Source organism: Triturus cristatus, chromosome 5_2 (genome assembly GCF_964204655.1).
Source record: "Triturus cristatus chromosome 5_2, aTriCri1.1, whole genome shotgun sequence".
NCBI lineage: Eukaryota > Metazoa > Chordata > Amphibia > Caudata > Salamandridae > Triturus > Triturus cristatus.
Window position 1 is genome coordinate 269115717 of NC_140588.1, and position 72089 is coordinate 269187805.

The following is a 72089-nucleotide window of genomic DNA, read 5'->3' on the forward strand; positions in this document are numbered from 1 at the left end:
GTTGCTTGGGTATGGCCTAAGCCAGATTATTGGGGATAGTGTGCACACAGTTGGACCACGACGTAGCAGAGAAACAGGCAGACTCAAGACATCTTAGCGAAGTTTCATGACTGCCAAAGCGAGAGTGTTAAAACATAGTCAAGCTGCTGGGGTCGCCCCTTTTTCCACTGTGTGAGTTTTGGTATAATTACATAGATTGGAGTATGGCTGAATGCTCAATATATCAAGGATCGAGCTACCGTCAAAAGTGGTATAACATTTTTAGGTTTTTGTTTAGCACATCAGGGATGCTCTTAAATACTCCATATTATGGGGGAGATTTGTTATGCTCGCAGAAGAGTGACTTTGGCCTCGTGACGAAGAACGGACCTATTTGCTGTCGTTGGCAGCGTAAGGACATACTGACTTACAGTTGAATTGGGTTGGCGGGGGGGGGGGTCTGAACTATGACTACCTGTAATATCCTAAATGTCTTATGCCTTATGTCTTATTTAGGTTTGATATGAAAATAATAAAAAAAGGTTTCGTTTTAGAAATAAAAGGACAGTGTTAAAAGCAGCAAGAGGAAAGACCCAGATAACCCACAATGATTTGATTGCGTTCCCCATCTGCTGAGGCACCAGGGGACAAGAAATAACAATGGACCCAGAAAAGCAGTAAAGAAACCCTGCAACAATAGTACAACTTACATACCTCAGCACAGAGAACTGGCGAAAAACAAAGCAAAAGGGGAAAATGGTGAGTTCAATTAACTGTTATTGCAGAAAAAGATGTCTCCTGTGCTTTCCAATCTTCCAAAGATACACTTCCAATATGAAACCCAAGAAGGTCCTCAGCACCGAAGTAGTCCTCAGGTTTGCTCCAAATTTACGGTGCATACAATCAGGGCAATGCGACTGGTGCAGCCGCACTGGGTGCTGGCCTTTGGAGGGTGCGCCGACCTCAGGGTTGGGCACTGTGTTTAGCAAAAATTTATGATTGGAGAGATGAGGGAGGGGCACTTATGCCCGGTCGTAGTGAGAGATTCCGAGGAGGCGTGTGGTGTGTGGGCGCCAAAAATCATTCTCGCACCGGGCGCCACCAGCACTAAAGCCAGCCCTGCATACAATGGCCAGTTCGATGGTCAAGGACAGCGTCACACTAGGGGGAAGCCTACTACAGCAATGTAAGATACCCATGTTTGTCTGCATCTTTGAAGTGCAAAAATGTTTTGAATGTTTGGGAATGTTAAGGTGGGATTTGGGCCTTTGAAACACACGCACCCCAGCAGGCCACCATCCCTATGATGGCAGCGAATCATAGTAGGTCACAAATTGCGACCTAACTCATTAATAGTCATGAGGTAGGTCTATTTCATACATCAGGAAGAGGGATTTCCTAATGCGATTCACAAAAAATCGCAATTACGAAATCTCTATTTCTAACTTTTGTACATCTATCCCTTAGTCCCCTTTCCTGAAGTTATAATAAATAATAATATAAAGGGGGGGATACCCTGTCCCCTAGACCCTGTGGTGGTGACCAAAAGAGACCCACCGGGATCAAAGTAAATAAAAAACGATGCATGTTTTTCTGCTGAAAAAAAGGAAAGAAAATGGGAGCTGCTATTTTCTTTATATATATATATATATATATATATATATATGGGAAGTGGGTTGTTCATAGGGCCCCCGAAAGTTCAGATTTGGAATTTCAGCCAGGGGGGCTATAATGCTTTCCTGACTTGCATTATAGCCCATGGCGACCTTGCTATGCCACTGAACTGGGCGTGTCTCTGTAAGATGTTGTGCCTCGTCCATAATGTAATCTTTTCTTCTACTGAACAAGAACAGTTACTATGGCGCAATGGGCATCAAAGGAGACACTGTGATTCCGCTCATCCACACATCTGCCATTGTCCATCGCTGCTCCTCGCCTGCTTCTAGGCACAGCGGGCTGCAGTGCTATCACCTGCACTGAACGGAACATATGGCTTGAAACTCGAGTCCACTGGCTCCGAAGGTTCTCTTTCCGCTGCCGACTCTCAAAGGCCTTTGCAAGACGCACAGACGTAACCTGTGGCGCGCACGTGATACGTCCTTTCACGTTCGCCACACAAAGGGGCCTGCTCCGCACCTGTGCCTCTCCAGTCACCTGAAAGGAGACCGCGCTCCAGAGGCTGGGGGTGCTTCTAAACTGCCTGTGTGGTCTGATGTATCCGAAATGAAAAGGAAACAAAATCCGTGGAGGAGGGTGGAATAAAGAAAGGGGAGTTGGCTCTTAAATAGTTTTATATCCCTACGCAAAAACACACGCTCTTTGCAGCCAAGGTCAAAGGGCCTATACATGAAAATCTGAGCATGTGCATAAAAGTCATAACCAAGACTTGAAATAATAAAAAGTGATTAAAAAAAAAAAACAGTCAGTGCTGCTTCGTGACCAAAGGGGATGTGTATCTGCTTTAGGCGCCGACAGACGCTCCAGTTACACAAAGAGGAGCAATAAAGTGCTAAAAATAAATGATCTTTATGACGCTTCTAGCACAAAACAAACAGCAGAGACCGCAAGCAAAAGCAAAGCAGTCGTACTTCTGAGCACATGCACCGTCTCAGAGTCTATTGATAGTGTGTTTATTTAATTATGCATGCGTGCCGAGTTCGTTGCCTTTCAGTAAGTGGTGGTGTTAGCGCAGTTCAAAGAAGCTGCCTCCTGTGCGGGGCTTTTGAACAGCTCGGGCTCTCGGCTTTCATGAGCTGCAAGGTTTCTGGGTCACCAGTGTGCAGCTGTAAGTGCTTTCCGCTGCAGCAGTGACACGTATGGGAGACTTACATCAGGTCCGCTCTTTCATCCCTACGTCACTCGGGACGTTTCTATAATCAACTACAGAGCTTGAGGGTCACCACTAAAAACAGAAGGACGGCCCGATCGAAATGCGTGCAGTTCTGTAAATTATTGTTTTATACAGTAGCACATCCAGAGGTGGGTGTGGGAGGATTTTTTCAAGTGCCAAAAATTGTAAGATTGAAAATAAAATAATTCAAATACCAAAAACAGCCCGGGCAAAAATCTTCATACCAGTCTCTCTCTTTCTCTCTTTACCCCCCACCGGAAGTGGCACATGTGCCAGCAGTGGCCTCTGGCCTAAAAACCGGCCTCCAAAGGCTCCTCACCACCGGGGAAATAAATGCCTGGTGGGAATACATGTGTACTGGCCCTAAGGAAGAAAGGCGGCATTCAGTCAGCACTGTGTTTTTTAGCCAAAACCTCTAGGGATGATGGGACTGGGGCCCAAACCCGTACTAGAACAAGCATTGGCAAGGACACAATTGTGGCTCAAATGTGCAAGTGCAAGGAAAGACAGGCATTCGCAAATCTGCACAGGGCCAGGTCACAGTGTAACCAGTTGCATGGCACAGCATGCACGCGGAATAAAAGAAAACAGGCATAGTCACAGGGGACACAGAAAGAGGCTATATGCACAGTGATGAGCCTCAAACAGAATGAGCACATATATGTATATCTGTATTTACATGTTCTAGCACAACAAAGCCAGACCAACCAGTGCTTATTTATTAAGACTAATCTGCACAGGTAATTATCATTTTATAATTTTGTAGTTTTATATAACACAAACAATGGACAGAGGGCATCACAGCGCCAGCCATGCAAAGCAGATGTAGAACAGTTGTAACATAACATAACCTCTTAATCACATTCATGGCATCATTAAAGGTAAAACAAAGACATTATTTAAGGTGCACAAGAGACTAGAAACAGCAGCAGTTAATAAAAAGGTATGACGCACCACCTGTAATGTCCACCATCTCAAAAATACCCTTCAGTGAAAACAATGCAGCTACTTTGACTATGCTTAGTGGAGTGAAGTGCAGAAAAAATATTTGAGTTCTGCGAGTAAACACAATGTAGACTATTGTTATGTTATCCTGTGTTTTGTTGTTATATTAGATTAATGTATACTATTTTAAGTTATGCTATGTCAAGGGTGAAGACAGAAAATTAAACTCGCCCCAGTCTGGCCATATTTGTAAGGTCCGAGTGAGCGAAGCGAGTCCGACCACCCCTTCAAGTTTTCAAAAGAGGGTGTGCATTCCTCCTAACACATTTTTTTAAAGTCAAATAGTGCATTTTAGAGCACATTTTTCTTTAAAAAATGTGGTAAAAAAGCATACTGTCTTCCAGGTGGTTCTGAATGGGTGCTCATGAAACAAGCATTGGTAAATGCAGGAAAGTATGCTATATCCAATAGAAATGGAGGAAAGGTAAGTGGCTCGCACAGGAACCAATGAGAAGCCAGGAAAGAGAGGAGGCGTAATGTAAGTCCCTTTTAAGTTTATATTAAAAACAATAGATTTCTCCAAGCACAATGCAAGCGCTGTGCAGGTGAAACCTAATCATGCAATAAAAAGTACCATCAATTTGCATAGTCTGACCCACACGGAGGCGATAGTGGGTTTCCTTCCTGCTCTCACTTTTTCTACAGTTTCTAGCTTTCGTTTTTTCTTTCTCCTCCGTACTTTGTTTCCTTTCTGCTTCTCCTTCGTTCTCGCTTTTTTTCCTAGTTTTTATCACAGCTCTTTCCCATCACTGTAGCTGCATTTTCTAGCCCGCAACCCCCACCTGATAACACTGTCATAGTATTAAGGTGAACATTTCTTTATCAGCTTCCTCATCAATTAGGAAGAGGCCCATAAACAGTAATTATATTTTCACTGTGGGCCAACCCACCAGCCTTCAGGGCCAGTGGCAGTCACCGCTCTCTAGCTACTTAGGAAGAAGGGGCTTGCCTCTGCAACTGTTCTATGTTATGAATGTTCTAAAATGCATAACTAGTAGGTTTCCCTGCACTGTGGACACGTGATTGGATAACAAAAGTTCAGATTGAAAAAAGCTCACTGAACAAATAACCACTTTTTGAGAACAGTGAACTGTGTAGAGGGGTTTTTTGTAATTGGGAAGCTTGAAAAGAGCTGTTACAAGCACCTTTCCTTTCTTAACCCTAGCTAGGGATTGTCAGGGGCCTACATTCTCAAAAGACGGTTATCAATGTGCCTCTAAGGGGTTACTCCTTAACATTTGAACAGATTCAGAACTTTTTGGAATTCACGAAGAATTGACTTTGACAGTCAAGGGTTACTATACTCTTGAAAAACTTTTGTTAGTTGGCAATTGCAATTATCTGGAGGCACTTCCTTATGCAGAATTGTTCATAGCACTCAGTTGTACATATCACAAAGATATACATAGCACACAGTTGTACACAGCACACAATTGTACATAGCACACAGTTTGACATATCACACAGTTGTACATAGCACACATTTGGACATAGCACACAGTTGTACATAACACACGATTGTACATAGCACACAGTTGTACATATCAAACAATTGTATATAGCACACAGTTGTACATATCACACAGTTGTACATTACACACAGTTGTACATAGCACACAATTGTACATTGCACACAGTTGTATATAGCACACAATTGTATATAGCACACAATTGTATATAGCACGTAGTTGTACATATCACTCACACAGTTGTACATAGCACACAGGTACATAGAACACAATTGCATGTGGGGACATTCCACCGCGTTTGTGCAGTGCAATGTTTTCTGCTCAAGAGCAAACTATTTCCCACTATTGCCAATTTTGGGGGGGTCTTTCTATTCCTCACTACAAAATGATTTACTCCTGCCCTTGTCAGCAGTACATTTCAGATCAATAGGCAGTAGGTAATAGAAATGCTTATGAATACCCAGAAACACGAGGTTTTCTGGGTACTCACAAACTCTCAGAGGCCTCCTTGCCCTGAAACGCCCATGCCCTGCCCCATGCCCAGGACGGGGATTTACTCATGCACAATATTACTCCAACACAGGGGAATATTGTGCTCCAGTAAATGGGGCAGGAAAACAAAGGCCCCCTTTAGTTGAACGTAGAAGTGCAAATGGCTTTGTGAAGGAGGCCCCAGGAGTTTTGAGTAAAAAGCATGAGAGTTTTTACTAGAGAAAGCCATTTGCACTGAGATATTGATTATGAGAGACATTTACTCTGAGATATCAACCAACCTGCTGAGGTAGCGTTCCAGGGTTCCACACGTACTAACGAATGCAGTCTTTGGACTGAGGCTGAGAATATTTACATTACGTCTCGACACTAGTGCGTGGAAGGACATTTATTTATTTCCCAGTTTTATACACAGGTCCTACACTACAGTGCACTTTCCACAGAACTCTTCATAACATGATAGCAACAAAGCTCTAGGACACAGTGGGCACAGCTCTCAAAGCAAAACCTTCCTGCCCTAGGAGACGTCTGCGGTCAGATGCTTTCAGGGAGGAAGAGTCCACGAGCACTGGTCCTGTCTCGTCGTCTTCAGGTCCCTGCTTTATGCACAGCAGTGCAGTCGGCATTCACCTATTTCTCTCATATGTTCGTTGGGCGAGTGACCTGGAGCATTGCTGGTGTCAGCTTCAGTGACGTAATGCAAGATGATGACCCCCCCTGCAGAATGGCCTCAACAGGGCTCCCCTGAACCGTAGGCCCCCCTACACTGCAGGGGCCTGCTCGGTAAAGCAGAGTGGCTTTCCTGAGTGTTTATTTCTTATTCCATGCCATTGCACACTTTCTGCAAGGTATGCAAGGGCATGGCTTCGAGGGTGTGGGGGGCCCCCTCCAAAACTAGAATGCCTTGAGGCCTCCCCACACCACAGGCCATCCACCTTATGATGCATATATGTCAGAGAATACATTACCGTGTACAGTAAGTGAAGGGTAGAAGGTTAATTAAGAGCTCATGCGTTACCCGAGCAGCAGAGTACACAGGCTTGCATTGGTCACTAAGGCCACTTTCACCCCCTTTGCATGGGGCGTCATCTCACCCCGACCAATCGCACAGCTTAGTTATGCCTGCTTAGGCGACTTATTCATAAATATTCTCCTTTTATATTCCAACTTTATACTTGTTTGTTTCACTCATTATTCTTATTTTCAACATGCTTAAATTCCACAGGCGGAGTGATAATGCAGTTTCCCAAGTTTCTAATGTTCCCACTGTGTCCATCCGGACCTCTTTGAAAGAACACGACTAAGGCATGCTTCATTCAGGGAAGTGTTTATTCGCTCAAACCCAATGCATTTCGTGCATCAAAGCACTTCTTCAGGGGTCATTAGTTAAGGGAGGGCATTCATATTGTGACCTCCATCGGTCCCTGTCACCCCCTGACAACAGTACATATTCCCCTGCACCTGCCTCATTACAAATCAGGTTCATCAATTTGGTAAATGGATGTAAGCCAGGCTCAGATCATGCAATACCCCTCCGTCGCACAGATATCCACTGACACGTGTGCCTTACACAGCTCCTGCCCAGATACATATTGAGGTCTTTGGTGTGTGGGAGTAAAATAATTTGCACACAATCTGCACATTTTGTGCATATGCAAATTTGATTTGTGAATTACAATACACACAAAATGCCATATTTACTAAGGATTTGCGTTGTCCTTGTGTGATGCAAGGTGTTGCAAGACAACGCAAGTCCTTTAATGGGATTTACAAAGCCATGCAAGGGGTGATTTGTGCCGCACTGCATGACCTGTGTTGCAATACATTTCAGTGAGGTAGGAGCTCCATGTGTGGAGCATGGGTATTCTAGTGAATCCACCCATGGAATGTGACGCAATCCTAGATTTACCAAAGAGAGTAAACCTGAGATTGTGCCAAGATGGTGTACCTTCTACAGAGAGGCATGACGAGGAGAAAAATCTTTATTTCTTCAGTATTTTTTTCTTTCCATGTGCGCTGCATTCTGCACACAAATAGAAAGAGAAATAGGCTTCTAAGAATCGTTTTTGTACAGGAAGGTGATAGCTCGGAAATTTATAGACAGTTTAACTCTCTAACGGTTGACAGAGATCTCCAACTCCGCCCCAATTCATTCTCAAATCTTTGACACCGTGTTAGAATGTCACACAAATCAAAATTCATCAACGTACAGCAGTTTTAGAGTTCAGTCAGTGATGAGAGGTTTGGTAAAGTTTTAAAAGTTTTATTTCTCATTAAGAGATTATTGATAATTTTGTCTTTTATTCAGATTAGTCAGACATATCCAGTTACAGAAATATCGAGAAAAATTTGGTTGGAGACAGCAAGAAAAATAACAGCGGGTTCCATAAAGGAAATAGTCCCTATCTTAATCTAAATGACCTAAAATAACCTAACATGAAACCCATATGGAGTTACTTGTGGAAAAGAGCAAAGATTCAGACCATCAAGCTAATAGTCACAAAAGAACAAACTCCTCATTAAGAGCAGATCAGGAAACTCAGCCGAGTTCCCCGACAGTTGCAGTAACAACAGTCAATCCAATTTACAAGGAAATGGATCACAGAAGCAGCTATGATTAGGCATAAAGAAAAGATGTCTCCTCACAAAAGGTAAGGACAACAAGGAAATCACCATTAGCAGTAGCTTACAGTAATTTGGGATGGCACAACAAAGTGCTAAGGGGCAGAGTAGGTGTGCATAGCACGCATCGAATGCCATAACTCTCTAACTGGGAACACTTAATACATAGAAAGGCACAAAACATATGTTGCAAAATCAGGTGCTTGAATTGTTACCAGCCAATGAAAAAGGATCTTTCGATGGTCCGTCACCTCTCCTTTCGGTTCCCACATTAAATTTCCATGTCGACATGATGGTATTTGAATGCGGCTACAGCGTATTACAAAAAGATACATCTAAGAAGGTTCTCTTGAGAAGCTTACCAAACCTACTCTGTTAGCTGTTCAGTGTCCCATTGTGTAACAATGGACTGCTCTATGAAATGAAACATTAATCTCTAGCATGTCCTGATTAGATATTGAGAAACATTTTCTTTAAAAAAAAATCCTTAATTCTACTAAACATTTTATTTATTATAACATATAGCAGGTGACTTGATCTAATGCGATGAAATCATATGGCGAGAGGAAAGAAAGAAAGACATTTTCTTGAAACAGCACATTTTCTGACAATGAGATGTAATACAGCTAAATATTGAAATAAATCAGCAGTTCTAAAAGGCATTAATTTATTAAAGGGAAAGAGAAAGGAGAAAAAGAAAAAATATGTAAGCACAATGAAAATGGGAGCTCTCTTTAGACTAATAAGCTGCACTTTACACCTTTAAGAAATGTAAATTTTCCTACGGGTTGCTATGGTTAAGCATTCTCTACGTTATCGTCAAGGTACAGTTTAGTATCCATGTAAGTTTAATGTCATCAAAACATTTCTGCTCTATCAAAGGTATCCCTCCCTGCACCTGACTGCATGGGCGCTTGGCAGCACACAATGCGACAGCGCTAGGAAGGAGCAGAAGAGCGACATATCTTAGCAGACATGGCACATTCTGCTCTCTCTGTTTCACCCACACAGAGCAGCAAGCTCCTTTGCTGCATTGTGTTGCCTAAAATGTTAGTAAATATGGCCCAAATTCTTTTTTTCTTATCCCTGCGAATGCAGGACAAAAAGAAGCATTTGGGAATCTGATATTTGGTGTCATTCTGCATCTAATTATGTACTTCTAATAGTGGCTTCCACATTACTCAGTTCATTTTTAAATACCCGCCTTCTTTCTGTTCAATGCATCAGCTGGAGAGCCGAATGCTCTGAATTGACCAAAGGTAATCTCAGCGCTTTAGGAAACCCCTCAATGAATAAGAAAATAATTGAAATTAAATGCCAGGTGCAGTAACAAAGAACAAATGTAGCAGCAAAAGAGTTATTATGCTGCCTGGAACTTGAGCAAGCAAGTGGTTTTAGAATCAAATATTTGTGTAAGGAGTTGGCTGTTGGGTCAGTTCCACTCTCAGTGCTACACACACAAACCGGGCTTCACTGGGTATTCTTGGGATATCTTTGAAAACATTGCAGGAGACGCACGGCTACATTGTAGGGAAATGTCGTTCTAAGCATGCAAAAGTTGCTCAGCTATCAGTAAATTAGACAGTTCTTCAAAAGTCACAACTTTCTCTCTATTTACAATCCTTTGACATTGTACATAGCAGGATACATCAAAGACTTCCATAAATCGTGGTCTTCTTCACTGTCTCCTCTATTTTAACTTGTATTGGAAATGGGCACACCCAAACTACCTTCCCAGCATCTCTTTTATACTCACATACTTCTGTCTTTCACCCTCATTCAACTACAGAGCCACTTCCAGATGACTGAGGGCCTCATTTATAAGCCCATTGCGCCACCGGTGTGCCACTTTTTTTTGACACACTGGCAGCACTTTGGGTTTGTTCATATTTACAAGGCCAAGTAAATACGCCCTGCGTACCTTTTCTTTGCCAACCTCCCATGAGGTCTGATGATTATGCGTGGCCGGAGGAGGGGCGTCTTGGTTGGGGGCAGAGGCTATGTATTTAAGTTGTGCCTATGCTCTTAGTCTCACTTTGCTTCGAGCTCCCTGTACGGCTGGATTCCCCGCCTTCTTGCTTTCGTCTGTACCCTAACTCCTTCTTCCTGTTGCATCTTCACATTTTGAATTGAAGCCAAGTTCCTGTGTGTGTCACCTTCATTTATTTTTTCTCCTGGATATCTCTCCTTGGCCAGGAAGGCTTTCCCACAACAGTGGCCCACTGGCCTGTGTTAAACCTTGCCCCCAACAAAAGTCCTGAGCCATGTTAGCAGTCCCCCGGCTCCCTCAGGCTCGTACTCCTTTTATGGAGTGGCGGCTTCCTGGATTAAACTTCCGGCTCCTGTTTTCCCTGTTTATGAGCTCACAAGGATAACTTAAGGGATCGCTTGGTCTTTGCCTGGATTTGAGACAATATACCCTCAGTGCGCTGAACCTATCCGGACATCTATCGTTGGGGTGAACATTTGAGACTGCTATTGTTTCGTCTATTTATTCTACAAGTCTACAGGTCTCAAGTACCCTCTTTGGATGAAAACTGCTTATTTAGCTTTTCTGGATTTTTTGTTTTTTTGGGGACGAGTGAAGGTAACTCGTTTCCTTATTCATCTTACAAGCAGTCTCTACCTGGTGAGTGCAATTATTAAAGAGTCCTGATCAGAGACAATGAGATACTATGTTTATATAAAATATTGATTTCTAATAAATGCAGTTAAGGTCTTTTAGAGACCACACACTGGAATGGTGGGAATTCCAGTGTAAAGGAAATCATTGTTTTGCTGAGAAGAAGGCCGAGAACCCTATCCATCCCTTGTTGTCTATTTCCTATTCCTTCCTCCTTTCTCCCTGAGAGCAATCTTCAGCAGTCGTACCTTGTTGTCTGCTGGAGGTTGTTCTGGTTTGGATTGGCTTGAGTCTTGCTGTTTTTAACGCCGTAGGAATCCCGTTGACTGAAGATATTTCTATGGCACATCAAAAACTATAAAGTGCTGCATTCAGTTAGTACCCAGGCTTGAGAAGACTTACCCCTAGTGACGCTCTGTCACTATTTTATGTTTTGCATAATGTTTACATTAATCAACACCTCTTGCATCTATATATAAAGTGTGATTTTCATATTTAAAGTTGACCATAGTCAATGTAGACCTCAATTTAAATGATTCATGTCAACATTAAATGCTATTTTGGCTGCTGTGCCTTTTTTCTCTCATTTCAGGAGCCAAGGTGTAATTTCCAGCTTGTAATTAAATGTATTCTCCTATTTAAAGTTTCTGTGTGAATGCTTATCTGTTTGCGTTTCACTGAGAGGTGAATAATGAATCGCTGCTTCTGTGCTGGTAGCCTACTGACCGCGATGGATCATTCTACTACGAGATATCTCTTGAAGGTCATGCTGCTGAGACTTCCATTGTGTGGTGGCTGGGAAGAGGGCTAGTATCAAGATATGGTGTAATGTTCAATGCTGATTGGTTTTCCCTCCATTGGAACTGCAGAGAGGTCTGCTTACTGTCAAAAATGTGTTTTTATTGTGCCTTGCTGAGCTACTTGGTGTAGATACCATTTCCACTCTTAAAGAAGAGACTTTCTCTGCTTCTGCTCGAAGAGTTAGACTCCTGAGAAATCCATTCTCACTTACCTGACTGAACCTTCATTTGATTCTGGCTTTTAGAGGCTTTGCTTTTAGAGGCTTTGCTTTCTGACACTTCCAGTTCAAGAAAATTTTATTAAGAAGCATAAAGGTGTCCATAAAAAATACATAACATTTGTCTCATATCAACATATCCAGATAAGCATATTCTGAAATACACAAACTAATAATTGAATAACAATAAATGAGAAATTAATAATACACATAAAATCTGAGTATCCATTACTTATAGAAAAAATTTGGAACAATTAGGGGATCAGGGGGGTTTGAGAACTTCTTGTTGTGATGGTTGCATTTGAGAAAACTGTTTAGCATTCATATCAAGAAATTGTGTGACAGGGACCATAAAGCCAGACGCTTTGTTGCCAAATGTGCAGGGTAAACAAAAGACGTATCCCGTCTATGGTTATGGCAAACAGCGTACCACCATGCTCTATAGGAGATTTTTGTAGAATCCTTCCAATTGATAGTCATTTGTTGAAAAGCAACTGCAATTAACAAATCGATAATTTTAACATTGGACATTATGTTTTCCCAGACAGGAGAAAGACTGCCGAGGAAGACATTAGTAAAGGAGAAAGAAAATGTAGTACCAAAAATTAGATTAATTTGAGTCCAAACTTGTTTCCAAAAATCACATACATGCGTACAAGAAAATAACATGTGGAACAGATCAGCATTTGGGGAAGAGCACGTCCAACATGCATCTGATACATCTGAAAAACTTTTATTTAAGGCATGCGGTGTTAATAAGAGCCTGTTATATATAAAAAACAATGTTTGCGTGGTATTGGCAGCTCTAGAAGATTTACGTATCTTAATCCATATGCTCTTCCAGAAAGGAATTTGCCAAGAGGTGTGAAGATCATGTTCCCATGCTTCCTCTGTTTTTGATTTCTGCCTGATTATGTGAGTATCCTGCAAAAAACTATATATGGTAGAAGCTTTAGGAGTACTCTTTAACATGTTGTGAAATTGTGAAAGGGAATCAGGATTGTTGGAAAGATTAGGTGCATCAGGTAATTGGGTGTAAGCAGTCATCACAGCTTCCTTTAAAAGGTTATATTTGGTAATGAATGAAGAAGGAAAGTGAAATAGTTGGCTAAGTGAGGGAAAAGATAAAAAGACGGAATGAGAAAATAATTGGTGAACCCAGAGTAATCCTCTCTGTCTCCAAGTCTTCCAATAAAAGGGTCTATCACGAATGAGAAGATTTTTATTATGCCAAATGGTTGAGTTAAGGAAGGAATCCTTAGCAAGTTGTGCAGGAGGGTGCCATAAATGGAGAAGTTTAGAAGTCAATTTGATTATGGGAGCAGAAATAGACTGCGGTGGACGCGAGAAGGAAAGGTATTCCTGAAAAGAAAAAGGAGATATAGAAAGACGTTCGATTGAAGTCCATAAAGGACAATCACCCGTGGACTCAAGCAACCAAAAAGATGCCTGACGTAAAAGAAATGCTTGGTGATACATTCGGAAATCCGGAAAATTAACTCCACCTTTATCTTTGGAGCGAATTAACCGTTGTAAGGTAATTCTGGACTTTTTATTGTTCCATAAAAAGGAAACTAGTATAGAGTTAATCTTATTAAGTGATTTAACAGGAATCGGAACTGGCATATTGGATATAGTATATAAGACTATAGGTGACAGCATAATTTTAATTGTATCTAAACGTCCCCACCAGGATAAGTAAAGGGGATGCCATTTAGTGGTCAGGTCTGAAAGCTTCTGAGTGCACCTACTCATACACAATGCTACTGTGTCTGAAATATTAGGTGTAATATACAATCCTAGGTACTTAATGTGATTGGGGCTCCATGTGAAGTTGGAATCACGAAAATCTGGTTTGAAAGTATATTTGGTTAGGGGTAAAATTTCGCACTTGTCATTATTTAACTTATATCCAGAGATAAGGGAGTATGCTTGGACTTCAGCTAGAAAAGCTGGAATCGATTTGTTTGGTTTAGAAACAAAAAGCAAAATATCATCAGCATAAGCTGCAAGTTTACTATGAAAATTAGACGTTTGGAAGCCGTGTAAGTTTGGGTTATGGCGTAATTTGGAAAGGAAAGGTTCTAAAGCAAGATTGAACAAAAAAGGGGATAAGGGGCATCCTTGACGAACTCCTCTGCCTAAGTCAAAGAAGGAGGAAATTAAACCATTAGCACATACTGCAGCACGAGGGTTGGAGTAAAGAAGAGAAACCAAATAAATAAATTTAGGACCAAAACCAAACCAATTAAGAGTGTAAAACAAGTAAGTCCACTCAACCCTATCAAACGCTTTCTCTGCATCTAATGCTATTGCTGCTAGGGAGTGCGTTAAACGAGATGATTTAGACAAAATGTTGAAAAGAAGGCGGGTATTATCAGTGATAAAACGTCCCTTAACAAAGCCAGACTGCTCCTTCCCCAGCAAATTTGGTAAATAAGAATCTAATCTAATAGCTAAAGCTTTTGAAAATTTTTATAATCATTGTTAACTAGGGAAATGGGCCTATAATTTTTACATAATTTAGAATCCTTACCCTCCTTGGGTATGAGACAAATATGTGCTTCAGAGAAGGAACCTGAGGATTTTTTGTAGGAGCTAAAAGACTCTGTTAAAAGGTACAATTTGGGCAGAAGGATCTTGGAAAAGTGGAGGTAAAATTCAACGGTAAAGCCATCCGGGCCAGGCGCCTTATCTTTTTTAAGGTGTTGAAGTGCAAATGTCAATTCTTGTTGCGTAATGTCCGACTCCAAAAGGGACAAATCCAGAGAAGAGGGGTTTGGTCTTGGTATAGTAGAAAAGAAGTGTGAGAGGGAATCAGCAGTGGGTTGCGTTTCAGATGAATATAAAGATTGATAAAAACGTGAGAATTCGTTTAAAATTTCTACATCCTTACATTTTAAATTGGAATTAATATCGTAGATTGAATCAATGTTCAATTTGTTTTGCTTGATTTTTAAATAATTAGCCAGTATTTTCCCAGCCTTGTTTTTGCCACCGTAAAACTTTGCACTAGATTTCAACAAGTACAAGGAAGCATCATCTGTCGACTTTTTGTTGAACTGCAGTTTAGCGTTAATAAGAGCTGTTAAACAATCCTTCGAGTGTGATGTGTAATAAGTGTGTTCCAGCTTTTCGATGTCTTGAAGAAGATTCTTGGTATGTAAACGGGCAGATCTTCGTTTCTTAGCAACAAAACGTATGATAAAGTCTCTTGCCGAAGCCTTGAACGCATCCCATATTGTTGAAAACGATAAGCAGTCAGTGTGATTGAGTTGAAAATAGTCGTTAAAAAAAGCAGAGAAAGAAGCAGTAAATTCTGGGTTTAAGAGAAGCGCATTATTAAAGCGCCATCTTCTAGGGGTTTAGGATTTGGGTAAGATATCGATGCCAATCAAAACGGGAGCATGGTCTGAAAGTAAAATAGGGCCTATCTCTGCATGTATAAGTGTTTGCGAGATGTAATGGGATACAAAAATATAGTCAATCCTAGATTGGGTGTGGTGAGTAGGAGAGTAGCAAGTGTATTCTCTAGTAGTAGGATTACACAAACGCCACGCATCTAGAAGTTTGTGTTGGCTAATGGTATGAACAAAGGACTTATGCTGTTTGGTAGGAACAAAAGGGAATCTGGAATTCCTGTCAACAAATGGGTCAAAAACCTGGTTACAATCGCCAGCCAGTATAAAATTATCTTCCATAGCGTGTGTAATCTGTGTAGCCAATGTGGACCAAAAAGGAGGACTCACCCGAAGTAGGGGCATAAACGTTAAGAAGAGATACTGGGACCCCTTTTAACAACAATTTGACAAGCAACCATCTGCCATCACCATCAGATTCTTGCGACAATAGTGAGATTAGAAGTGACTTGCGACAGAGTATCGTTACTCCATTACGCTTCCCATCACCTGGAGATGAGAAAACGTCCCCCACCCACCCTCTTTTTAGTTTTGATGACTCGATGTCCGTTAAATGAGTCTCTTGCAAGAACACCAACTCAGCATTCAATTTAGCTAAATGAGCGAGGACTCTCTGCCTTTTGATGGGCGAATTCATACCCCTAACGTTCCATGAAATAAATCTCAATGACATAAGTAATCTAAAAAATAGTAATCCAAACCTGTGAGACGCACAACCAGTCTGTTAATACAACAATGTGTATAAATGAGTGAGAATAAAAAGAACTGGAGAGAAGAATGAAATTCAGATAAGAGACAAAAAGGATAATCAGAAAGCATGAATGTTGAAGAAAAGAGGAAAATCTGGAAAAGGTCAAAAAGATTATTGATAAGGGGAAGATATTGAGACCAGAGACTGGAAGGAATAGAAAGTAGAAAAATGGGCAAAGGTAAGTAAGAAAGAAAATAAGACTTAATAGGAATAGATAGGACACCAAAAGCGAGAATAAGGGGGAATGGAAATACTGGACAAAAGACGAAAGACAAAATAAAAGACATACCTACAATTAGGGAACGAGAAGATGGGGGAAGGTGGAGCAGCAAGAAACAGACGGGCCATCCAGCGAAGCTCAAACCGGAACCATGAGAAAACACGCCATAATATAAACGTGACTGTGGAAGAACAATGAAAATTAATAAATCAGTTAGCCATTCCTAAGATAAGAATAAAATATGTAATTATTTAACTATATAACAACATAGCTCCTGCAATCAGCAAGAGAAAAAACAAAATAAATAAAAGAGAGCAGTCTTAACAAGAGATTTCAAACCAATCAAGTTTCATGTGAGGAGGAGGGTCTCGAAGAATCCATTAAGTCTATCTTGTGTGTATTGATGAAACTTTGCAGATGCACTGGATCCTCGTAGGAAGTGGTTTTGTTATTGTAGGTGACTTTGAACAGACAAGGGTGGTATAAACCATACCTAGCGCCTATGGATCGAAGGACCGGTCTCATGTCCAGGAAGGCCTTGCGTCTTGACGCAGTAGCTCTGGAATAATCCTGCGCAAAAAATAATGTAGCTCCTGACCAGGAAATCTTCTGACGAGCTTTGGCAGCAGCTAGAACTTTTAACAAATCTGTGTATTCCAAAAAATAGAGAATGACAACTCTCGGTTTCTATGAGGACGCTGTTGTAGAGGCAACACGACCCAACCTGTGAGCACGTTGTATGTTCAGCATGGTGTCCTCTGGTAAATGGAGAACCTTCGGGAGAAAGGACTTGAAGAAGGCGACAGGGTCTGTACCTTCAACCCCCTCTGCCAGATTATAAATGCGCATGTTGTTCCTTCTATTTCGGTTTTCAAGATCCTCAACTTGTTTATGTAGTGTGGATACCTGAGATTGTAAAGAAGTAACACCTTTGGTAGTGTCCTGAAAAGAGGAGACATTCTGTTCCACTGTTGTAAGCCTGGCGTCCAATTGTGACCAATTATCCGAAAGAATTTGTAATTTGGTATTGGTTTCCTCCATAAACGGCCTGAGGGCTCGTATTTCCTGCAACAGCAATTCTATGGAAACGGGAGAATTCGGTTTGGGTGGTGACGGGGGATCTTTTTTTAAACGCTTCATATTAACCTTTCCGATGGCGGACTGTGTAGGTTTCATACTTGCGCTACACAAATAAGGTTCAAGGAGTCCTGAAGTATTCAAATGAGAAAGTTCTGAAAAAACTTTTGAATTTTTAATAAAGATGCGTTTAGGTTTTGAAGTAGCAGAGGGGGTACCTTTTGTTCGTCCCATAAATCTTTGTTGGTAAAAATACAGGACACAGACCCAAACCTCGAGGAATATGGAGGAACCGTGAGGTGAGCAGTGGAAGAAAAAATAAATAAATAAATAAAAGAAAAATAGATAATAATAAGCAGTAGGACCTGGTATTGATCTAAAGTCTATTTAGTCACCAACGCTGGATGATAGTTTGAATTCCTGAGAAGAAAGTCTGAGGCATTTAATATGTGAGGAGAAAAGGTCCACATTGCCTGATGAGGGAATTGTTAAGTTGGAAAGTCACTGGTTAGTAAAAGGATGCTGATCTCTCAACAAAATGAAGCAGCCGTTGAAATTAGCAGGGCTCTCCTTGGCGATTTAAGAGCATTTGCAGAAGGGATAACAAGCAAGGCAAAATGGCGGCTACATCCATATCACCACAGCGCCCAGACGAAATGGGGTGAAACTAGGTTGCTGCGCCACCACATGCCACCACAGGAAGATAAAATGGCCAGACTGAAGCGCAAGAAGGCAGATATAAAGAATAATGACCATTTGGTTTGCAAATGCAGGTTCTGTCAGCCGCGGTAAAAAAAACCAAAATGGCGGCCGGCATAGCGTGATTCCGCCGATGCGCTCAGACTGAAGAGAAAAATGACGCGAAAATTACCGGGAGAGCGTCCAGTGCCGCAGCATCCCTGCGAGTATCAGTTCACCCGCAGAACATTCCAAGGACTGGCCAGATTGAGACGAAATAGGCGATGTTCTCCCGCTCCGGTCCGGGAGCTTCACCACGGCACCGCCATCACCGCTGGGCTCCAAGCCACGCCCCCCCTTTCTGACACTTCCTACCTGTCTTCTCTCACAATTTTTCAGATTTCCTCTAGTTTAACATACTGGACGGGATTCTTCCCAATTTTGCTCTATGGCATTTTGTCTTGTAATTGCTAATTTTGAACTAATTTGAAATATATAACAGATATATTAATGTACTAACCATTGGCATTTGATCACCTTAAATGATTCACTTGTAACTTCGCTATCAACCTTCAGGATCTGCAAATCTACTCCTCAATGTCCTCATTTTGGGGCTTAATGTGCTTCACTGTACTTTATGTATTGTTGAACTATTCACTCCGCCTCAGTCTGAGACTAAAAGTTCATCCGCTCGAGTGCAGCTTGCACTTGAGTTTGCACCAGATATCTCCAGAGTGCAAATCCCATCCGCGCTGCAACACCCCCATCAAGACTTCACAGTGAGGAGACTAATTGAGTGTCTCCTCCGTCTTTCTGCACAACAATGGTGTCCAAAAGGAGCAATGAGTCCACAATTGGAGGGGCAGAGCTGGATTAAATGGATCAAATATAGCAGAACAACCAGGGCAAAGGTAATGGTGCGGAATACCAGCTGTAGATATGAGCTACAGCTTTCTTCCTTACACCAACCAATAACAACACAGAATCAAGTAATACTCCATCTAACGCCTTCACACTCATTTATTTTGAAAACGTGTACTACTCTTCTTTTGAAATTTCCTAAATTTGCCTAACTACACCTTATGCCCAATTTTAATACTTGGAAAGCAGGAGAGAGCTTTTAAACTACCTAAAAGTCCCCAGTGATGCAAAACAATTACTTAACTTTCATGTACCCTGCAATAAATACAGGAGGTGGCTGCCTGATGATAGAACAATACTGTGGAGCTTATTTACCAGCCCCTTGCGTTGCAGGTGCATCACTTTTTGTGACGCACTTGGTGGCACATTTTGCTGCCCCATATTTACAAGGACACGAAAAGCACCCTGCGTGGCTTTTCCTGCCCTTGTAAATACAGCCCCTTTACATGCAGCACTTTGGGTGAAAGTGGTGTTCCATGGGTGCTGCTGTCGGTGTTCCCACGCAACACCCATGGAACCTGACTCATTTCCAGATTTACAATAAATCATAAACCTGGAAATGCGTCTGAATGCTACGCCTCCCCAGGGGAGGTGCAACAAGGAGAAATCCTAATTTTTTTCCTCTTTCTATTTGTGCACATTCTGCAGCACACATAGAACGAGGAAATCACCTCTTGTGATTGCGTGTGTGCAGGAAGGTGTCCCTTCCTGCACTTAAACAATCATGAAAAAAAATGACGCTTTGCAACTTCTATGTGCGCTAATGCAGCACACATAGAAGTTTCAAAACGCCATTTCAGATTGTATATGTACAGGAAGGGACACCTTCCTGTACATAAACAATTATCCCTGTGACGCAGGCACCCTTGCACCATGGTGCAAGGGTGCCTGCATCGGCGCATGGCAGCTAATTGTGCACCAGAGGAGAGCAAAGGGATCCTTCATATGTAGATATGACGCATCCCAGTGCTTTGGATTTAACGCAGTGCGGAGCAGCCAAATGGCTTGCGGCACCGCGCTGCGTTAATTCTTGGTAAATAAGGCCCATAATCTCCTCTTCAGGGCTGTCTCTAGTATGGCCAAATTGACCTCTCATTCGGAGTTACTAATACAAGCAGCTTTGCAGCCTCAATTCATGTATTGTGTACTCGGAGATCTGAAGGTGCTAAACCCACCTTGATTTCCTTCATAGAACTCTTTGGAATAAGGTAGGTTTTGCTCCTGCTATCGCTCAATCATTATTTTCCTAAGCAAGTTGGAATTCAGCCATAGAGCACACATTACACATTTTTTTATTGAAACTTCTGTAATGTGTCTGCAAATTTACGAGATTTCTGTATTTAAGCTCATTAAAAAAAAGGAAAAGTGAGAGCTTGCAGTGAAGACTACGTGGGCCATAGCCCTCCATCATTTGGTTTCCATGGAGAGTCCATGCACTCTAGCTATTGTCCAGCCACCACTAAAAAGTTGCTCTGATGGTCCAGAAGCACTTCCCTCTCTATAGAAGGGGATCACATAGCTATCTATGGAGAAGTGGGTGTGCTTTCTGTGCGTTCAGAGGACAGACGACGCTGGTAATTCATGTAAAGCTCAAAAATGGCACTCAAACAAATGGAGAGAATCAGAAATAAGGGCAGGCACTAAGGCAATAAATCCCTTTTCCATTCATTAAATTGACCTCCAATGAGAAGAATAATTATGTCACATAACCTCAAAAGCCTCGTCAATAGAGTTTTTATTATTGAAATTGTAGCACTATTTTAACGATGTACTATGCTTTTACTTTTATGCATGTTTCTAGCCTTACTTTCACCTGAATATGTTAATATATTTATTCCGATGCTTTATTTTCAAAATAGCGACAAACAAATGAGTCGGCAGCAGCACAATTTGTTTAAACTCACGAGAGTTGCAATCAAGCAAGCATCATCTCCTTTTGTTTGCTTTGTTTGCCCTAAGTTGGCAGGGTGTGCCCAGACGTGGGTCCCTTGCTCACTTTGCCACTGGATTCAAGCTAGCCTGGCTGATGAAGGGTGTTACCCAGAAACCGGTCCCAGGATGCTTGTTTACGGTTCAGGGAAGACCTGGCTTGGCAGTTCGGGCTGGACTGTTCCCATGAGGCACAGGACTAAGACTGATTTGCATATAGCTGGGTCTGAAATGAGGTGGCGAAGTGAGCTAAAGAACGATGATGGATTCAACCCAGATCTGTGACTGGGGGTGAGCGTCTGAGAAGTTTCAGCGCTCCATCCATCATCTCCTTGTGTTTGCAAGAATTAATATGCCACATAATCTCAAGAGCCTCGTCAATAGAGTTTTTAAGATTGAAATTGTAGCACTATTTTAACGATGTACTGTGCTTTCACTTTTATGCATTTTTCTAGCCTTACTTTCACTTGATTATGTTAATATATTTATTCCGATGCTTTATTTTCGAAATAGCGACAGACAAATGAGCCAAGCAGCAGCACAATTTGTTTCAACTCACAAGAGTTGCAATCAAGCAACATTGAGGAGAAACAAACTCAGATGGCCCAAACACCCAAACTGTTTCCAGTTAGCATCCTCATTACTCACAAGAAGCATATTTAATTGAACAAAGCTTAGCTTCAATCATGCTTCCAGAAAGTAGCGGCAGTACCTCCCAAACCATATAAATTACTTCACACCACATTAATGTGTATCATCTGCAATAAATGCATTCAATTACCGAAACGTATTATAAGGAGAAGCAGACCCATCAGAATAATGTTTTATCCTCTAATAAAAATACGAAAACCCGTGTTACACCACTACACTCTGTAAAATGTATTAACCAACAATGAGCAGCAGACAGCAAACCTTAAATTACAGATAACCTAAGATGAACGTTATTCATCACATCTGTGCACTGTTTCTTGAAAATAGCTAGGCAGCAACCATATCAATCTTTTTCTGGAGAATGGTCTTTATAATACCAACTTTAGCCCATCTGTTTTCTTTTGTTTGTCAATCATGTTCCTCCCCACTCACAGGCTCCATTTTTTCTGCTTTCTTTGGCACTTCTGTAAACATTTATCGACCTATTACGATGTCGGGCGGACTTGCATCCCCCCAACACCGTCTCGGTGTGAGAAACAACTGGCCATAGGAGTTTAAACATTGGATGTCGGTCTGAAAGCCTCCGATCAGCGGTCAATGCTTTCAGACCGACATCCAAATCAGCCCCTTAGAATCTTACTATATTGAGAAATCCAACATACCCTCCTTTACCAAATCACCTGAAAACAGAGCTCACACAAACACCCAATTTTTCATGGCAATTTGCCATCCAAAAGACGTAAGGACAACCACACACACCCACTGTGCCACACTTGTACCATGGACTACACAATCCTGGCAATGTGACTTCCGAGAGCATTCAGTGCTCATCCTTCATGAGTCTATCTAGCATCTAGATAGTTTCCCCATACAGAAACCCATGGAACCATTGTGGCCCAAATCTGAGAATGCTGTGGTCTATGAGTCTTTTGTATATGAGTCTATACTCATACCATATGGAACAAAATGATATCTAGGCATACTGCCCACTGATCTCTGCAGCTACGTTGTGAGCTTTATGTAGAACCACCTTCACACTAAATAGTAATTTGGAAAAATCTAAATACATAAATAACAGTTATCCCATTGCTACAGAATACACCATTATACGGTGTACTTATTTATTTTCTTATACTTTTTCTCATACTTTTTAACACCCAGACAAAATTCTCTAAAATCTTAATCGTCTAAAACCCCTTTTCTGACCAAGGCCATGCAGAAAGCAGCAATTGATTGATAGGTTTCAAATAGGATTCTGAAAAGCAAAAGTATGCTATAAAGCTTGCCTGAAGATTACAGATGGTCTGTTGTGGACCGAAGATGAGAAGAGGTGGAGGGCTAGATGGAAATGCTGGTGATGCTGGGCTACTCCCTGAAAGCAGACCCTGTGATCATCAAGACCTTATTAAAATCCGAGGTGAGAGGGTAGCATTCAATATTAAATATTCTCCATCTTCTCAAAGAAACCGATTGCTCAAGTATTCAAGTGGTAATTTTCCTAACATCGTGCCTGGTTTCACAAAGATCGTCCACGAGTGAGTGAAATATAAAGTGACTGGGTGTAGCAGTTCTCCTGCTTTTTACTAGCACAGGTTAGCCTCACAATTATATTAGCAAATCGCACAGTTACAGTGAGATACATTTACAAAAAGGTGATAATTAATTTAAAAAAAAACTTGGGTATCTGGATCCCTGGTACTGTTATTTGGTCGCGAGCAAACATGTGTGTTCCATGACTTAGGCCTGTCTCATGAAAATGCAGTTTTGTTAGACTGGGCGGGGCGTACCAAGTGCTGCCCTCATAGTGGTAGAGGGCTACTGCCCTCACCTGGAGCTGAGTGATACACGTGTGGAGGTGGCAGCACACCAATTTTGTGTTTAGTTCTGATCATTAGTGTGAACAGGCCTTTTTGCCTCTGTCATGGAAGAGGTGCCTACCGTCCCACTCATGTTAAGTTCAGCTGCTGAGTACTAAACTCACCCTTGGCCTCCATGATGAATGCGTATAGCGCAAGACAGCGTGTGATACTTACATGTGCAGGCTGGGATGTATGGGGACCTGTGCTTGGTACATAACATGAAGGCCAGTGAAATCCATTTTGGAAGGCCAGGGCCTGGAATGGCTAGTTAAGTGAGGCCTACAACCCCCTAGACAGCAGATGTGGATTTCTGACATTTCTGAAGGCTGGGGTTGGGACACACACTGGAGCAAGGGGGCCAGCGCATCCTCTGTGCACATGAAAGGTCTCATTGATTCTCCGAAGAGTTACAGGTCAGTAGATCCTAAGCTCATTTTCAGGAAGGTGATGGGTCTGATGAGTATGGCAGTGTAAGACGTTGGCCTGCATTGTGGGTCAATCAGAATTGGAGTCACTCCTGTTGTGTCAAACTGTCCCTTTGACAAAGGACAGGCCATAGTAGAGGAGACCTAATAGAAGTCGACACCTACATCCCAAATTGAAAAGGATCAGACATTAAATTATGCCTGTATCTGAATTTAGACCATGAAGGTGGGAGCATGAGTCTCACACGTTGTTCAACAGCAGTGTTCATCAGGGGAGACAATCACCAATTTGTCTAGCTGCTGCAGTCAGTACTACGAATAAAGGCCTGCTAGTCTCCCTGCCGGATAAGGGGCCATCACCCACGAAGTCAAGACCACTTGCCCTGAACCTGGAGTCGCAGCCTTCTGCCTGCCTACCAAGACCAGTGGACCCTGTGAGGAGAGGAGGAGCGCGCCTAGAGGCAGCAAGGTCCAGTGGAAAGCCTGTGAAGTTGATCCCTGTGTGCGGAGTGAGAGATGACCGAGCTTGTCAGGACTGTTGCAGGGATGAAGTCAGTGACCTCCATATACCAGGTGAAGTAAAGGCCATAGCCCTTGTGCAGAGTGCAGGGTCATTGCCTCAGATCACCATGCCCATGCTGCTGTGAGGGACAATTGCAAGATGCCGAGAAGGATGTCTGACACAGGCTGTCTGGAGACTAAGAGGTCTGACATGTCCTCGTTGAGAGACCGCAAGGGGTTGCAGACCCTCGACATTGGGGGAATGGAGCTAAGAGAGACAAGCCCCAGACTTCCCACACTTGCCAGCTGCCATGGAGCCGGGTAAAACAGTTCGCAGCTGGCAGGCTTGTTGGGGACTTACATGATTGTAGCTTGTGCCTCTGCTGAAGTTGGCTCTTAAGGCAAAACTTAGAGTTTGTTGCGTGGGAACCATCGTCTGAAAGCTGCCTCTAGTATCCAATGGGGTATAACCATTAAAAAGGGTCGGAGGGGCTCAGAAATACAGCCTAGGACTACACTAGTGCGTCAACGTAAAGACGCTGCAGATATTATGTAGTGTGTTGCCTCTATGCTTTGTTTGCTTATATTAAAAAAAAAAATCTTTATAAAAGCAAGTATTTTACTGGACAACATCTTATTGTGGTTACTGTTTGCACTTTGAATCTTGCGCCTGTGTAAGCCTCACACCTACATCCCCCTTGAAGATACTTGGACTGCTCGACCCTCATTACCACTGAGAGTCAGGTGCTGAAAGGGTAGTACTTGGCCCAGTTATTCAGGATCCATAGTAGGTCAGGCCCTGAAATAGCAGGAAAGTCCACAATTCCCACGGTTGGGCCCAGTAACCCCTACTTGCCCTGTGGACCTGTGAAAGAAGTTCCATCACCCTTAAAGTAATGTCTTCTACTGAGAGTGCCCTATTGCCAAGGCGATGTATCCTCTATAATGGAATCATTGGAAGTGGGGTACCCTTCAAGTGCTGCCTGGTATTGCTCAAACTTTCTTTTCTTTTCACTATATAATGCTGTAACTATTTTCACCCTGCATTTCTTTACATGCTTTGGTCCTTTATTTGTTTTCGAAAATAAATTGATTTACAATTCAATTTGAAATCTAGATAAATAGTTTGACAGATATTGAAGAGTGGAAATCTGTAAACTCACATAGCAGGCATTGATACAGCCAAAAGCCCCTTCCTAAATGTGTTGGAGTAATGTTTTGTGTGGCTAGGCGTTAAGTGAGCATTGGGTTATGATTGACGTTTGAATTAGGAGATCTTGCCAGCTGCAAAGGAGGAAGTTTACCAATTTTAAAGTCCCAGTGGGTGGGTTTGGCAAGTGTGTGTGTGTGTGTGTGTGTGTTTTCTTTATTGCCAATGAAGTACAATTAATAAGTGACAGTAGGGGAAGATGTCTTAGCAGAGTAATTTAGTAATATAGCGGGAGACAGATTATCATTGTGGGATAGCTTTATCAGAAGAATTGCTCCCTGCAAGTGGTGGTTTCATCCATAGAAAACTGTGTATTCAAAGAATTCTTATGGGTCAAATTGGTCTTCTAAACCCACTTAGGAACTTGTTCAGGGGCATGGGAGCCAGTGTGAAACCTGGATTTTTTCAGCATTTTAAAAACCTGCTGGAGTTGCATTCGTTTGTGGCATAATGTAACCAATTTTAACTTACGTGTGTGACTTCTTTGTATACGTTTTCACACTCCTCACAGAAAAGGTCTTCCTTCTGCTGTCATTATAGAAAGATTTTAGTTGATCTTGGTCAGAGAGTGCAGATGATGTGACTGGTTATTTTATTATGAAGAAATGGATGATGATGTAGTACTGAATTTGAAAAAAAAAGTAAATACAGAGGCCCAAAGTTTTTCTAAGAGTCACTTCCTGTGCCACTGAAAACCAGGGGCGTCAGATATTAAGGCTGACCTTCCTCTTCCTCCTCTTCTTGGTCTGGCCTGACAGAGCATCTGTCGACAGACACTCATGTGTTCAATACTAGAGAGGAGCTATTGCTCCGCCAACATGTTGGCAGCCAAGAGTACATGTTTGGATTGGGCAGAAGTCATTTGCTTCCACACAAAAAGTGCCTGCCCTCCACCAGCTGTGATTATTTTGGGTATTTTTCCAGCTGCCTAAGCTTGAACTTTCAGGGGCACACATGACACTGGAAACCTATTAAAGTGCCTTAGATAGCTAGATAATTCCTGGCATTTTCCCTGGCAGCAGCACGGATGGAAGATGGATAGTCGTTAGCCTAAATGGATTTTTGGGTCTGGCTTGACGTTGAACTGTCACCTGACCTTTTATTCTAAACCAATCTTATTCTACTGTTCTTTGCTTTCACACAAATACATATCTGTTCCCATGCTATACACTTGTAATGGTTACATTACCATACAACATTGCTTTGCCGAAACTATTGACATTGCCAATGCTGTTTCTGCCATTGATACTTTGCTTTCATTTGCACTGGGTCAAAGCCTGATGATACAGTATCACTAAATATGAATGGTGGTGACCGCCACCTGCAAAGACCGGCACAAATTATGTACTGGTGACCTAATGGGAGACAATAATTAACAGCTTTACAAAATTGAGACTCAAGAGTGGACCTAAGTAACGCATGGCAAAAGACATCCACTAAGAGACATCTACTTGGGCATAGAGTACATACTTGTGTGCATCACACAAGTAGAGGTACATTTATGTATATTAATAGTACATTATGAGTGTTCCTCAAGGCGTGTCAGAGAACTATTTAGGGAAACACATACAGTTAGGCGAACACCCAGACGCTAGAATAGTGTTTTTTAATTACACATATTTTATAATATCTTTCCAACACTTTTCTGTCTGTCTAACTTACACCTGAATAAAAAAGGTGAAAGCGAGCAGAATGTGTGGCAAAATGCACCACTGCCTCCAGTTCACTCAGAGTTTTAGCTCAAGCCTGACCCCATTTGTAAAGTACTTTTGTAGAATACCATTTAGGGAAAACCGTCTAAGGTCACAGATTGGTAGTAAGCAAAGACATTGAAAGAAAAATTGTTTATTGTAATTTCTACAATGACAGGAAATATTTGAAAATCACAAACATTTGTGCATTTCAACTGTGCACAGGGTACTTAAATATATGTTATCATATGGAATGTCTGCCCCATGAATACCATAGGCCTTTATTTAGAGTTTAGAGGAGAGAAAACGTGACTGCTATCCCGTCCGCTGTTATCACAAGTGTATTAGTGCCTGTGACGCTTGTAATTCAGCAGACAGAATACCCGTTGCGCTTTCACGGAGTACCCCATCCGCCAAACTCCAAATAAGGCAAATATTTGCTAACAAAATAATCATTTGATTAGACTGATGCTTCAACTTCTGTGGGTACCCCTCAGACAGAGCGTCATCCATCCATACCTACCTTTTGTCATATAGCTCTCTTAATATTGACAGCTCAAGTTATGATAACACTTTGATTGAAAGCTTCAATTGCAAACTAACCAAACGCTATAATTTTATACTTCTAGAAAAAAACCTTTTCCCAAATAGTCAACCTTTGTCATAAACAAAATCTGTTTTCTCAGGACCTTCAGTCCATGATAGTAAAACCACAGAGCAGAGAATGACAATGAGGGTGCACATACAGCAAGAAGATGAAAAAAATCTGTCGACTCACGAACAGCGGTAAAAAGGAAGGATCAGAATAGAGGGTACGCAATGCCTAGAGCCGCAGTACAGATAAGTCAAGTGGGCACATTGGGAATGGTGTAGTTCTCATATTGTATGAGAATACATGGAGAATTAGGTGCAGATGTAGACTCTTAACTTATATACAAGGTACATGGTCTTAGTTTAAATAGAAAACTTTAGCTTGCAAGTGTTTTCACCACCATTACTCCAAGGACAATATTGAGCAGGAGCTATATAGGTCTGGAGTCGACAGACTGTAGTTAACACAGATAATAAGAAGAGATTGGTCATACTAGGAAATGTTATTACAAAGTGCCCAATTCACCTAGAAAACCTTTTAGAGTATTAGCCCCTGTATCACAAATAAACCAGGCTGAGCAATCACAATATCTTCGTAACAACATATCAAACTTTTCATTTATAAAATCAAGCAAATGTACTCCCAAATTGACTCAGATATGGTTATTTCTAACATCTCCAACAACATTGCCCCAATCAAAGATATTCAAAACAAATTGGCTTTCTTCTCCGAAGAAACCCATGCCAAATTCTTACAGATTATAGTTAATGCTTAGCCCTCCAGCTCAGCTTCATCTATTTCACCGACAGACATAATAAAGCAGGTGAGTCCCTTAACCCCTTCAGTGCCCGCCCCTTTCCCCGCCCAGTGCCGGCCGTTGCATTAGCGGGCGGGGTCTATGACGAGCTGGACTCGTCATGGGCACAGCGCCACCGCGGCCCATGACGAGTCCAGCTCGTCATGGGCACTGAAGGGGTTAATAATCCATGACATTGTCAACTTATGCAACCATTCACTAATGCAGGAAACTGTACATCTCCGATGGAAAATGGCACTGGAAAAAGCATTACTAAAAAAGCCAGAGGACAAAAACAACTACCGGCGAATATCACTGTTGCCCTTCTTAGGGAAAGTAATGGAAGAGCTAGTCTTCCTCTTTGCCCGGTTACACTCCTTCATAGAGTTAAACAACCTTTTACACCCTACTCAGGGTGATTACAGACCAGCTCAGAGCCATAATTGTCACCTATGTCTTTGATAACTGGTGGAGGCTGGTGGATCCGAGTGCAGTAGATGGCCTTGTGCTGTTAGATCTTTCAGCGCCCTTTGACACCATCAACCATAATATGCTCTTGGACCATCTCAAAGATACCTGTGTTGAATATTTGTCACTGAAGTGGATTTCCTTTTACGTGTCAGATCAATCTCAGTTCAACGTCTCCTTTGAGGTCTCTCAGCGAATCACTTTATCACCTCTAATCTTAAACATTTATACACTACCCCTGGCCCTTATAGTCTGCTCCATGAATTCACAATTCTACATGTATGCTGACAATATAGAGATCCTGTTCAATATAACTAATCCTTCTGATGATGCTAAGGTTGTTCCGGAAACATTCTTACCACCGTATGTCATTGGATGGACTGAAACCTTTTGAAACTCAGTCCCACCAAGACTAAACTCAACACCATATTTAATTCTACCAACTACAATTCTGTCAATTGGCATGAATCTACAAGTCCTCCTCCCCCCCTGCTTGTGTCACATGAAAGCTAGGAATGCATATACATTCCAACCTTTCCCAACTTCCATTTTTACCACTTACTGCTTCAGGCACATCAAGCACTGGAGAAAAATCTGTTTGTTTATTGTTCCAGAAGCCACAGCCCTGATTCAATCCCATCGTGCATATGGTAATTCCATCTATCGAGGATTGTCTGACAATAGCATTATATAGCTTCTGCTGGCTAAACATTCTGCAGCACACCTTAGGGACCATAGATATCCCATTCTTAAAGGCCTTCGTGTCAAAAATGGTTACTATTCTAATCTTTGGTACTTATACACAGGTGATCCAAACCTCCTTTCCATATATTTGATTTCCAAATTCTAGTTTCATGACCCACAACAGTTTTTACACGCTCTGGAACAAAGGCTGCTGTAGATTCCCGTGTCAAAAAAGCTCTTCCGGTGACAGAGAGGCATATTTATGAGATTCTCATGCAGTGTAGCGCAGCAAGTCACCTTGCTGCGCTGCACTGCGGGACAGGGAAAGGGCAGGAATGCACTGTATTTAAGTCAATATGGCTAATTCCTGCCTTTTCTCCTGTGCTGGTGCTCTTTTCACAGCGTAGCACCAATGCAGGCACCTTGCAAAGGTGCCTCGATCGCATTCAGGATTGTTTTTGTGCAGGAAGAGATATCTTCCTGCACAAAAAACATCCCCTGAGGCGTATTCATCTATCTATGTGTGCTGCAGAAAGAAAGAGAAAGTAACGCGGAGAAATAAAGATTTCTCTTTGTTATGCCTCCCCTGGGAAGGCATAGCATTTTGGCACATTTCCAGGTTTACAAAGTCTGGTAAATCTGGGAATGCCTCAGAATCCAAGTGAGTTTAATGGGAACCCCCATGCCCATGGAATGCCATCCCAGGACAGAGTGAGGCAATGCAGCAATTTGCACTGTGTTGCTTTACTCCAGATTTATGAAGCCACTCAGGGCCACTCAAAGTGGCTTTGCATTGTGTCAAAAATCTCACTTAAGGTTTGCGTTGCGCAAGCACCACATTGCGTTGTGCAACCACAACACAAACTGGGTCATAAATATGCCCAGAGTGTTTTCCATTACAGCCACCAAGCTTCCACTTGTGCTCCAATCCTTGACCTCTTTCACAGTCTTTCTCAAGAAGCTGGACACTTTGCTTTCAACATTAGCGCTCCTTTTTGAAAATTATCTTATTTCTTTTAAAGTCTCTATTTTTTACAGGTTTGGTTATGTTGATGTCCTCTACAGGGCCATGAAACTCCAGTGTCCGTGTACTCTATAATGACATAACATAGCAAAGCATATGTGTCAATGGGTCCCTTGACACAAGGGGGATTTTTACTCATTATTAGCTTGTCAGCCAGCAACTCTAAGTACACAAGGACTTGTACATACACTTTTCCTATTATTAGTTTGAGCCTTCTTGTCACAGCATGCACAGGTCCGGTAGCTGAAAACAGCTGGATGAAAGGAAACCTCAGGATCTGGAACCGGTTGACAACTATGCTGAAACAATAGAAAATGAAAACAAGACCTCAAAGCTATATATTGATTTTACTCATCAAGCTGCTCAACAGCATCAATGCATGGAGACGATGAAGTGACTTCCACCAAGTCTGTCTTAAAAAGTCACTATAAGATCTGGCATCGATGACATAAAGGTAAGACATAATTTCCTTCAAATGCAGTTCCGGCCCCTCACGACCAAAAGTGACATGAGGGCACATTCCATGCTAAATGATACATGGCAGCCGCTAGTTTGACTAGTATGTGGCACTGCAGACTCCAGCCTGCTCCTACTTGCCTATTCCCAAGAGTTTCCCTGCCCATCCCAGTTTAGATTGACTCTAATTCTGCTCTCTTCTTTTTTCATACTTTATGTTGACTTTCTACCTAACTTCTCCGCTCCTGTGCCTGGGCATCGCTCTGTGGAACATTTTTTAAGAAAAGGAAATGGCAGCACTGTGTTTTTTTTGGGCAGTGCCACCTCCACCTCATGTTGTTAGTAGCCACCAAGGCAAGCAGAGGCTTCAGCTTTGTCAGGCACAACTTGTCCTGGGGCGGTGTGGCACAACAGACAGGTAAATGATACTTACTTCCACTTAATTTCTTTATTACTTTTAATTATAAGGTAGTTCTACACTTGTAGGGCATCAGTAATGTAATCTTTGATGTCATCAATGATGTAATTTGAGATGTCATCAGTGATGTCAGCAATGGTGCCGTTTTTAACATGAGTGATGCAATATGTGAGGTCATAAGAAGTGAATGGCAGGTATGCAAGATATAGGTTGCTCAGTAAACTATAACCAGTGAATTCCAGTGGTTTTTGGGGGTTTGAAATGTTATTTTGTGACTGACATTTTCACCTAACTACAAGGACACTTTAACTTTTTCTTTAGTTAAAGTTAGATATTCTTGCCATACCTAAATATGTCACTTTAAGCCTTGGTTTTTCAGTGAATTTCAGTTTTTTTTAACATAAAGTAAAATCATCTCACCGTACCTACCTATAACCTTTGTTTATTTTTCAGAGAATTTCTATTTTTTTTAATGTAAAGAAATATCGTATTACCATACCCAATGACCGCGGACAGTCCACCATCACTGCGCACAACCTTCAGCTTGTGGGGTTGGCCGCAGACCCTGGCCTGCAGCCAGGCCTTTGCCTAACCCCCTCATGGGTGACTAACCCTATTCTACAAATGGTGTTTAGCCAACTGCGCTGTGGGGTTGGCCACAGGACCTGGCCTGCGCCCAACCCCCATGGGCTGTGACCCCCCCCTCCCAGCAAGCATACAACTGGCCATTGATCCCCATCCCTCCAATTGCTTTAAAAAAATGTTTTTGGGGGGACCAGCAGGACTCTTTCTAGAGCACAGGAGGACCACTTCTTTATCTGCACCACCCTTGGCTCCTGGAGACCCTTACCTAGCTACCTCACCCAAGCCCTACCTCGTCAGCTTGCCAAATATCACAGAATCTGTAACAAGATAGTGAGCGTCAGGGAGCAGTCTATGCCAACTTTTTTGTAAATGTGGTGGACCACTGCATTTTTTTCTGCATTCACGTTCTGAGCTACTCTTTTTGTTCGCCCCTGTTGTTGAAAAGCAATAAAAAATAGTGCAAAAAGTTAGAAAAAGTAATAAACCAGAAAAAAAACGAAAGTTCTTTTTAGAACTGCCTATATTGGTTAAAAATAGATAAACTACATTATATGTTTGTTAATGTCTGTGTCTGGTGGTGTGTGTGATATAGTATGTGGTTATGTATGTGTGTATGTGTCTGAATGAGTGTGTGGGAGTATGGCTGTGTGGATCTAGTCATGTGTGTGTCTATGTTTGAATGTTAGGGAATGTCTGTTGATGTGAGAGAATGTGTGTATTTGCATCTGTGTGTGTCAGAGTGTGTAGTTGGATATGTGTGTATATGTCTGATTGAGTGTGGTCGGGTTTGTGTGCATGTGTTTGAGTGAAGAGGGAGGGTATAGGTGTGTGGGGCTAGTTGTGTGTGTCTGTTAGGGAATGGCACTGGACATGTGTGTATGTCCGTGAATGGGTGTGTATGTGACAGAGTGTGTGGCTGTGTATGTCTGAGAGAGGGGTATGTAAGTCTAGTTGTGCATGTCTGTGTGTGTGAGGGAATGTCTGTGTGAATGTGAGTACCTGCATGTCTGGGTGAGTGTGTGTGACTGTATGTTGATGTGTATATGTGAATATGTGTGACATATTGTGTGGGGGTGAGGGTATGTATCTGACTGAGTAGGTTAGGGTATGTGTGTGTGGATTAAGTTGTTCATTTGTGTGTGTGTGAGTGGGAGGGAATGGCTGAGTATGTGTGTGTGTGGGTGTGTCTGTGGTAGTGTACATGTGTTTATGTGTGACTGAGTGGGTGTGTGTGTATGTGTCTGACAGTATGTGAGGGTGTGTGTGTGTCTAGTTTTGTGTGTGTATGAGTATGAGGTAATATCTGTGGATATGTGAGTACATGCATGTATCATTGTGTGGGGAAGAGTGTATGGTTGTGTATGTATGTATATCAATCAGTGTGTTGGGATGTGTATGTGTCTTACTAAGTGGGTGAGGGTATGTTTTTGGGCCTAGTTGTATATTTCTGTGTGTGCAATGGAATGTCAGTGTACGTGTGAATACATGCATGTCTGAGAGTATGTATGAATGAGTGTGTATTTGTTTATATGTGTGCTTGAGTGTGTGAGGGGGTATGCTGTATGTGTCTGACCTAGGGCCTGATTTAGATCTTGGCAGGACTCCTGTGATCCCTCTGTGGCAGTGTTTACAAGTACTCTGTTGAGCTGACAGATTTCCACCCGCCGTATTTAGATGTGGGCTTGCTGATCATCCGTCCTCATTATTGGAGTATTTTCCGTCACATAAGCGGCTCACCACAGTTGACGCGGCAGACTCCTCTGCTGGCTAACATTACTCCATCACTATCAGAGTTGCAGGATTATGCCACGCTTATTTAGATTTCACAGATGTGCTTGTGTTGTCCTAGCGGCAGATTGCCGATGGGGGGATTCCGTCGCAGGACACGTTCAACATTGTACTATTGCTGTGGCTTATGGATAGATGCTAGCATCACACACCTGATGTGTTTTTGGCTAATTGTATTCACCTGCGTATCCCACTATAAAATACATTCCATTTTAGACCATGATCCTTTGCCATTCCACTGTAGCAGAACATTGTTAAGAAGAACCTTTTTCAATGAAGTCAGGATTTTGTTTATTATTTTTTCTTCTTTCAGATTTATATTCTTGTGGGTTAAAACATGTATTTAAGTTTATATTTTGATAACAGCAGGGAGAAGAAATCCCTGTTTTACTGAGAGAGAATTGTCAGTCATGCTGGATGAAATATTGAGAGTAGAGCCACAAGTACAAAATACAGCTATATATCAAAAAAGGCAAATGTGGGCCTGAGTAGTTGACAGAGTGAATGCTGTAGCAAGCAATCTATGTACACATGAGGAAATTAGGTAGAGGTGGGACAAGCTACAGGGAAAAGTGCATTCCCTGGCCTACAAGCATCACCTGGAGACCCAGAGGACTGGCGGTTCTCCAGCCTCCCTTACAACTATTTCCCTGGGAGGAGAAGGTCTTGCAGATCCTACATCCTGAAGGCTTGACAGGAATCCCTGGTGGAGTGGAGACTGGTAAATTATACTTTTGAATGTGTCACTAAACTTACATTTCGTTTTTGCTGTTTATTTTTACTGCATACTTTTTACTAGGTATGTACAACTTACAATTTTGCAGGTGTTGCTAATGCTGAGGTGAAATGACTACAACTACCATGAAGCCTTTCATTTGTTTTGGCAAAATAATATTGCGATGTTATTTTGATCATTCTCTCTTTCCTTTCAGATTTCACTTATGCTAATGTATTATGTATTTATCAATCTCTATTTATTGCAATGTTTTGAAATGTTTTGGTTTGAAATTACTATGTTGACATTTTGTTGTTATGTCATTGAATTCATGTTATTTAGTTCACAAATCAAAGTTTGTTGACTTAAAAAGTGTAATGTATAATAATTTTATATGCTGAATATACGTTGTTTATTTAATAAATCTACTTCGCAATTTTCATATGATGACTAATGCTACTCATCCTTCTAAGTAGTCTATTTTTTAAAATTGTAGTCTGCTAGGCCTTGGAATTGTTTCCTCGACATTTCTCCTTTTTACTGTGCTGTGTTGAATGTGTGGTATATATTACGTATTCTTTCTAAGGTTTATTTTAATTTCTGGATATCATTTTACCTGCATTTCTTGAAGTAGTTTTGAGTGTAAAATAAACTGGTTTTGTAATTTCTTAAAATGGTACTGAAAGGTACAATAATCAAAATATTTTTATTTTGCCTTTTAGATTGCAACATTTGTTGCTTCAAACTTATTTGATGTATAATCCAGACTAAAAAAATGTATATTTTCGTTTAATTTAATATGGATCCAACACCCAAAGTACATGGACAACCATCTGCCACTGCTACTGATGATACCTCCACTCCAGACCGGGAACAAGCCTTTAGTGAAGAATCCACTTCTGCAAGTCTGGATGATGAAAAGCAGGCTGGTCCATCTGGTCTGCCTGGGCAGACAGCTCCAGTGAGCCCAATTCGGCCCACACCTACATCTCCCAACCCACCTGTTACCACACCTCAGCCTCTGGATACCTCCACTTCCTGCGTCCAAAGCAACATCACCCCAATCTTGTGCCCCCCGATCCTGGATACTGCTGATTCAACACCACCACCATCTTCAGTGAAGTCAGGACTCATGGGATGGGGCACACTGGATCAAGGACACAGGGTAGTGGGGGTAGGGTACGTGAGAGAGAATCGGTAGGCCAGCAAAGTGAGGCAACTGGGGTCATTGTCACCCAAGCCACCATCGACCAAGTCTTGGGATCCCTCTATCAGTCCCAAGACATGATGGGCCAGATCCTTACAGAGCTCCAGGGGATGATGCAGTTGCACAGGGAGCACAATGTTCAGATGGAAAATCTCAACTCCAATTTGGGCTCCCTGACTGTGGTGCTGCATGATTATTTTACCCATATTTGCAGGGCTTTCCAGCAACATCTTACCCATTCTGTGGTCCAACAACATCTGGGCCTAAAACATCTGCCTCAGCCACAGAAGGGGAGGCCCTGCCATAAGAGGAAACACCTGCGGCCACCTCAGTCCCTGCAACTATGGATCCACCAGTCAACCATAAAAGGGGACGATCATACGGACCAGCAGGAGAGGATGGCAAGACCTCATTCACCACCAGCAAGAAACGTAGAACCCAATTTCATCCAGTGTGTGACTAGCATTCACTCTGTGGACGTTTTTCTGGACACATCTACCTTTTTGATGCCAGCTGTATTTTGTACATTGGATTTCAAACAATTTTGTCTCTTCAATGCTAGTTTCAGTTGTCATGTGCCCGAGTTAGGCCCCATAGGAATTAGTGCCATTTGTACATGCACACGGTCTTTCCTAATGTTGCCATCTCTTTGCCACATCAAGCTTTGGCACACATTTGCATTTGTGACTGTTGGACCAGTTTCATGGACACGCTGGCCTTGCCAACACGGAACACTTCGTGAGCACACTATCACACTACCTTGACATTAGGGACATGGCCCTCATGTGCCTGACACAAATGTGTTTGTTATTACGTCCATGTGGCAACACAGCTATCTGTGAAAATCAAACAATGGCAGGAAACCATTTTCTACATATAAAGTTTTGTTTCCTGACATAATCAGAGGAGACACTTCTGCTGATTTGTTTGATTTTCCCCTTTTTTTGTCATCTTGATTTTCTTCTTAATTTCTTATGTTGAATTAAAACAAAAATTACTAAACAAAGACTGGTGTTATATTTATTTTTTCAATTTGTTCAATTATTTTTTTTGATCATGCAATTTAAAAAGGCAAAGTTAATAAGATTGTTTATTCATAAATACATTTCATGTAGATAATGCTTTTCACATTTTTGAAAAATTGGAAAAATAACAAATCAAAAAGTATTATTTTATTAAATTGGAAAAAAGAATTTAATTTTCATACTTTTTCTAATACATTATAACCCATGCATAATCCAAATACTATATGCTATATGAACATTTAGGGGGATAGTCACAAGAACGTGTGATAACTACCGCAAGAGTAGCGTAATGCAACTTCCAATATCGCAGCCCATCGCAGGAAAATAACCCTGTGTCAACGTGGAATTCACAACAAGGCGGTACCATGCAATAGTCCGCCGACACAGCGGAAAATGTCCGCGATACAACCACCACGACGGAGATAAAAACACCAACCTCAACACCAAAAAACACGCGATGGGCCAAAGCGCGATGATGAAATCAACGATAAGCAGCGCCAGGCCTGCAACACACACCTGGCAGGCTGAAAAAATCCCCATAAAAGTAGAAAAAACACCCACACCCAAACTGGCCTACACCCAAGCACCATGGAGGCAGCCGGAGCAGGCGCAGAGGACGAGCGCAACCCCACAAGCACCCCGGACGACTAGCCCGGGACATCGGGGACAGGGAAGGGCAAGGACAAGAAGACGAGAAAGACTAAGTTCAGTCTGCAGGCGAACAGGATCATAGTCAATGAGGTGATGGAACACCATCAACAACTCTTGGTCACCTCCAACGTGTCATTGGGCACCAAAAACTGGAATATGGCGGGACATCGTCGACAAGGTGAATGCCGTCGGAGAGCACAAGCGGACAATGGACGCGGTCAAGAGCCGATGGAATGATATCAAGCGGAAGACCAAGGAGAAACTCTCTGCCAACCAGAAGGCAGCAATGCAGACCGGAGGAGGGGGCCCAGCGCCACAGCTGGAGCTGGATGACATGGAGGAGCTGGTGTCAACAGTCGTCAGTGTGGATACTGTGGCCGGAGTCGGGGGACCGGACACTGCTCGACAGGACACAACACAACCGCAAGAGGGTGAGTGACCACCAGGTACTGGGGGGATGGGTGGAGATGGCCATGATGGCACACATATACAATCAAGCAGGGCACAGTACACACCCACAATGACCCTGGCTCCTCGTACAGACCCACAGACTGTCACAATGTACAATGCCATGCTGTCAGAATGTCAACCTGTACCATGCAGCTACATACATGTAAACACATTGTAATACACCATCTCCCCTTCACATTGCAGGGGCATCGTCAACACCTCCTGCAGAGCAGTCCCAGCCACTCTTCACTGATGACGAGGAGGACACCACCAGCATCGGCGCACAAGCCCTCCTAGACATCATTGACCTCATCCGCGACTCACCTCCAGGTGTTTTTATCACAGTTCTGTCTGATCTTTGAGAATGTTGAGGTGTTATGTTGTCGCGACTTTTCGCACAGGAACTCCCATTCTGCATCTCATTAGCTATAGTTGCGCGGGTCCTCTGTGGCGATGTTTTTTGCGGCTGCTATCACGGGTAAACTGGTGCTGTGGGCTGTTAACACCAGCTTGTGAATGGGGCAATGGATTTATCGCAACTTTGGCTGCGATAAAGTGCCATTGACTCGGCGATAGTTTCTTGTGAATATGCCCCTTACAATTCTAGACCTTCCCATAATGTAATATCAGGATATAATTACAAAAAACCAGATTGATTATCCAAACTATTACTGATGTATGCTATCAGCTGGAGCTAGATCTTCTGCCTCACAATAGGAATCCCATATCAATGACACCACTGGTGAAAACAATGGCAGTACTCCATTTTGTGGGCACAGTATCATTCAATACACTGTTGCAGCATGAGGTGGAATGTCAAAACCAACTATCATCATTGTGCTACAAGAATGTCTTTCTTCAATGATGAGACACATCAACAGCTTCATCCAGTTACAAAAAATGAGGATTTTGCCCATGAGAATGGAGATTTTCATGCTTTGGGTCTCCTACCGCATGTGTTTGGAAGAATTGATGGGATACATGTTGCCTTAATGGCAATATTCAGCAGAAAACAAGTCTAATGCAATCTTAAAAACTTCAGTACAATCACTGTGCAAGTTGTGTTTGTAGTGTGTGTGTGTCTTTCACAGGATCAACCCATGTTCCTGTAACTGAATTACTAGCAGTTATTTTACGGTGGAGTTTAGTGTGAATCTCACCCATGTCTAAATAGACCTGCACATCTAGGAATTCCACACTTACATCGCTAATTTGAGCTGTGAAATTGAGATTTAACTCACTATTGTTGATAGAGGATACAAATGCTTCTGCTTCCTCTTTAGTGCCCTTCCATATCACAAATACATCATCGATGTATCTCCACCAATGAATGACATGGGTGTCCCAAGTTGATTTATGTAGCATCATGAGTAGATGCTCCTCCCACCATCCCACATGAAGACATGCGTAACTCGGGGAGAAATATACCCCCATGGCCATACCCCTTAATTGTTGGTACACATCCCTGTTGAAAAGGAAAAAAAATGTTCATGAGGCAAAGTTCAATCATAGTGATGATCATCTGATTGTGTTCATAGAAATGGATGGATCTTTGGTTGAGGTAATGTTGGGCAGCAGTGATCCCATCCCTGTGGTGGATACTGGTGTAAAAGGATGTTATATCCATCACCAAGAAAAGGTAACCTTGATCCCATTTAACCTCTTTGATCTTACTGATGAAATGGCTGGTGTCTTTAATAAAGGAAGGTAGACTGGCTACAAAATCCTGTAAGAAATAGTCTACAAACTTTGACATGGGTTCCAGTAGACTTTTCCTGGCCGAAATGATTGGTCTACCAGGGATGGGCATGATGTTTTTGTGGACATTCGCAAGAAAGTAAAGGACTGGCGTTATGGGGTGATTGTTCTTTAAAAAATGTACTTCATTTTTTGTTAGAAGCCCCGTTCGTTTCTACTGATGTAAATGTTGAAATACAGTCTCTTACTTTGCGTAAAGCCTGCACTGACGTTTTTCTGTAACAGGCCAGATCTTCCAAATGTCTATTAGTTTCTTCTAGGTATAGTTGTCTAGGCCAAAGGACGATATTTCTGCCCTTATAGGCCTTGTTGATGATGATTTCATGATTGACACCTAGCTTTTTCATCAGCTTGAGGTATTGCAGATGACGGAATTTGTTGCGTTGTGTTTTTTGATTGATAGTCATATTGAGTCTTTTCAAATCATCCACCACAATATCGCTGAAAACATCTATAGCGTCCTTTGGCATCTTGGAACAAACGTGGACCTAGGACGAAAGGGACTACTAGCTGCTTAATTGATGTTGATACCAGCTGCAGACAGATCTTGTTGGGTGGAGTTTGTGGAGTCGTGATCATTCATAGCTAGGGCATGCAGAGTCCTGAGTGTGGTAATGTTGGTGGCCTGTAAATTTGTCTCACTCTCACTTATATTGGTGTCATCTTTGAAAGTAGTTGTCGCATCCTTGAGTCGATGAAATATGATCAATTTTAATTTTCGAATAAATTTAAATACATCAACACTCGATTGATTTTATAGAAAGTTACTCTCTGGACAGTAAGTGAGTCCCAAAGAGAGTAATTGCCATTCTGCTGTTGTTAAGGCAGTGTCCGATAGGTTGATCACAGTATTATCATTGGATCCAATTAAGTTCTCCACTTCTTGGCCTGTGTCCCCCTATTTGAATTGCTATTTGTGTTTCCTCCTCCTCTCCCACCACTGTTGGTTCCTCCTTAGCCTAGTTTTGTTTGGGGATTCCGAGGACGTAAAGTCTGTCACCAGTACTGGCATAAAAAATTGAATTCCTCTGCAGGTGTGAGGTTAGTAATACCTATCTCTTGTATGGTCGATGTCTGTGCCCTGCTCTCTTCAGAGTCACTGTTGCTTGTCATGGAGCTCACCTCAGACTCAGAAGTCACCATCATATTGCCAGATAGATAGATATGTACAGTTTACAGTTGAAATTAAAAAAATTAACATTGTGTTAATTTACAAAAACGAAAAAAAAATGAATAATGTAAAATTGCATATATAAATATATATATAAATAAAATATATATATACCACTGTACACCTCAATTCGGCATGAAGATGGGATCAAAGCCTGTGAATCCTTTCTTCGATCAAGATCATTGAATGTACTCCAACAGACCAATATGCTAGTAGAAATGCTACGCTTCTGTCTCATGAATAACATCTTCAGTTTTTACAAGAAATACTATAAGCAAAGCAAAGGTACAGCAATGGGGACTTCCTTTGCGCCCACATATGCAAATCTCACCATAGGCATGTGGGAGGCAGAACAAATTTGGTCAGAAAAAAACAAACAGATGATGGAGCACATTATACTTTGGGTACGTTATATAGACGACCTGTTTCTAATATGGGATGGAAACACAGAGGATCTGACCATCTTCCTCAAGGGCCTCAATAACAACAGCTTTCAACTTCAATTCACGTACAATATCAGTAAAGTAACGATTGGTTACCTGGACATTCATGCCTACATAAAAAAAACAGAAGATCTGCACAACACTCTTCCGAAAATCTACTTCATGTAACAGCATTTTATCAGCTAATAGTGCACATTCTAAGTGTTTAAAATGGAGTGTCCCTTATGGAGAATTTTTAAGAGCACGAAAAAATTGCTCAGAAGAAGGGGAGTTTCTCTCACAACTTGATGAGATGTATCGGAGATTTCTAATCAGAGGATATCCTACAACAGTGTTAAACAATGCTAAATCAAGAACCTTACAAAAGAAAAGAGAAGCTTTACTACTACCAAAGAGAACAACTATGGAACAGGGTGAGAATCCAGACAGGAACAAAATGAGATACATCATGCACTTTAACTCATCTAGCAAAGCGATAAGGGATACACTCCAAGATCATTGGAAAATCCTAAGAAGAGATGACAACCTAAAGGAAATGACATCAGAGCATCTTAACATCACATATAAGAAGGCACCCTCTCTGGGAGATATTCTCACACATAGCCATCATCAAAGAAGTGATCTACGAGGCAGCAAAGCACAATGGCTAAAAGCAAAAGGATTCTTCAAATGCTCAAAGTGTAAAGCATGCCGTCATGGCATGAATCAACAGAAAACTGACATCATGTCTGGCAAACAAAAGATCATCAAAGAAAGAATCACCTGTGAAACCACGCACGTGGTCTATGCCTTAAAATGTGAATGCGCTAAGGAATACATAGGAAGCACCGTGAATAAATTAAAACTGTGCATTCCGCAACATCTAAGGGGCTATATGAACAAAGATTTTTCTTATGCAATCGCCAAACATATCTGGAATGTACATGGTGGCAACTTTGGTAATCTAAAATACTACGGAGTGGAACACATCCCTCAGAACATTAGGGGTGGAGATCGTGATCATTTACTAAGACAAGCAGAATCTAGATGGATCATCATAAAAGGAACAGAGATACCATGGGGTCTGAATGCGGATGCTGAACTGCACAATTTCCTATGATGAACATTTGGGACAATATAGTCGTATAGACAATGACCCATAGTTAAGAATGCTTTTGTGGCAAATATATATATATATTTTTATATATATCTTTGTAAATCAAGCCTTAAACCTATATAAATATTGTGGTATGGGCAACAGCTACACTATATGGGAGATGTCCACTGGAAAATCAAGGTATTCGGCTCTTGATGATGTCCTTACCAGGATGCATTTTTTGAATGATCGGAAGAATAGGTAAAACCCAGTAGAGATTTGGGGGATTTCCCAGGACTGGTCTGTCTGTGGCTATCTTTGACAAATTGTCATTTATTAGTTTAATTGACTGAGGTAATTTAAGAGGATGTGCGGCTTACAAAAAGGAGTATAAGAACAGTGGGATATAGTAGAATCTGGGAAGAGTGAGGTACTTTACCGAAGACATAGATTCTCTTTCCCTAATTATAGGAAAGGGTCAGGATCCGTAACTATTATTGGTCTACATCTCCCCTCTAATCCGGTACTTTACCAGGACCAGTTAATAACGATCTTTATCTTTTACACCTCCCCCTCTAATCCTAATGATAGGAAAGGGTCAGGATCTGTAACTATTATTGGTCTACATCTCCCCTCTAATTCGGTACTTTACCAGGACTAGATAACAACAATCTTTATCTTTTACATCCCCCTCTAATCTGGTACTTTACTAAGATTAAATAATAACGACCTTAATTTTAAATGACTTATCAACTTGTTTGTCATGATGGTTTTGTGTCAGACGTGACACTTACTCACTGTTTTAGCCCATGAAGACTATATATATATACACAGGCTAATCATGAGAGCAATCCAACTACTGGGTGTCCTTAACTGCTGTTATATCCACATACATATTAAAATGTCGTATGAATTTATAAAGTTCTGGATTCTAAGTAGATGATACATTTATATATGAGGCCACGCAGTTGCTGGGTGTTCTTAAACTGTTGTTGCAAAAATATATATTCAAATGCTGCATGAATCTACAATTCCTCTTTGACTTTGAAAGTACTTTAAAAGTCTATATATTAATTCATGCAGTTTAAAACGATCAAGTCTAAATCTGATGAAAACATTTTTTTTGTTCCCTTAATGACACATTTCATTTAAATTTTGGGATCTTGTTTTTTGTTAATTGGGGGCGGGTCAAACCAACCCCTTTTTAAACACCCTATACCCACTATCACATGACCCGGACGAAGGCCTCTGGCTGAAACGCATAGGTTGCCTTTTTTGTTTCCTGACGCACCCTGCATTTTGCATGTTTAAAACTTATGGAGAAATGATGAAGAAAAAAGCAAAATAAAAATGAAGTGAACAACTTGAACTTACCTGGATCTGGTGTTAATGTGCTGCCTTTCTGTGACCCTCTGAGACTTGGTGGTTATTGTCGAGGGTCTACACAGAAAATTTCTTTCCATACATAAATTAGTAAAAGCTATGCTGTTTGAATATTTAATAGGGTTTGTAATAGATTTCACTAAATTGTGTTTCATCAAAAAAACTAAAATAAAAAGTCACAATAAATTCCTTTTTTTTTGTGTCCATAAAGGTCAAAGCCCGTCAGAAGCAGGACATCTGGAAGGCCATTGCCAAGAAGGAGTGGATCCTGGGGGTCTACAAGCGGCACAGCATCTACTGCAGGAAGAGATGTGAAAGACCTACAACGCTGGACCAGGAAGTCAGCAGTCTAGCTTGGTCAGTCCAACAATCAAAGTGTGTGCGCCACACCCTGACCCACCTGATGACCTGCATACTTGTGGTTGCCTATCCCCAGTTAAAAGCCAGACAGCAGCATTGAAGGGGGTAAGGTTATCTTGTGTTATTCATTTTACTTAACTTTTTTTTGTTACAACAAAATATTTTGGAATCACCATTGAGGGTGACACATGACTAATGCACAAGAAGAGTTCTTGAAGGTGTAAGTTTTGCACAAGGTATATCATGCTGTGTTTTTTGTTAAAGAAATTGTTTAAAAATTATACCAATATTTTATGTAGTCATTTATTATTTATTTATGTATGTGTTTTATAGAGCGCAAACTTGACCCGTTAAGGTATCAGAGCGCTTTACAGAGAAACATAGGCATGTACAGAGTAGGCATGTCATCATCCAGATACGGATCGAGTAGAAGAGGGCAGGGTGCAGGATACATAAGGGAGATAGAGCACGTATTTACAGATTAAATATCCAAGTACTCAAGATGAGATAACATAATTATAGATTGCATTAATCAATGTTCGTGACAGGTCCCACATTTCTGCAGGGGTGAGGTGGATAATCCAAAAGGAGGCAGTAGCTGGCCGTAGATCAAGGCTGTAGTGGAGATAGAGGCACGTTTAAGTGAGAAATTTGCCCATAAGGAATGTTTTGGCATCCTTTCTTGAAGCGGGACAGAGAGGGGATTCTTCTGATATCAGGAGGGAGAGAGTTCCAAATTCTAGGAGCAGCCCCGGAGAAAGCGTGCGGGTTGGAGCAGGAGGTATCTGGCCGATCGGGAGTTTCTGATTCCTCCGGAGGTCACAATTTTGTGCGTGATGCATGCTACTTTGAGCTGTATTCTTGCCTCCAAGGGGAGCCAGTTGAGAGCTTTCAAGTGCGGGCAAATATGGTCGAATTTCCTCGTGCCGGCGAGTAGTCTGGCGGCCGCATTGAGGCAGGCTTTTGGAGGTGCCAGGGAGACCTTGGGTAGACCCGAGAGGGTAGAACAGCCATACTCCAGTCGAGATATGACAAGTGCTTGAACTGCCATTTTTAGGTCGGGAGCGTTGAGGAAGGGTTTCAATTTCCTTAGGTAGCTCAGGTGGAATCTGGCTGATTTGGCCATTGAGTTGTTGTGGTCACGCATGTTCAGGTTGCTATCGAGAGTGATTCCCAGGGATTTGGCCAAGTCCACAATGGTCGGTGGGCAATTCACGGCTGTGAAAGCCTTCATTCATGATTTAATCTCAGGGTTGGTATTGGGTGGGGCAATCAGGAGAAATTCAGTTTTCTTTGCGTTAAGTTTGAGTTGATCGGATGCGAGCCATTGGACGGTGTGTTCCAAAGCATCGTTCAGGGAGAGGATGTCTTCCAGAGATGAAGTTTTGATGTAGATCTGAGTGTCATCAGCGTACATATGATAGGAGATATTAGCAGTGCGTAGAACTTCGGTAAGCGGTTCCAGGTAAGGGTTGAAGAGGGTGGGGGACAATGTTGAACCTTGCAGAACTCCAACCGTGACCGGGGATGGTGACGATAGGATGCCGTTGACGAGGAATCTCTGGGACCGGTTTTGGAGGTAGGATCTGAACCATTCTAGAACAGTGCCATCCAAGCCCATCCTGAGTTGAGGCGTTTGAGTAGTTTTACATGGTTGACCGTGTCGAAGGCCGAGGATAGGTCCAGGACGATGAGGAGACAAGTTTTGCCTTGGTCGAGAGCTTGGAGAGTGTCATCCACGATGTGGAGCATAGTGGTTTCAGTACTGTACCCTGGTCTGAATCCAGATTGGAAGTCGTCGAGTAGGTGGAAGTTGTTGATGTGTTGACTTAGCTGCTGCTGCACACATTTCTCCATCACTTTGGCTAAGAGAGAAATGTTGGAGATGGGTCTGAAGTTGTCAGGGGAGGCTGTATCCAGCGACGGCTTTTTCAGAATGGGAAGGACTTGACCGGCTTTTAGAGGGTCTGGCAAAGTTCTCTGCCGTAGAGAGGTGTTAATTATTGTAGTCCAGCTAGGAATAATGGATTGGGCGATGGCAGCTAGGCAGTTGGAAGGGAGCGGGTCATTAAAATGGTTATTGGGTTTTAGGGAGGACAGGATTTTGGACACTGAGTCGTCGTCGTAGAGTTTGAAGTAAGACCAGTGAGCATGGTTTTTGGGTGAAGCCTGTAGGGGTGACATGGCTGGAGGAAGCAGGTCAAGAGGTGTTTGAGGGAATGTGATGGCTTTGAGTTCGTTTCCAAGGGCTGAGATTTTATCAGCGAAGAAGGAGGAGAATTCCTCTGAGGATATAAGAGACTTAGGGGTTTCTTTTGAAGTTTTGGCCAGTTTATTGGATTGGTTTTTGACCAGTTCGAAGAGATTGTGCGGTCTGTTCTTGGACTTCTCTAGTGCAGATCTGAAAAACTCTTTTTTTGACTTGAGTATGTTCCTGTTGTAGGTATTTCTGGTCTGGCGGAGAAGTTTTAGATGTGCCGTGGAGGGGTGTTGCCTCCAGGATCTTTCAACTTGTCGGAGGGTTCTCCTCTCGTTGTTAAGGGATCCGGTGAACCAGGGGGTTCTGTCTTTGATTTGGGTTCTTTTAAGCTTTAGAGGGGCAAGGTCGTCCAGGATGTTCGAGATGGTTGCAGAGTATTGATCGTTGAGGCCGCTAACAGATGTGATATGTGGGGAGAGAGATCTGATTTGCAGCGTGCCTCGATTTCCCTGTAGTCCAGATTCAGAGTGTCTCTGACACAGCGTTTCAGAATCATCGGTTGCGGTGCCCCGGACTTGTGGGTGTCAGGTAGGAGGAAGGTGATGGCGTGATGGTCAGACCAGTCGCATGGGTCTATAGAGATAATATTGACTGTTGATTCTTTGGAGATAATCCGATCCGGAGTGGCCCCTTTTGCGTGAGTTGGTAGTGAGCAGGCTTGGGTCAGGGCTTGATCGGCCAGGAGGTCCTTGATGGCGTTGATATGAGAATCCTTAGGATCGTTCCAGTGCAGGTTAAAGTCACCTAGGAAATATCATTGGCATTATTGGAACATCTAGCTGTGATGATTTTCAGGAGATGGTCAGTGAAGGAGTCGTTCATGCCTGGGGGCTGGTATAAGATGTGCGGGTTGCACAGCGGGTGGAGTTGCTGATAATAGCGAGGGTGGGGTATTCGCGGGATTCGGTGGTGTCCGCCAGAAGTTCCGAGACCAGAAGGTTAGAGCGGTAGATGCAGGCGATGCCTCCTCCTTTCTTGTTAGATTGTCTGTCTAACCTTGTGATGTTGTAGTTGGGAGGGACAAGGAGGTCCAGGTATGGAGATGAGGATTCGTTGAGCCTTGATTCCGTGAGGATCGCTAAGTCGAACTTTTTGAGAGGGATAAGATCAGCAATATCCGCAGCATGCTTAGCTGCAGACCGGCAATTAATTAAAAGACCAGATAGAGAAGATTTGGAAGAGGTTCGGGAGTCTGGGTGGACAGTCGAACAGGTGCTAGATTACTCTTGAACATAGTTCTGTTGCGGAGGGTAGCTGGTCTGTTGGGGTTGATAGTGACCATGCAGATGGCGTGTTCAGCCTTTGCATCTAAGGGATGAAGGATAGCTGGGGTGGAGTTGTAGTCTTGGAGGATGGCAAGGATTTCCCTTACAGTGACATTTAGTGGGCTTGGAGTGGCAGAGGAGGGGTTGTAGGAATATATATATATATATATTATCTACTGGCGGTCGCCAGTAGATAGTTATAGTTACAACCTAGTTTCCATAGGAAATCTCAAAATTCTATTTTGAATAACTTTGGCGCCGGTTGACGAATCCTCGCGAAATTTTCAAAACAAATGGGGCGCTCCGTTCAGCTCCTACCCTGAAAGGCTCGGGGTGATTCGTCAAGCGGGGGCCGAGAAAAAGGGGGGGTCCCAAAACGCGTTTTCCCCATGCATTTTTCCATAGGACCTTTAGTCGCAGCTACAGCCCGAACGGCTGAACAGAATTACGTGAAATTTGGCAGTGAGGTAGCCATAAGGTCAAGGAAGTGCCTTTTGCAGGTCTGGTGTAAATCTGTTCAGTATTTCCTGAGAAAATAGCCTTTAAAAGCATATCAATATCTATACGCACGGTGCGCGCACCCTGCCGTGCGCGAGCGCAATTCTGATTGGTTGTTAGATGTCGGTAAACATTCGAATCGGTCAAAACCAGGAAGTGTCGGCGCGCACGGTGAAAAACCTTAAAAAAAAAAAATTAATAAATACATAACTTAGTATTTAAAAAAACGTACAAATTCACTGAAAAAACCATACGTTTCACACATGTTATAGTTACGAATTAGCATTTAAAAAACCTTGCAAATTCACTTAAAAATCCATAGGTTTCACACATGTTATAGTTAGCTGGACATTTCACTCGTAAAAAACCAATGAAATTCCCCCGTTATAGTTAGTGTAGGCAACTATAACTCACGCGACCGCAATCCTCTGCTGATGACGTCAGATATTACATCACTGATGACATATGTGTCTTTATGAAAAATAAATATTTGTAATATATGTATAGCTAAAGATTAATGGAAGAAGACATGGGTAAATAAGTGTCTAAATACAGTGATGTAATATCTGACGTCATCAGCAGAGGATTGCGGTCGCGTGAGTTATAGTTGCCTGCACTAACTATAACGGGGGAATTTCATTGGTTTTTTACGAGTGAAATGTCCAGCTAACTATAACATGTGTGAAACCTATGGTTTTTTAAGTGAATTTGCAAGGTTTTTTAAATGCTAATTCGTAACTATAACGTGTGTGAAACCTATAGTTTTTTCAGTGAATATATATATATATATATTACCTACTGGCGGTCGCCAGTAGGTAGTTATAGTTAGGACCACGTTTCCATAGGAAATCCGCAACATTCTATTTTGAATAACTTTGGCGCCGGTCGACGAATCCTCGCGAATTTTTCAAAATAGGTGGGGCGCTACGCTCCGCTCCTACCCTGAAAGTCTCGGGGGGATTCGTCAAGCGGGGGCTGAGATAAAAAGGGGGTCCCAAAACACGTTTTTCCCATGCATTTTTCCATAGGACCTTTAGACAGGGCTACAGCCCGAACGGCTGAACAGAATTACTTGAAATTTGGCAGAGAGGTAGTCCTCAGGTCAAGGAAGTGCCTTTTGTAGGTTTGGTGTAAATCTGTTCAGTAGATTCTGAGAAAATAGCCTTTAAATCAATATATATATCTGAGCCAGCTTACGGTGCGCTTACGGTACGCTTATCGTACGCGTACGGTGGCGTGCGCGAGCGCGATTCTGATTGGCTTTTAGATCTTAGTAAACATTCGAATCGGCCGAAACCAGGAAGCGGCGGCCGCCATTTTCTCTCTCGCACTGAGAGTGATGATGAAAATACAAAGCACAAAAACATGTAAAGGGGCTGTTTAGACAGCTCCCACACACATAGCCATGTTGAGGGAGTCCCCAAAGATCCCCCAAGGCCAAAAACGGATTTTTTTTTTTTTCGCTATTTTCGCCGATTACGCTTACCGTACGCGTACGGTAAAAAATTATATAAAAAAAAAAATTATCCACACTCTCCCCACCCCGTGTGCAATTTGTGGCCGAATGCCACCAATTGTGCATGGCTTATAACAGATCAGATAAACTATAATATTTAAAAAAAAAAAAAAAATAAATAAATTATCCACACTCTGTCCACCCCGTGTGCAAATGGTGCCCGAAGGGCACCATTTGTGCATGGCTTATAAAAATTACGAAAAATTAAAATATTACCTTTCAAAACGAAGTGCATCATACGTCCTCCATGTGCGCACGGTGCGCGAAGCGCATCGTGCGTACATGGCCCATCTAGCGTAACGTGGGCACGCGGTGCGCGTAGCGCACCGCGTGCCCACCGTGCGTGCACGGCACTAACTGCGTAAAGTGCGCGCACCGCGTGCTTACTGTGCGCGCACGGTGCGCGAAGCGCACCGTGCGCGCACGGAACGAACTGCGTTAAGTGGGCGCGCACGCCACGAATGGCGTAAAGTAACTTAGCATTTAAAAAACCGTACAAATTCACTGAAAAAACCATAGGTTTCACACACGTTATAGTTAGGAATTCGCATTTAAAAAACCTTGCAAATTCACTGAAAAAACCATAGGTTTTACACATGTTATAGTTAGCGGAAATTTTACTGATAAAAAACCAATGAAATTCCCCCGTTATAGTTAGTGCAGGCAACTATAACTCACGCGACCGCAATCTTCTGCTGATGACATATGTGTCTTTATGAAAAAAAAATATTTGTAATATATGTATAGCTAAAAATGTATGGAAGAAGACATGGGCAAATAAGTGTCTAAGTACAGTATTAGCATCAGCAGAGGATTGCGGTCGCGTGAGTTATAGTTGCCTGCACTAACTATAACGGGGGAATTTCATTGGTTTTTTATCAGTAAAATTTCCGCTAACTATAACATGTGTAAAACCTATGGTTTTTTCAGTGAATTTGCAAGGTTTTTTAAATGCTAATTCCTAACTATAACGTGTGTGAAACCTATGGTTTTTTCAGTGAATATATATATATATATATATATAATTAATATATTTTAGATCACGTACAAAGGACTGTTTTGAGCAGACCAATGCCTGCCTGAAATTATTTACACATGATTTTGTTTACATTTATGAGGGAGAGTTGTAACAAACAAGCCATAACTTTTATTTGTGTCACAATTTTCAAGGATGTTATGTTTCCCTTAGTTCAAGTGACATAGCATGAAAAGCACTTATGATACAGTCGATGTTCCAAACTTCTGATTTGTGAGGTAGTATTAATAACAAAACATATTTAACATGTGAGCCAAAATGACTGGAAATATAAGATTGAATGGGTAAACTTCTGATTGAAAACATTATAAAAATGTATTTTTTATGATAAATTGTAATGCATGTTAAAAAAGACAATTTTTCATGACATCTTACTCATTCCCATGTGTGCATGTAAGCTGGTCTGTTTGTTGGAAAATTAATTCAGTGGGCATATCATTTTTAAACAAACAGACAGGAATCTGAACACATTAGTGACAGAGAAAGACATAGCAATAAACATCATGTTCATGTGCTTTGTTATGTCCAAATGAAAAAGCAATAATAAACAGAAATTGGATATTTAATGTTTTTTGGACCTGGAACATTCCTTCAACAATCTAACACATATTTTGTCCAACAAATGCCAAGGGCAATATATTAAAATGCACTTGGTATTTATCATATGGAAGTTCCGTCACATATATTTTGTAGTATCCCATCGACAAAACTCAAGTGCAGTGCAAACAATTACTAATTTTAAACATAATGAAACAAAGTGAATAATTCATTTATGAATTGCATTTTAAATGTAATTGTTTTAAATATGTACAAAGTATTGTTTTTTAACATTTACTGTAATGTTGTACCAATTTCTGAATAAAATGAAAGGCAGAATAATTTTTAAAAAATATTTTTCACAATTTTCAATGATTACACTAGTAATCAAGATATTTTATATCAGCATTTTAATTTTTTTAATCTGTACTAAAGTGGATTAGAAGTGTATCTAGCTCTATGTGTCTTCTTATGCGGTTGTAGTGTTTTGAAACTAAAAATTATAAGAAAAATTGGGATTTCTTCAACAGCAGAAGTAATACATAGGGATAATACATTCATGAGCAACTCAAGTACTGAATTAATACAATTTAATTTTCTACATTTTAAAAATACTTAAGAGGAGTCATCAGTTTTACCATTGTGACATGGCCCGAAATAGTAAACAGGTTTTCAGTTTAGATAAATATTGGTACAGCATTATAGTAAATATTAACAAACGATTCATATATTTTTTTAAATATTAAATTTAAATTCTGCCTTCTTTGCCTTGTACACACAATGAACAAAGGGATGACTGTTTCTTCTTAAACTTTTTGCAACATAAGTTCACTAGTCAAAACAATAAGACAGAACCATTTAGAAGTGTAAAACAGTTCCTGGAGAGATTTGTTAATGGTTTTTGAAAAAGTTAAAAAAAAGGTAGGATCAATAATAGGAAATTACAAAAGTGTGACCAAATGGTTTCTGAAGATGCCATCCACATGCAGGAGGTGAAGATTTACATAAACCAAATTTCAAAAGGATTGAAGCAGGTAAAATATGTACATTTTGAAAATGTTTTGAGAAAAAACTTCAAGATCAGTTATGTTTACACAAATACAATAAAACTATTGTATATGTCTTTTTTTCACTGTGTTTCAGGTGGTGAAACATCTGGCACCGATGGACACAGTGGCACAGAGGATGAGAGGACTGGAACAAAGGACACCACGTCGTCGTCTTCTCCACATGTGATCAGTCCCTAGTGGTGGTGGACCCTACCGGAACTGTACCAACATCATCCTTGTTCACCACTGAGAGACACATCTCCACCCTCCCTCTTGCTCTCCCCTTAGTTGACCAAACCCACCCCCCTAAAAGGGCTGGGCTATCCTTCCCACAGGCACCTCACCTCACCCCCTGCCCTTGCTGAGTGAGGAGGCTATTGACCTCTTACGCAGTATCTCTGTAGTCCAGACTGTGATAGTGAATGGCATGCATGGACTATTCTGCCAAATGCAACAAGTGGATACCATTCACAATAGTCGCCTCCTCACTCACAGCAGCCTACCAACCAGCCTAACCTTCTGTCCCAATTCAGGTCCCTTCCTCAACCCCAATCCAAAATTCTACCCGAATACCAAGCACACTCACTTCTTTGCAGCCACCCACTGCAACAGTCATAAGCAGCACAATGGCACACACACACACACACACACACATAAACACAAAGAAACACACAAACAACATACACACACTATTGAGACTACACTCACAGGCACCACAAGCACAACATCCAGAACCACCACCATACCCACAACCACCACACACACACAACCAGCACCACACCCACAACCACCACAACCACCACTACATCCACCACCACGAGCACACCCACAAGCTCCACCACCACACCCACAACCACCAGCACACCAGAAGCACTACATTTACAAGCACACTCACAAGCACCACCACCACACCCACAACCAGCACAACCACAAGAAGCCCACACTCATCAAAAGCAACACGCTCAGACAAAAACACGCCTACACACAAAACAACACCAACCAAAAGAAAACACACTCATCAGAATCTCAAATCCCAGCCAAGAACACACATCCAAACATACACAACAAACACAAGACTTACATGTAACTGCCAAACATACAGGCACAACTACATCACCCACTCCACTTCCTTCTACCTCCCAAACCCATTCCTCTACCACCCTTCCTACCTTTTCTCCTCCTTCCAATTTTAATTTTATCTGTTCTTGACCCCTTCCAAACCTAAACTCACCCCTCCCATGAAAAAACATTGAGGTTCCTGCTCTATGCTCAATAGTTGCCCCTTCCCTAGGAGGTTACCCTGTGGACTATGTTTAGGAGGCAAGTTATGGGCAACAAAGACACAGGCTGTTATTGTGGGAAGCCGTTTTGTTGTTCTTATTTATTTTTGTTTGAATAAAAGTTAATGAGAGAAGTATCTCATGTATGAATAAAAAATTGACTTTTACAAAGCTTGTCCTAACATTATTATTCATTTACAATTCATTGATTATTGAATATGTTAATAATGAAAATGTAAAAAAACATCTTCTTACTTATATTCTTGAAATAAATTTTTCAAAAATGTAATTACATATTTGTAATATCCAAGGGACTCATTACGATGCCGTACATCACTGTTGGAGTGGAACCACTCGATTACTAGTCGGGGGTTCCACCCCGCCACATTCCAATGTGACTGCCAACATGGCAGTCGGAAATATGCCATTTTCAATTGCAGCTTGTGCTACGGCCCTGGCACACGGTGAATGGATGTTTGGGGGGGCACACCACATGTGCCCCCGAGGCACCATAGCAGAGACCAAGTGGTAACAGGGGCCCTACTGGGGGCCCCCAATGTCCCTTTCTGTCTGCCATTTCTTGGCGTTTAGACCACCATGAAAAGGCAGAGGGAAATGGACATTGTAAGCCAAATGGTGGTGCCTGAGCAGGCACCGCCCCTATTGTAAGGAATACGGTCCCACCGCAGCCTCGACGGGCTCCTTGAGCCCGTCAGCAGAGCAGCAGTTGGTCCCTCAACCCAATGCCTCCGACTGCCAGAATAGAATCCAGTGGTCGGACTGCTTCTGTATATGTCGGTGGGCCGACCACCGATGGCCTGTCAGTGGCGGGCCCACCGACATTGGAATAAGGCCCCTAATATTAGTTCTAAAAAAATAAGTAAAGGATATTACATTTTATGTGCAAGCATTCATCATGATAATGGACACTTACACCAAAAAGCAATTGACATTTTTATTTGTAAATGTTAATAGAGGTGTGTTTATTTTAACTGAATAAGTGAAAAAAATAAGCACATATGCATTACGTTTTACAAAAAACTGAAATTTAACTTTAACAAAAGGCAGAGTGTGAGCTTTTGGTGTGAGCAAGGCAGCAGGGCTGCCGAAACGCGTCACGAATGGATTTATGAAGGAATAAATCATCATTGGTATCGTTTATTGACTGGTTACTTCCTGAGTGCGTGGACAATTGCTGTTTGTTCTGGGATTAATCGCTGGTTTCTCTGCCAGCGTTCTATGCCACCTCCCACAGGTCCCGGTGCTTCCCGGAAGGAGCGCTTCACATTTTGGATATATATATATATATATTATCTACTAGCGGTCGCCAGTAGATAGTTATAGTTAGGACCGTGTTTCCATAGGAAATCCGCAACATTCTATTTGGAATAACTTTGGCGCCGGTTGACGAATCCTCGCGAAATTTTCAAAATAGGTGGGGCACTCTGCTCCGCTCCTACCCTGAAAGTCTCGGGGGGATTCGTCAAGCGGGGGCTGAGAAAAAAGGGGGGTCCCAAAACGCGTTTTCTCCATGCAATTTTCCATAGGGACCTTTAGTCCAAGGTACAGCCCGAAAGGCTGAACAGAATTACTTGAAATTTGGCAGAGAGGTAGTCCTCAGCTCAGGGAAGTGCCTTTTGCAGGTCTGGTGTCAATCTGTTCAGTAGTTCCTGATTAAATCAAAAGTAAAATCATATATATATGTGGGCGGAGCCTAACCACACATCTCATCCTGAGATCTGATTGGCTGTCAGCACTTCATCCAAGAAGTGTTGGCAGCCATCTTGGGACCAATATACATGATAGCACCTCATTAAAAAGCATTGCAGTTAATAGAAGGTTTTAAGACTTTAGTTACATTATAAATCATTTGTTGATGGTACCATACTCATTTTAGGAATTGTGGTATGTTCTAAGGTGATTTCACCATGTGAAAAAGCCTTCTGCTGGGATATCATGATTGAGAGAAAAATATTTTCTCGTGCTTTTCCCACAGAGGTTTGGAAGGTGATCTATAAGCTAAACTGAGAGCTTATTTTCTGTAAATTCACATTATCTTTCTCAGTCATGTGAGAATGAAGTCTGACATTCTCAGTAAAACATGTGCATCCAACAAGGGCAGAGACTGTCAGTTGATTCCTTTGTGTTCTACTGCAGCTTCCCAGAGTGTTCCAAAGAACAACTAGAGCGCTAACAGTCCTACTTATGATAAACGTATGGCACACCTGAAGCCATCTTGCTTGGATTAAAGTGGTAACTCTTAAAACATTTAATTTAAAAAGGAACAAAATGAGGGGGTTAATTTTTCCATAACAAGTATGATTAGTGCTGCAGAAAGAAAAACTAGGGCACATTTTGACTTCTAAAATCCTCTTTTATTTCATAAAAAAATTCTGACATGCAGACTGAAACATGCACTTTCAATACCAGCAGCAGTTTTTCCCTGGTGAGCAGTAGCTTTACTACAGTGATCTCATGAGCAAAAAGAGTGCTAACATTCTGAATTTATGGCAAATGTGTGACACATCTGAATGCCTTCTTGATGGAATCAAAGTAAAAAACTGAAAGTATTTCCTACTGAGGAGACTGCAGTAAATGAGGAAATTAGGAAACTTCATAACAAATAAGTCTCCCAAGATGGCCACCAGAGACAAAAGAGCCCAAATGTAGCCCAAATATCACCCAGATGTAGCCCAAGTATAGCCCAATGGCAGAATGTCCCAGAGTGTTCTTAAAAACAACTAGAGCGCTTACTGTCTTCATTATGACAAAAGTATGGCACACCTGAAGCCATCTTGATTGGAATAAACTGGTAACACTTAAAACATTTAATTTAAAAAGGAACACAATGAGGGGATTCATTTTGCCACAGAAATTATGATTAATGCTGAAGAAAGAAAATGAGGGCACATTTTGAGTGACTTCTCAAACCCTCTTCTATTTCATTAAAAAATTCTGAAATGCAGACTGAAACATGCACTTTTAATACCAGGAGCAGACTTCCATGGTGAACAGTAGTTTCACTACAGTGATCTAATGAGCAACTAGAGTGCTAACTTTCAGAATTTATGGCAAATGTGTGACATATCTGAATACCTTCATGATGGAATCAAAGTAAAAAACTGAAAGCATTTCCTACTGAGGAGACTGCAGTACATGAGGAAATTAGGAAACTTCATAACAAATAAATCTCCCAAGATGGCCACCGGAGACAAAAGAGCCCAAATGTAGCCCAAAATCGCCCAGATGTAGCCCAAATATAGCCCAATGACAGAAGTGTACAAAACACCTATTATTTTGTGTTTTTGCAGTGTTATATAGTGCCGACTTGTCAGGTATTGGAGTGCTTTACATGAGCATTTGTTACATCACACAAGAACAAATTCATTTTGGTTGTAGACATGGGGAGACTAAGTGATTTGACCAGAATCACAGAATGTCGAGCTGAAGCAGAAACTCCAACCTGGTTCCCCAGTTGCAAAGTCTGCAGTTCTGGAAGTAACACCACATCCTCTCCCCTAAGTGCAACATTTAATCAAGTGGTCAACTGGATAAAAAAACATAAAGATAACAAATAATTTAAAAATGCTTTGTCGCTATTTGAAAACTCAGAAAATATGTCCTTATTTTAGTCTTTTAGAGCACTAACCATAATTTTGATGCCAATAAGACCCTCTCATATATGTAATTTCTAAAGGACATGCTCTAGGTATTACAGTTTTGATTACATCAAGATGACGTCAGGCGTTCCACACTTTTGTAATAAATATAGAATGTTAGCCATCTAGTTGTTCATTAGGATACTGTTGAGAGGCAGAGGCCAGGGGCACAGACTCTGAAAATTGAAGGCAGGTAGGAGGCTGCAAAGACAACAATTTAACCACACTGAGCAGGCAGGAAGGGCCGTGGCAGCACAACAGACTATGGAGGGCAGTGGAAAGGGGGGCAGGGGCAACAAACCAACAATACAGGACTGGCAATGTAATAGACCATTGTGGGCAGAAGGAAGAGGCAATGGTAGTACAACCATACATGCCAACAGACCCGATTCAGCCAGGAAACGTCCAATGTTTTTAAGCTCAAATGGGCTTTATTTGATCTGTCTCCTGTCTACAATCTCCTCTTTTTCAATGTAACTCAAAGGGGAAAATCAATACCCCAGTTTTTTTTCAAAATCTCCCTCTTACCAAGTTCAAAATGTTCGCAAGTATGGTACATTGGATCATGGAAGGAAATGGGGTAGGGACATGGACTTGGATAACAGAGGACAGGAGGGACATGGAGAGGTGCACCAAACTGACCCTGCAGGGCAGGCATCAGGGTTTGCAGCAGCACAATACACCACACAGGGCATGCGGGACGGGAGTGCAGCACAACAATCCATAGAAAGCAAGAGGGAGGGGACAGGACCATGCACATGGACAACAGAGAACAGAGGGGCAAGAGGCAATGGTAGCTAGCTGACCATAATGGACAGACAGGAGAGAAAGCTGCAGCATAACAGACCATAAAGGACAGGAGGGACGGATCAGGGGCATTACAATGGAACAGACAAGCCAGGAGGGAGGGAGTAGGGGTCTGCACATGTAAACAGAGGGCTGGGGGCAAGGGGGCAGGGCAGGAGCAGCAAGATAGCCATGGAGGTCAGGCAGGATGGGCACTAGAAGCAAGACACACCATGAAGAGCAACAGTGAGACTGTGATGGCATACACACAGACCATGGAGGGAAGGTGGGAGGGGGTCAGGGGCAGCTAACTGACCACACAGGGAAGGTGGGGGGGGCATGGCAGCACAGAAGACCATGCATGGCAAGTGGGAGGGTTAGTGGCAGCACAATGGCTATGATGGGCAAGAAGGAGGGTGCAGGGGCATGCACAAAGGACGATGGAGGATAGAAGGGAGGGTCAGGACCTGTGCACAGACAAGAAAGTTCAGGGGAAGGGGCCTCACAACAGACCGCACGGGGCAGGCAGGAGGAGCAGTTTCAGCACAACAGACCAGGGAGGGCAGAAGGGTGTGGCAGTACAATGGACCGTGTAGGACAGGAGGAAGAGGATAGGGGCATGGCATGTGGACAGGCAGGGTGGAGGTGGCAGGGACAGGTTACAGTCATCTGACAATGCTAGGCAGGTGGGAGGGGAGTGGCAGCTCAACAGAACACTCAGAGTAGATAGGAGTGGCAGGTCCATGGAACATGGTGGGCAAAAAGGATGGAGCAGGGGCATGCACAAAGACATCGGAGGGCAGGGGGAAGGAGAATAGGGGCAGCAAGCTAAGCACAGAGTTTAAGCAGGAGGTCAATGATGGGGCATAGAATTGGGCAATGGAGGGCAGGAGGAGGGGACTGGTACATCATACTAAATTGAGGGCAGTGGCAGCACATCAGACCATGCATGGCAGGAGGGAGGAGGCTAGTCCATGGATTCACACAACAGAGGATAGGGAGGAGGGGGATGGGGCAGCAAGCTAACTGTTCAGAGAAGGCGGGTATTAGGAACTTTATTGTTTTTAAAACGTGTGTCTGTGCGAACTACTTAAAATATGAACAAGTATGCAGCATAATCTCACTTTTCTTCAGGAAGAAGAGGACGTTTGTGACTGTGACTCCGGGCTCACTTGGTAGAAACCCCCCCTGACCCTCCACCCCCTATCGCAAAATGTAATGCCCGTGAAAAGGGTAGGTGAACACAGTGTTATATAGAACATAGTCCTGAGAGCACGATTGAAAATGAAAACTAGATATAGTGTATGGTATAAACTATGCACCAAAAAGTGTGATATAAGATGAACCGGGCGTGAAATATAATATGCAATACATTGTGCGCAATGACAGATTCATTGGAGAGCGCGAGATAGCACAGGCACTAGCGCGTGCATTGCGATGTGCGCCTTGGAGTGTAATATGCACAGGGCAGTGTTGTGTAACCTAACTAGTCTCTAAAGTTGTAATATAAAATATGTGCTGGGGAGTGTAACGTTGCATATGCACTGTGACAAAGATATGGATCCCAGATTGTAATATGTATGGCATAGCACTGTGCGTTATAACATAGGCATCGAGGAAGGCACGTTAGATGGGGCAATATAACCCGTGCGAAGACAAGTGTGGCATGACATATTCACGGGGTGGTGTTACAGTGCACATGGGCTAGAGAGTGTCATAGCATATGCACTAGCTGGTGGAATACAACACAGAGGTGTGTGGCACTCGGCAGGCAATGGTGGGTGTAACACAGCATTGGGCTCTGCCAGGAGCGCGCTGTGACTCTCAAGTGATGTTCGTCCCCTTTCCAGAGAGTAAAATAAAAAGTATTACACATCCGGCAGTGGATGTGTGTTTTATTAACCGTGAGGGGGGTTTCTTACATAGTTTTGGTCGAATTTTTGTTGAATCCCCTTTGAATGGCTTGGTGTGCATGTGTATTAAATGTGCCCGTCAATAGCTACCCATGTTTGTATAAATAAACGACAAGGGTGTCTACCGGGATTAGGCACGGTAGGGCATCAGACAAGTCAGAGCTTCACTAGTGGTGTAAATACATTCCACGTGGATTCATTGTATGCATAGTCGCCTTTTAATGAATATCACTCAAATCGTCATGGTGATAGGTACGTACGGTTTGTCCAGCATGTCCTAGGTGTGTCTATAAACATATATTTTTAAAAAAAATAAAAAACAATGGCCGGCCCTGGGGATTGGGGTCAAAAAAATATAATTAGGAGACAGGCCCTGGGGGATGGGGTCATCAGGGCCAATAAATTAGAATAAGAAGGGGAACCACACAGCCCCCCTTCTTAAAAAATTAAAATAAATAAAAGACTGGCATCTTGCCAGAGGCCATGCCCCCTCCTTGCAGCACTCTGCAAACGCGCCCCCTGGCGAGTTGTAAGTTGGGGAATTAATTCTTCTTCAATACTGAGGGTCCCTGAGGGCCAACTAGCCCAACATGCATCTCCAGTATGCGCCAGGGAGCTGCGCTGCAGACAGGTGTTCTGAGGCCAAGCCCCTTTTTACACCTCTCTGCAACGCAGCTCTGTGGCGCTTACTGGAGGTACCTAGTGGTCTACTTTGACCCTAGGAACCCTTAGGATTCAAGGGGACTTAATCTCTCAACTTAGAACAGCCACAGGGCGCGTTTACACAGTGGTGAAGGGAGGGGACGGGGCCTGAGGTGACGTGTGCAAACACGCACTATGGCACGTTTTAAATTGGGATATAATTTCCCTTCAATACTGAGGGCCCCTGGGGGCTAACTAGCCCACCAAGTGCTTCCAGTAAGCGCCACTGAGCTGCATTGCAGAGAGGTGGTCCAGGCTGTGCCACTTTTTACACCTCTCTGCAACGCAGCTCTGTGGCACTTACTGGAGGTACCTAGTGGGCTAGTTGGACCCTAGGGACCCTCAGGATTCAAATGAACTTAATCTCCGAACTAAAAACGGACACAGGGCGTGTTTACACAGTGGTGAAGGGAGGGGAAGGGGCCTGAGTTAACATGTGCAAAAACGCCCTGTGGCCTGTTTTAAGAGGTAGTTTTAATCCCCTTGCCCTATTATATAGTATGGGCTTACAGAGGAGGTCATGCTAATCACAGGGGGACCCCAATGCATAATGTTCCCTAGTGTATGTAGGTGTTTTCACTGTATTCTAAGTGTCTTTTAACATAGCACTGGCTCTAGGACTGGTTAGTCAGACTCAGTTACCACCAGTATCCGTCTGAAAAAGTTGAGGGTACTGGATGATTTTGCAACAAGGATTCTTTCTGCTCTTCTTTTTGTTCTTTCTGCACGTTATCCTTCTTCCTGCACTTTTCTTCATCTTTGAGGACTTCTGTTGCTTCTTTCTGCACTTCTTTTTTTTCTTTCTGTGCATTTTTTCTTCTTTCTTCACATGTCCTATCTCTGTAGGCATAGTTAGAAATTAGCATTTAAAAAACCTTTGAAATTCACAGAAAAAACCATAGGTTTCAGGCACGTTATAGTTAGGAATTAGCATTTAAAAAACCTCAGAAATTCACTGAAAAAACCATAGGTTTCAGGGGTGTTCTAGTTAGCTGGACTTTTCACTTGTACAAAACCATTGAAATTCCCCCGTTAAAGTTAGTTCAGCTAACTATAACTCGCGCGCCCGCAATGCACTGCTGATGACGTCACATATTACATCACTCATGACATGGTCAGTGACATCACTCATGACATCACTGAAGACATCTCAAATGACATCACTGATGACATCACTGATGACATCATCCTTGTGATAGAGTGGCAGACCTCCTCTCACCCTAATATAACCTTTGATACGCACATTCAAAAATAGAGACTAAAATGTTCAAAACAATGGACATACCAATACCAGTTACAACAACCTCTTCAGTAATTCTAAGATCCACATCCACTCATTCACCAACAGTCCTATACAGTCACTCATACATGTACTCACTCATCATATGTACTCATACACCTATACATCCTATTACACAATGCCACTCATCCATAGAGTTACTCACACACATAGTCACTCATGCTAATAAAGAATCAAACATACATTTACTTGCATATACAGTTATACACACACCACCACACTTACTTCTATGGAAACTTACACATACTTAGTCTTTTAAACAATCACTTATAGAAACACATACTTATTCATACAGGAACTCTTTCAATCTCTCACTCTCACATATACTCACTTATATACACCAATAGCACATATACTAGTTTAAAACATATGTAGTTACTCATAAAGACACTATTGAGACAGTCATTCACTCACTAACACACCCATACACACACTCATCCACCCATACAGTCCTGCACACATGCTGTCTTCAACACATACAAACAGTGAGTCACTCATTCATGCACCTATGCACTACGTAATACCCCCCACCGAACCATGCAGACACTCAGACTGATACTCAAAAAACCAACTAATAACCTATATAGACACCCATGTAGCTACTCACCAACCCATGCAGCCACTTATACACAAAGTGAGAGACTGATACAGATATTTACATATTTAAACATTACTCACTAGGCCATGTATTCACTATGATACACTTAATCAGTCAGTTACACAATCAATTTTTCAAAAACAAATCATCCATTTAGACACTTATATACCCATTTATTCTTCCATCGACCTTGAGATATACATATATAAAACATATTTAATTTTCAGAAAAAGAGACATTCACTGGATGATGTCATCAGTGATGTCATCAGTGATGTCATTTGAGATGTCATCAGTGATGTCATGAGTGATGTCACTGACCATGTCATGAGTGATGTAATATGTGACGTCATCAGCAGTACATTGCGGGCGCGCGAGTTATAGTTAGCTGAACTAACTATAACGGGGGAATTTCAATGGTTTTGTACAAGTGAAAAGTCCAGCTAACTATAACACCCCTGAAACCTATGGTTTTTTCAGTGAATATATATATATATATATATATATATATATATATATATATATATATATATATTCCACTTGTGATCAAGGCTACTGAGGCCGAAACGTTAGGAGAAGGAAGCACTCTGGGCTGTTGGATTTCGAAATAAAGCCACATTTCCAGTATTGGGCCTCTTTTGTTTTTTGTACTTGAAGGTGCTTTGATGGGCTGTTCCGAGCTCATTGCAAGAGGCCACCCTGAAGGGTCGGGGGCTCCGGAATCGGAAAAATGCTGTTTGGATATTTACTGAGGAGCATGACCCACTCACGCGCTCAGCCTACGAAGGAAATCATTGTGTCACTGTGAAAAAAATGAACGCGTGTTGGAAGGGATTCATGACGGATTATTTCCCTCTATGATCGTGCTGGTGAATGAGGTATGCTTCGAAGCCATTTACAGAACGAGAGCACTATGCGAGAAATTCATACTCACCTGACTGTTTGCTTTCATGGATATTTTACTTTTAACTGTGTCATTGCCAAATAATTAAATTGAATGATGGTGAAATAGACGAGGACTTCCAGATTTCACATTTTGAAGGACATTGCAATGCACTGTGGAACTTGTATTTTTTGCACTCTCAGTCACGTGATTAAGCACTAATAAAGCACGCACGAGCGAATAATGAGTTTGACTTCCACCTGTGATCAAGGCTACTGAGGCCGAAACATTAGGAGAAGGAAGCACTCTGGGCTGTTGGATTTCGAAATAAAGCCACATTTCCAGTATTGGGCCTCTTTTGTTTTTTGTACTCGAAGGTGCTTTGATGGGCTGTTCCGAGCTCATTGCAAGAGGCCACCCTGAAGGGTCAGGGCTCCGGAATCGGAAAAATGCTGTTTATATATATGTATATATATATATTACCTACTGGCGGTCGCCAGTAGGTAGTTATAGTTAGGACCACGTTTCCATAGGAAAACCTCAACATTCTATTTTGAATAACTTTGGCGCCGGTCGACGAATCCTTGCGAATTTCTCAAAATAGGTGGGGCGCTACGCTCCGCTCCTACCCTGAAAGTCTCGGGGGGATCCGTCAAGCGGGGGCTGAGATAAAAGGGGGGTCCCAAAACGCGTTTTTCCCATGCATTTTTCCATAGGACCTTTAGAACGAGCTACAGCCCGAACGGCTGAACAGAATTACTCAAAATTTGGCAGAGAGGTAGTCCCTAGGTCAAGGAAGTGCCTTTTGTAGGTCTGGTGTAAATCTGTTCAGTATTTCCGGAGAAAATAGCATTTAAAAGCATATATATATATATATGCGCGCAGGGTGCGCGCACTGTGCGAGCACCGTGCGAGCACCCTAACGTGCGCGAGCGTAATTCTGATTGGTGGTTACATGTTAGTCAACGTTCGAATCGGTCGAAATCAGGAAGTGTCGGCCGCCATTTTGTTTGTTTTCAGTGCGAGAGTGAAAAAGGAAGGTGGCGAACGTGAAAAGGGGGCAGGGTAGAGAGTTCCTGACCCCCTAGCCTTTGTCAGGGGGTCCCTGAAGGACCCCGAAGGCAAAAAAAAAAATTTTTTTTTTTTTAAAAATCGCGGGGGTGCCCGCACAGTGCGCGCACCCTGAAAAACACCAAAAAAAAATTTTTTTTTTTGCAAAAAAAAAAAAATAATTCGCAGGGTGAAAACCAAAAAAAAAAATAATAATAATTTTTAATACGTAGTTTATTGCAAAATAAATATATAAAAAATAATACATAAATAAATTAGCATTTAAAAAACCGTACAAATTCACTGAAAAAACCATAGGTTTCACACACGTTATAGTTAGGAATTAGCATTTAAAAAACCTTGCTAATTCACTGAAAAAACCATAGGTTTCACACATGTTATAGTTAGCTGGACATTTTACTGATAAAAAACCAATGAAATTCCCCCGTTATAGTTACTGTAGGCAACTATAACTCACGCGACCGTAATCCTCTGCTGATGACATATGTGTCTTTATGAAAAAAAAATATTTGTAATATATGTATAGCTAAAATTTAATGGAAGAAGACATGGGCAAATAAGTGTCTAAATACAGTATTAGCATCAGCAGAGGATTGCGGTCGCGTGAGTTATAGTTGCCTACAGTAACTATAACGGGGGAATTTCATTGGTTTTTTATCAGTAAAATGTCCAGCTAACTATAACATGTGTGAAACCTACGGTTTTTTCAGTGAATATATATATATATATATATATATATATATATATATATATAGAGAGAGAGAGAGAGAGAGAGAGAGATATATATATATATATATATATATATATTCACTGAAAAAACATAGGTTTCACACACGTTATAGTTAGCTGGACATTTCTCTCGTAAAAAAACATTGAAATTCCCCCGTTATAGTTAGTTCAGCTAACTATAACTCGCGCACCCGCAATCCACTGCTGATGACGTCACATATTACATCACTCATGACATGATCAGTGACATCACTCATGACATGTATAAACACAACAGAATAGGGGGTCTATTGGTAGACAGCACAAGATTAAAGAAAAGAAAAAGTAGTGTGTGAAATATCAGACCCAAACATTGTCAGAGCAGAGCACGGAAAACCATCAAACCGACTCAACCAAAGAGACCAAAGTTGAGAGCAAAGTCACCTCTCACAATCAGTTTATATCATATGGTCTCCACTAAGAGCCGAGGTATGCCTCTTCGTCATAGAGACTTCCTCGTTAGTGTAAGGCTCTCTTGCTCATGTGGGTTGATAAAGAAAAGTCCAAAAGTCACGTGACAGACTGTGACCACCAGACAGAAGAAGTGCAGTGCAAAGAGAAAATATGTGAAATTTAAAAAGAGATTGTGTGAAGAGTACGATATACTTCACTCATTTCTGCACATCTCTATTAAAAAAGTGTGTGAACAAAAAATATATATCAAACAGTGCCAACTAGTCACTGTTGAATGAGGGTCAACATGTTTCAGCCTTCACGGGATTGTGGCCCAAGGCTTTCTTCAGGACCTATAAAGATTAGTGCTACTGCATTCAAATAGATGGATTCCAAAAGGTGAAAATATAAAATGTGAAAATTTAGCATGGGAAGAAGTAATCAATACAACCTCACTTGTGTCCTAATCCTCTATATCACAGGGTGCTAGCATCACCTGAGGAGAAAGGACAGTTAGCACACCTCATGGACCAATTCAGAAAAATTGTGCCGTCTATATACAAGCAAATTTAACATAAAAGTGCCTGGTTCATTGCTATAAAAGAGGGAACGCAATGCTTACCCAACGTGATCAGGGATTGCACCTCACCTACCCTGGAACCTGGCTCAGGTTAATGAGGCCCCGCTCTGAATCGTGGGTAAAGAGAGAAAAAAACATCTTTTTTTGTATTATTTGTTTTATAGTTAGTTAAAACCACATTGGAACAACAAAGAGCCAAAATGTACTCCTAGTTGGTCAAACGCGTTACGTGAAAACGTAACGACCTCCTAACACCCAAACAGTGTTCTCCCATGCAGTGCAGAAAAACCCCCTCCCAGTAAATCAACTCCTTGCAGTAATGTTGTTATTACAAAATATTTGGGCTGGCTAGTATCTCTGACTAGTAAGCGACCAGAGTCCAACATCATCTTTCTCTTGAACAAACCACCGAGAAAATGACACAGTTCTAAAAATCAAGTGTCTTAGTACTAAACAGTAAGGCGCGCTTATAAGCATGCCTCATATGAACTGTATTTAAGACTAGTGAGCGAAAAAGGAAAACAGAATAAAGAACCGAGATTAGGGCGCTCGGTTAGCAGCACAACTCACCTATCCGTCGTTGCCCCTGGCTTTCCTAAGCAGGGTGGGAGGCAACGTACCGGAACCGGGAGTGTGTTCAAATACTCTCACCACAGACGGCACGCCTTACGCTGCGTGGCAGAAGACTACGGCGGCCGCCGTGTCCAAATCAATAGAACTACAGGAAAAACGGCATGTCTCATGGGAGAAGTAGTTTAAAGACTATCAATGTATTTCGAAAAAGCACGCCTTCCGCTGAATGGCTAGAAACTACGGTCGGCAAGTCTAAATTGGGAACTACAAAAAACGGCATGCCTCATGGGAGATGTAGTTGATCGCTGTAAGTGCGCTTTAAGATTTAACTACACACAAAGCCTCAAAACACACAAAAATACAGACCACTGTAGATACGGGTTAGCCTTTGCATTTAACCCTCAATCCACTGGCCAAGCTGCAGTTTTACTCTACGTCTATTCCGATTTCGAACCGGCCCAAGAGACCCAAATCAATGCCACCTACTGCTCGGATATCAAGTCCCATGGGCAAAGTCAATGATAGCATTCCAGTGAGAAAAAAGAGCTCATTATGTGTACTCAGCTTCTGGGTGATGTACTTAATGCACGTCATGTGTTATAAACCGCTTATTTGCATGCTGGTATACCGCAAAGGTTTAATAATAGGTAAGCTCATCCCTATTAGTTTGAATTTAGTTGTGGTAGTTAACATCTAATGTTCCCATTGTCTGATTGGTGGGTAGTATGGTGTTTGGTAAAAAGACTCATTTGCATGCTGATGCCCCGCCAACATCAATAGTTAGTAGGCTCTCCCATGATCCTATTGCAGTAGTTCACAACTAGTGTGCCCTATCACAGTACCAGAGGTAAACACAGTGGTGTAGCGGCGGGCCGAGGTTAGTTCATCATCCATTATAACAAGAGTGATAAACGTTAGACCCGGAATGCCACGATTCCTCATAAATGCACCGCACAATTGTGCAACGCACCTCCTTAGTGTTGGATGCTCGTCCAGGGAATATCATCGTTTAATCCCAAAGTGTCACAACATAGCCTATGGACCCATTTTTGTTCTTTGGTGAATAAAAACCTGGAGATATCACTGATGTGTTGTGGGATGATCGGTTTCTCCAGTATTGTCCAATGGAAATCATCTGTAGTGTGATTGGCTTCTGTGAAATGTCTGGTGAGCTTTGTGTTGGATTTGCGGCACCTGAAGGTGATCTTATGCTCTGTCATTCGTAGTCTCACCTTTCGGGTGGTCATACCCACATATCTCATCTTGCACGGGCATGTGAGTAAATAAATAACGTTACTGCTGTTGCAGTTTGTGAACTGAGTCTGCAACCAGGGTCTATCGGTCCCAATATCCACAGATGAGCTGTTGGTAGTTTGTGGACACACCGAACAACCCCCACAGGGATGGTGTCCCGTCACTGCCGGCAGGTCCCATAAAGTACCTAGTGTTCTACTGGGCACAGTTGATGGTCGTGTATGGACCAATCTGTCCTTGATATTGCCTGATCTTTTGAAAGCAAAGAGTGGCATCGCTATTTTCTCCTGGCAACTGTTTAATATCCTCCAGTGTTTTTTGATGCTTTTCTTTATATCATTGGATAGTGTGCAGAAAGTGCTGACCATCGTGAGACGTTCCAATGGTGGCTTAGGTACAGGCGGTTCCAACAGAGCTTCCCGATTGTTATTCGAGGCCCTTTTGAGAGACCGTTTGACCAACTTGCGGGGATAGTTTCTCTCCATAAGTTGCTCTGATAGTAAATTGGCATGTTTGGTGAAGCCATCTGTTGTTGAACAGTTCCTACGCACCCTCAGAAACTGGCCGTAGGGTAAATTATCCCTAAGGGCCTTGGGGTGCTGACTGTCGTAACGCAAAAGCGAATTGCGTGCCATGGGCTTACGGTATAATTCACTACCTAAGCCCTCAGGGGTTACAAAAATCGATAGGTCCAGAAATGCAAAACGGCTCTTGTTCACTTCTACCGTGAAATTCAGGTATTCATTCCGTGAGTTAAGCCACTGATGAAAATGGTCTATGGACTGTAGGTCTCCTCTCCATACCACCAAAACATCATCAATATACCGCTTCCATAAGCGGATTGATGAAAAAAAGGGGTTGGAGGGAGCCAAGACGTGTTCCTGCTCGAACGCATGGACATATAGATTCGCTAAGCTGGGCGCGAAAACGCTGCCCATGCTGGTCCCTGATGTTTGCAGATAGATGGTATTCTCGAATTTAAAGAAATTCTCCTTCATCGCCATTCTGGCCAGTGTCATAATGAAGGGTACAGGTGCAATGGACTGTAAGTCGGTACCCTCAAGGATGGATCGTATTGTATCCAGTGTCTCATCTTGGGGAATGGATGTATATAGAGATTCGACATCGAAGGAGACTAAAAAGTCTCGTTCCGTGTCGAACTCTACCGTGGGAACCAATCGCAGGACATCCTTGGTATCCTGCAGATACGTCGGCATCTTTTGGACGATAGGTCTTAGGAAGTGGTCCACAAACGTAGACAGTGGTTCCAAAAGGGAACCCTGTCCCGAGATGATTGGTCGCCCAGGTGGAGGTCTCTGGGCCTTATGTACCTTTGGCAGTACATAAAAATATCACTGATGACATCTCAAATGACATCACTGATGACATCACTGATGTCATCATCCATTGAGTATGTGTTTCTGAACAATTTTAATATGTTTAATATATATAGGGAAAGGCCTGTTGAAGAATGAGTGGGTGTACAAGTGTGTAAATGTATGATTTTCTTTGGTGCGTAACTGACTCTATAAGTGAGTCATTAAATGTATCTTACTGCAGACTAGTGACTAAACTGTGTGAATGTCTGTATGTTTCTGTCTGTTGGTGTATAAGTGGCTGCATGGTTTTGTGAATAGCTATATGAGTGTCTATATGGGTTATCGATTGGTTGTCTGAGTATCTGTATGGGTGCCTGAGTGTTAGTGTGGGTAGGCTGTGTGTGACTCTGTCCATATTTGTGTGAGTGGGTGATTCTATGGGTGCATGGTTTTAAGAGTGCATCTGTGATGGACTGTATGGTTGAGCGAGTGTATGTATGGGTGTGTTAGGGATTGAATGTATATCTCAGTGGTACATTTGTGACTTACTACATATGTGAAAGGCAGTATATATGTGTGTAAGAGTATATAAGTGGCTAGATGTGAAAATGTGTGATTGTGGCAGTGACTGTATGGATGAGTGTGTGCTTTTGTCAATGATTCTAATAGAGCATAAAAATGTGATACTATTTTTGTGAGCAAGGGAACTTGAGTGTGTATAACTGCATAGGTGAGTAAATGGCAGTGTGATTATTTGTATGAATGACTAGGTGTGAGAGTACCTCTATGGATGATTGGTAGTGTGTGAGTATCTATATAGGTGTGTGTATAAATTCATATGATACTTTTTTATGGAGTGACTGTAACTATGAGTGACTTTACAGGTGAGTGTGTGGAGGTGTATGAAGACCTAAAAGTTAATATGTGGGTATGCAGTTATTGGTATTGCATTATTTATGGATATGAGAATGGAACTCTGTAATTTTGAGTTGGTATATCAAAGGTTTTATAAGGGTGTGAGAAGATGTGGTAATTTATCACATTGATGACGTCATCAGTGATGTCATCAGTGATGTCATTTGAGATGTCATCAGTGATGTCATGAGTGATGTCACTGACCATGTCATGAGTGATGTAATATGTGACGTCATCAGCAGTGGATTGCGGGTGCGCGAGTTATAGTTAGCTGAACTAACTATAACGGGGGAATTTCAATGGTTTTTTACGAGAGAAATGTCCAGCTAACTATAACGTGTGTGAAACCTATGTTTTTTTCAGTGAATTTGCAAGGTTTTTTAAATGCTAATTCCTAACTATAACGTGTGTGAAACCTATGGTTTTTTCAGTGAATTTGCAAGGTTTTTTAAAAGCTAATTCCTAAATATAACGTGTGTGAAACCTATGGTTTTTTCTGTGTTTTTGCATGGTTTTTTGAATTCTAATTCCTACCTATAATGTGTGTGAAACCTATGGTTTTTTCATTGAATTTGTTTGTTTTTTTACATCATTTTTTTTCTTTTTCTTTTTTCCTTTAAACACAATTCTACCTATGTATATATTCATGGTTTTAATGCATTCTTCAATATAGAAAGATTCACCTTTTTTAAATAAATGGTTAGATATAGTTGTATAACATAGTTAATATCTTCAACAAACCTTTATCTTTTTTTTATTTATTTTTGTTTACATTTTTTTACCGTGCGCGTACGGTAAGCTTACCGTAGGCGCACGCTTTGCTTTATGTACGGTGAGCACACGTAATATTTATACTCCGTGTGCGCATGCTTATGCAATTTGCGGACGCGTCCGTACTTCGTACGCGACGCGTAAGCGCATGCTTTATACGCGCGCGCGTACGTTACGCGGAAGTGTACGAGTGTGGCTGTAATGCGCATGCACATGTGCGTGTGTCTTTCGTACGCGCATGCGTACTTTTACCGTGCGCGCTCGGTAAGCTTAACGTGCACGTACGGTTGGTCATGTGATCAAGAAACAACACTTTTGATTGGTTTAAACTACTTTCAGTTCCAGAATCTTCCTACACCACACCCATTCCCCTCATTACTGCTTGTGATTTCTTAGGAGAAGGAGCTGAATTGTCTTTGGGATACAATGGCAGAGCAGCAGTCCTCTTCTGAGAGTGAGCAGGGCAGCAGCATCATCAGACAGAGAAGGAGGAAACAGAAGAGTTCTTTTATTTGGGAGTATTTTACATTTCCTGAGGGGCAGAAAAAGGTAAATGCTCCTTTAGTTACCTGCTCACTTTGTGAGCGTGTGTTATCTAGAGGTAATCCAAGGAAGAAGTATTCCTTTGGTAATCACACTATGTTGAGACACTTTAGGGACGTTCATCCAAGGACTTTTGCTCGACATACTGAAGCAAACCCTTCAGTAAGTCACCCGAGCACAT

General features: G+C 42.0%; 1 long non-coding RNA gene across 1 annotated transcript; it reads left to right on the forward strand.

Moving 5' to 3' along the window:
* The first annotated feature begins 595 nt into the window (after positions 1-595).
* LOC146822859 (uncharacterized) lies at positions 596-53889 on the forward strand. Its single transcript, XR_014961849.1, has 3 exons — positions 596-738; positions 44292-44545; positions 52696-53889. It is a non-coding gene; the product is annotated as an uncharacterized LOC146822859 (long non-coding RNA).
* The last annotated feature ends 18200 nt before the right edge of the window (positions 53890-72089 follow it).